Here is a 71,786-nt window from a genome sequence, read left to right as displayed (position 1 = left end):
TGTGGGAGTAGAAGTTTCAGTTAGCTGAAACCTTTACAGTGTATTCTGTAACCATACTTCTCTCATGTTCTCTTTAACCCGAAGCATTTCATTAATCCTCACTGTAGAACACATTGTGTTAAACGGCTTTGCAAATGTATTTAAAAAAGAAAAATGTGTTTGTCAGCTACCTGTATCAGATTGCTCACTTGGGTGATGATGATGAGGAACCCGAGTTTTCCTCTGCCATGCCTCTGGAGGAGGGAGACACATTCTTTTTCCAACCTCGACCCCTTAAGAACCTTGTGCTGGTCGACGAGCAAGAAAATCTTTCTCCTATCATGTCCTGCCAGGTGCGTAAATGTGTGGATTGCAGTGAAGTTAAATAGATTACAAATTTTATGTTGACCCTAAAGCTGGGATTTACTGACAGGAAGAGGGATTACAAGTTGGCATGAGAGCAGATGTTTGGGAATGATTCACTGCTTGGATGACTTTGCAGTATTGAGCAGCTTGTTTTGTAGTTAGCAAATTGCAGAGTGTTTAGTCACCCATCAGTATGGTTAGTTGAGTGTGTTAAACACGTCAGACTTTTTCTTTTCTCCTCTTTGTACCATCTGTTCCCTTATGTAATGAAGAAAACGAATCCAAAATTCCTCTGTAAGTAGTGTTGAACCCACAGACAGTTTTATTTACCTAATTTTTTTTACTGTACTCCAGATTGCCGATTTGGCTAATGAAGACACACCACAGCTGTATGTGGCATGTGGCAGAGGACCCAGATCTACACTCAGAGTTTTGAGACACGGACTGGAGGTTTGTGTTGCTAGGAGTTACATTTCCGTTGCAGCTTTCACAGCATGTTTGCAAAATAAAAATTGACACCCACTGCATTAATAGCAAGTCCCTTGCAACTCATGTGATTTTATTGTTTAGATTCTAGGTTTTTCCAGAGACCATTTGTTTTAATAAAAATAATGCATGTCATTTCAGGTTTCAGAAATGGCTGTTTCTGAACTGCCAGGTAACCCCAATGCCGTGTGGACTGTTAGGAGACATGTAGAAGGTAAAAGACCCATTCATAAAGTGTGTCTGCATGTACATCAACTATGTAGACAAGTTATTCTGCAAGCATTTCTCTGGAGAAATAAAGTATTGAGACACATCACTATGGCACAGTTATTTTTTTGACAGGAAGGAAACGTAGGAATGTGTTTAAACCTTTTATGGTTTTGACTAACTGCATCAAGATTCTGATTCATGCAGGACCACACTAGCTGATTTCTTGGTGCTTTTTGTAAAAGTACTTCCTAGATTCTCCCCTTGATGCACAAATTTAGTTTTGCACAATGCTCTCACTTGTAAGAGCTTTTCACGAAGTTATTCTACTAGATCAACAGCATTCATTGACTTTTGCTTGGCATGCAGAGTGTAGGTTGGGCTTTCAGAAAAGTTACTGTTTGCCAGATATTTCTCTGAAATCATGTGATTTGCTATTAGATTCTTTGCCCTGTGCATGCAGCCTGAGCTTAGCAAGGTTTATTTTGTGGTCTATGTACTGTAGTGTTTGAGGTAATCAGTTTCATTTTGACAGTGCAGTTTTGTGAGAGGTAAGCAAACAGTGAATTATGGTTTCATTCTCAATAGAGGCTTGTTCATTCACTGAAGGTTATTTTTTTTATTTTTTTACCATCACAGAAGGGATTTTAAAGATTTAGTTAATGCGTTAAAATGCATAATGAAGACAGAATGACAGTTGAGTAAATGGTAACTCTTTTTAATGTTCTCAACTCACACTAACAAATTGGATGTTTTGAAAGATGCGCACATAACATTAATTGAGCAAGTGATTAAACATTTGATTGAATTTTGTCATTTTTAAGTTTCGGTTTCCTTTTATGGTTTCCAATTTGCCCGCATTTGGCAATAGTTTCCAACCAGAATGTTGTGGGTTTCCTTTTCACAGATGAGTTTGATGCCTACATCATTGTGTCTTTCGTTAACGCCACCCTGGTGCTTTCTATTGGAGAGACTGTGGAAGAAGTGACAGACTCTGGTTTCTTGGGCACAACACCCACCCTGTCTTGCTCGTTGCTTGGGGAAGATGCACTTGTACAAGTGAGCGACATCTCTCTTAACTACATGCACAATATCCCATTGAAACTTTTCTCTTTCCTTGTTAATTGGATAGTTCACTGAAAAAAAAAAAAAAAACTGAAAACAATTTTTTACAGGTTATTCCAAACTTGTGAGTTTTCTTCTACCGAACACAATATTTTGAAAAATGTGGGTGACCAAATTGTTATCCACAATCTTGAGGTTTTTTTTGTGTGTTCAGCAGAAGTCAGTCAGTCATATAGATTTGGAAAAACATAAACTAATTTTGGAAAGTTATTTTTTGGGTGAACTATTCCTTTAAATGAATTAGTTTATTCCCAACACATAGATTAAACAATTATGCTTTTCCATTTATCTCATTCAAATGGGTTTTACTTCATTTGCTGGTTGTCTACAGGTCTACCCAGATGGGATCCGTCACATCCGTGCAGATAAGAGAGTGAATGAATGGAAGACCCCGGGGAAGAAGACAATTGTCCGATGTGCTGTCAATCAGAGGCAGGTGGTCATTGCTTTGACTGGAGGAGAGCTGGTCTACTTTGAGATGGACCCGGTATGTTGGCTGACATACTTTTTATCCTATGTTGTCATGTGAATTTTCATATTTTGTTTGAATGTCTTTCAATTCAAGTTTTCTCTCTTTCTTAACAGTCCGGGCAGCTGAATGAATACACTGAGAGAAAGGAGATGTCTGCGGATGTGGTGTGCATGAGTTTGGCAAATGTGCCCACTGGTGAGCAACGTTCCCGTTTCCTGGCTGTTGGGTTGGTGGACAACACAGTCCGCATCATCTCCCTGGATCCATCCGTAAGATGATCTTCTATTGGTCAGCTGATTTAGGCTTTAAAACATGGATCCAAGTGTCCACTGAAAGCTTTACTGTAACAGGCCTTGGTGTAAATTGTGGAATCACTTTTTTGCACAGGACTGTCTGCAGCCGTTGAGTATGCAGGCTCTTCCCGCCCAGCCAGAGTCTCTTTGTATTGTGGAGATGGGAGGAGTTGAAAAGCAGGATGAGCTTGGAGAAAAAGGCACCATTGGCTTCCTGTACCTCAACATTGGACTGCAGGTAAGAAACTCTTGTTTGCTTTGGGTGATAACATAGAAAGGTGTGCATTTCTCTTCTGCAACATAAAAAGGTAAATGTGGCACCCTTAATAGTCAGCAAGCAAAAGCTGGTAATTTTTAGCTGCAGTGTGACTGTCCTGTTACTTGATGTCATGACTTGCTTGTTTGCTTGCTTACCGTTATCACCTCTTTGTTTGTAGAATGGAGTGTTGCTGCGTACTGTTTTGGATCCAGTGACTGGAGACCTGTCTGATACTCGCACTCGGTATCTCGGTTCTCGCCCCGTCAAGCTTTTCAGAGTCCGGATGCAGGCCCAAGAAGCTGTGAGTAACCTTCACATTTGATGTCTTTCACAATGGCGCACAGCTTGCCTATTTGCTGACCTGGTTAAATGACTTTTAATTGTGCAGGTTCTGGCCATGTCTAGTCGTTCCTGGCTGAGTTACTCATACCAGTCCCGTTTCCACCTGACTCCATTGTCATATGAAACCTTAGAGTATGCATCAGGGTTCGCATCTGAACAGTGTCCTGAGGGTATTGTTGCCATTTCCACTAACACACTGAGGTAAATGCACGCACACACATTTTGTATTCAGTCCATAATGTGAACTTTAATGTTCTCACAAACATGTCAAGCATATTGTGGTTGGCTTCACATATTTCAGTTCCAATATTGCTACTTTAAAGTGTGATTAGTTATAATTGACCAGTGATCTGATACTCGTAGATTAGAAGATAATTAAGATATAATTAAATGTGCTTGAATGAAGCTAGTCTTGGGCCTAAAGTTTCAATCCTTAAACCATTTTTTCCTTTTTGGGATCAAGTATGACCTGTATGCTGCTTGACAGTTTTAGTGAGATGTACCGTGAGATTAACCTTAATGTTTACTTTAGTTTGAGAGAGTTTAGCAACTCTCAGAAGTGTAGACCTCTCTTATCTTTTTTTTTTGGAGGTCTGTGCTAGATGCCCTTTTGTAGCTTAAATTTTGTGATTAAAACTAAAATCACTGCTATTCAGGTCAGCTGGCATTTTATCAACACAAGACTAATTCTGACAAATTATAGCCAGGAAACAGGAGGTTTTGACCTCCCAGATTTCATAATTCATCCAACCTTTAACTGTTGTCTTAACTTTTTACTCTGCCTTTAAATTCACTGTATGCCCCTCTCACCATCTCCCTTAGGATTCTGGCTCTTGAGAAACTGGGTGCCATCTTCAACCAAGTGGCTTTCCCACTGCAGTACACCCCTCGCAAATTTGTCATCCACCCAGAGACAAATAACCTGATTCTAATCGAAACGGACCACAATGCCTACACTGAAGCCACCAAAGCCCAGCGCAAGCAACAGATGGCTGAGGTCAGTGAACCTGTCTTTCACAGGGCGCGATTAAATAAACAATGCTGCTTTTATTTTATCTTCATCTCTTCTGGAATTTTTTCCTTATCTCCTGTTTTAATATTCTCTTTCTCCCGTCTGACTCACACACTGGTTTCCCAATGTAATCAGTGACTGAGACAGAATTTCATTGCTTTCTTGTCAGAAGTTGTCCGTCTGTTTTGTGGTAGCGTTTTCACAAAGCATGCTTGCAAGGGTAATTCCATGTTGACGAGCTGTAAATATGACCAGCCCTGTGAAATGTGCAAGCAGTGGTTACTGTGGTGGTCCTTCAAAGATAAATCATATTGATGCCATTCTTCAACCGTTTTCTGCGGTGTAGAAATGCTACTTCTGAATGTATTGCTTAACATAGTTCTCTTGTTTATCTGCAAATTTTTCCAAAACATTTCTTATATACATTATGTGGCCATAGGTTTGCGGGCGGCCACTTATAATTAGGGGGTTTGTTTTGATACCAGTGAAGATGAATCGTAATGAATCATACTTCTAGACAAAGTTGCGCTTCAAACTTTGTGGCAACAGTTTGTGGAGAGCGCAAGTCTATTCCAGAATGCCCCTGTACACAAAATGATCTAGTGGTTATGGGACAGATTGACTTTACTGACCTCCACAAGCCCAGACCTGAACCCCACAACTACTTTGGGATGAATTCAGACTCTGTGACCTTGACCAGATCCTGAACTCACTGATGCTCATGTCTGATTGGTAGCAAATGCCGACAGCCGTTTTCCGACGTGCAGTCCTACGCCTGTTAGCAACCAGTGAATAATGACAATTGCTTAAACGTCAAATGCAAAATGAGCACATTGATGTACGCTTATTTTAAGTCATAGTGTATCATAAAAACTAAAATAGCTTTTTTTCTGCTCTACAGGAAATGGTGGAGGCAGCAGGGGAGGATGAAAGAGAGCTGGCTGCAGAAATGGCAGCAGCTTTCTTGAACGAGAACCTGCCAGAAACCATCTTTGGGGCACCTAAAGCAGGCTCTGGACAGTGGGCCTCACTAGTGCGCATGATCAACCCAATTCAGGGCAACACACTGGACCTGGTGCAGCTGGAACAGAATGAGGCTGCTTTCAGGTGAGGAATGTTGAACACATGGTATGAACGGGACAATGTAGATTTGTATGCAACTCGACTTGCACTTACGTTCATAATTCAAAACTTCCTTCCCATTCTACTCAGACCATTTGTTCATAATTTAGAATGGCGACCAGTGTTAAGTTGGTCTCTTCCATGTCCAACCTCTTTCTCTGACCTTAGTTTCTTTTTACGTGTATCTTTTCCAGTGTGGCTGTATGCCGTTTTTCCAGTGGAGGTGATGATTGGTATGTGTTGGTGGGAGTTGCCAGAGACATGATACTAAATCCACGCTCTGTTGGTGGAGGTTATATTTATACCTATCGGCTGGTAGGAGGTGGGGACAAGCTGGAGTTTTTGCACAAGGTGAGCAAAACGGGAAATGACCCATGTTAGCTAGGGGCTCAGGAATGTGGATTTTCCCACAAATAATTAAATGTGCTATGCTTAAATAAATTTCTAGGACACATCACAAAATGAAACATTTTTTTTGGTGTAGGGCCAAGGCCCAAAAATCCCATGTTATGAATGTTTGTGGTCCAGTTTATATAGCGTTTAATGATGCTTTAACCAAGCTAAGTATCGGTTATTTTTCTGTTAAGCTTCCTCTTAAACAAGATAAATGTAAAAAATGTAATTGATTTGGACATTGGTTCTGATTGACAGACACCCGTGGAGGACGTGCCCCTAGCTATTGCTCCCTTTCAGGGACGAGTGTTGGTTGGAGTGGGCAAACTCTTGCGCATCTATGACCTGGGGAAGAAGAAACTTCTTCGCAAGTGTGAAAACAAAGTGAGATGTCACAATCACATATTTTTTGTTTTGTTTTTTTCCAGAGGAAATGGACAAGCTTTTTTTCTCTCTCTTTAGAACATTGAATAATACGAGTAATGTCAATGACGCATTTCTCTAGTACCTTGCTGTTGATGCATAACCACATGAAAAATATTGAAACTCAAGTTCAGACCACAAAGTGATACAGTACGTCACTGAAGTGTTCAAGTTAAGCTTGTAAATAAATTAATCTGCACTGATATAAAGTGTGAAGCGGATATATTTGAAACTGTTAACTGGAGCAAAAATGTTTCTCCTGCAATGCTTTTGCATGTCTTTTGGCATCTTTAAAACATGTACAACCTGCTTAACCATGATGACTGAGTCTCCTTTTCTTATTCTTGCAGCATGTTCCTAACTTGGTAACAGGCATCCACACTATCGGGCAGCGTGTGATAGTGTCCGATGTTCAGGAAAGTCTATTCTGGGTGCGCTACAGGCGCAACGAGAACCAGCTTATTATATTTGCTGATGAAACCTATCCTCGTTGGGTCACGACCGCCTGCCTGCTTGATTATGACACCATGGCTGCTGCGGATAAGTTTGGAAATATCTGCATTGTAAGTATGATCACCTGTTTGCTTTTGAAAAGTCACCGATGTATCAGATACTGAGTTTGCTTGCCAAGTTAGTTTACACACTCTGATTTCAGTAGTATTTTAGTGTCAATAAACTTGTAACATCTGACAATTTTAAAGCGGTGTAATTTGTTAGCAGTGGCAATGGAGGACAAAATGCACGTGTACCATTTTTAGGGAGAATTCAACAGTTGTCATGATCTTTATAGATTTGCCACAGATTACATACTCATTTAATATTTATTTTCAGGTCCGCCTGCCTCCCAACACCAGTGATGATGTTGATGAGGACCCCACAGGGAGCAAAGCATTGTGGGACAGAGGATTGCTTAACGGAGCATCACAAAAGGTAGAAGTTTCTTCTACCCTCAGTACTCCACTCTCCCAAATGTTCCGGATAGACTATTGGCACGAAGCTGTCCTGACCACTTGTTCCTCATAGTTTTTGTCCGTCTGGTTGGTTTTGTGGTTGCTGTACTCCTTGCGTGCGCACACACAAACCTGTACCCCAAAACATTTGGCAGTCCACACTCCACTCTGGTTCTGAAACCTCAGCAACAAATCTTGTCCTCTCGCCAGAGATCATTATTTGCAGATTGGGAGCATGGAAATGTTTTAGGTGGACACGAGGGAAAGTCCCAATTTGCACATCAATGACTTGTGTCTAGCTTTAACGGACATGCCTAAAACGTGTGTAATCAGGACTGAGCTGGTTTAGGTGCTTGCTGTAAACTTATTGTGGAACTTGTCTAGGGATGCACAATACATCATGAGCATATCAGTTAACAGAGGATATTTATTTTATCTTTATTTTCCAGTGTTGGATATTTAACTTCTATTTGTTATCTCCACTTGTTCGATATCAGATAAAAAGTTTACGGTAGCTTATTGCTTAGTTGAATGGAACTAAAGTGTAATAATAGGAGTGCTGTGTGTTTATACATTGGAGTCAAATTCACTAGTTAGTGTTTACACGAGATTTAGATGAAGAAACAAGTGAAGGTTATTTATACCTAATGCCATGTTTATCAAATTTTGTTTCGGACCACACAGGTTCTAATCTAACACCAGAATAGTTTATTTCATTTAATTAAGCTCAATCGCATGTTTTAAGTTAATCAGCATTTACTAATCACTTTAATTACTGCAATGCATGTTTATGCTTTTATTTTGAATGAATAATCTGTGGATCCTAGAGAAAAATTGTTAGGGTCTCTAAACTGATTAACAGGCTTAATTTTTATATACTTTTATTTTAAATATATTACAAATTATATCTAAATTATAATCTTAATTATAAATTATGAACCAATTATATTGGTTATTAGTACTTATTAGTATTAGCCAGAGTTTCAGTTTATATTTTGCAATCTTTGCCCTGCGGAGGACACCATGCCCTTTGGCATATGGAAGTAAATTGCTTAACCTTCATAAAGACCTTTTTTTTGTTTCAGTTTTGCTATGACAAACAAGTCTTGCACAGTCTAAATCTGTCAGAAACAGCTTGAGTGAATCACCTCGCTCTCTCTTTACCTCTCAAAATGCACAAATGGCTTTAAATCACATCAAGTCTAAAACCATAAGTGTACTGCACGCTGCAGAGTTGACACAGGAATTGTCTCTTGCACAATCGAGGCAGTGTCGCATCATCTCAAGTTTATCATTGCATTTGTTTGTAAATCTAGTCAGTGTTTAAACCATTCAGCACTCGTCTCCTAGAGACTGTGCACTTGTGTACACTCGAAGCGCACACACACAAGGCTGCCTTGCATACAGATCATGAAATCAGGCTTGCACTGTTTAAGCGATTGTGCAGCAGTTGCTCCATTGTAAAAACAAAAATGCACTGCATGATTAAACATGTAGGTGAGAGAATTATTTTTGAAAAATGTAAGCCTAAATTGTCCCCCCCCCCCCAAAAAAAAATCCATGACTTCAATTTTTTTCTTCTGTTGATTACAGGCTGAGGTGATTATTAACTATCACATAGGAGAGACTGTGCTGTCCCTCCAGAAAACAACCCTCATTCCTGGAGGATCTGAGTCTCTGGTGTACACCACGCTGTCAGGAGGCATTGGCATCCTGGTGCCGTTCACTTCTCATGAGGTACAGTTCCCTAAATTGTGAATAACCAGTAATTACACAAGGAGTGCTAACATGCAATGAGCTTTCATAAGTCTAAAACCACTAAAGCAGAAGAGGTGAAGTACTCCAGTCAGGCCACTTTCTTAACTTCAGGCCATCAGAGTATAGACTGTTACACATGTATGGCGTAACTTCAGTTTCTTAATCTGTTTGATAGCTAAAGGAATAAAGGTTTGCCACAGTTTATTTTGTGATTTAACAAGGTTTTTAAATTGTTAAAATAAGTATTTGTCTCATCTGTCTTCAGGATCATGACTTCTTCCAGCACTTGGAGATGCATATGCGCTCTGAGTTTCCCCCTCTGTGTGGTCGTGATCACCTCAGCTTTCGCTCCTACTATTTCCCAGTAAAGGTAAGGACAAACACAGTTAATACACTACACAGCTGTAATAATAACAGAAGTTTTTAATTAGTTCTTAATTAGCCACTTATGCTTTGAGTAGTATCTTAAAGAGAGAGATTTGGGTAATTAACTTCACTGGTTGGCCATCTTTCTCATTGAGTTTTCTTGTATGCTTCCAGAATGTGATCGATGGAGACCTTTGTGAGCAGTTTAACTCCATGGACCCACATAAGCAGAAGAGTGTGTCTGAGGAATTGGACCGCACACCTCCAGAGGTGTCGAAGAAACTGGAAGACATCCGAACACGCTATGCTTTCTAGTGTCTTCTAATCTGGAAAACGCAATTGTTTTTCGAGGTTTCCCATTGGTGCGGTCTCAAATCTTTCCTACCGCAAGTATAGGAGTAACATTTTGGCTACTGCTGAAGGAAGTTCCCCCTCTAACTGGGGCCAGCTGGGAGTTGTCACCGTCCCAGTGGTCATTGACCTTGTTCTGCTTGAACTGACTGTTGGCACTGTACTCTGGACAAAGCATCTGTTTTATTTAGTTCATACTAAGTGCATAGTGACATATTTTCAGAGGAATGTTTTCATGCAAATTACTACATCTGCTTGTAAACAGGATTGGCTTTTATATGAATGGACTTGAAAAATGTTTGCTTATTTTGTAGTTTCCACAATGCAAATTAAATTTTCATTTTGTTGTATGAATCAGTCTGCATTAAACATTCCATTATTCACATTTTGACTATTTAAAATGTCTCTTTTGAAAGTTAAAAGCTGTTGCTACTGTTGTAAAACCAGTAAATTGTAAAATGCTTTAGTTTTCGTCTCTACATGGATACAGCAAATATGTTGTGGTTTTTAACTTGTTGGGTGGAGGGGATCATCCAAACCCAGAAAATCTGAAAGAAATAGTGCTGATGAAATTTGTAAATAAATTTGTTTACATTCTTATGTATTTCCGTGTGTCACAAGACTAGCTGTTTGTCTTTAACTGAGCCCACAGGCAAAGCGGGTTTTTGCTGTTTTTATTTTTTTGGTGGAGGAAGCCCCGTAATGATCATTAATCTTTCTCATGACAATGAGTCATTGTTTGATGCTTTACAATTGTTCAGTCTTAGTTAGAGTCAGAGTATATAGGCTATTTCTCGGTTTCACCAAGTTTTAAGAGTGGGATTTTGAATCTGTTGGATAATTTTTTATTTTTTTTATCTGATTGCAATTGACCTGACAACCTCATTTTTTTTTCTATTTGAAAAGTCCTTTACTTGAGATGAATGCCCAACACTTCTAGTGTAATGCGTACATCGCGTGGAGCTCTTGATATTTTCACTTTAGGCTGACTTATACCATGGGTTTAAGAGACCGCCAACTTAAACTATTGACGATACCAAAATAGGTATGTTGCTGTTCTTTTTAAAACCCAGAATGATGCAAGTTCTCCATTTTCACTTGACTGAATTTTGCTTTTATTTTTTAAATTGTATTACAGAAGCAGTAATGCTGTAAACAATGCATATCACTATTTTTGGCGACAATGATTCCAGTTAATATCTCATTAGCTCGTCAGTTTTTTAAATACTTTTCATTTTAAAATACTTGAGTCAGTGGAGCATGACGAAAGGGAAGACAGACTATGTTAAGTATTTCATTAGAGTGAGTCACATCCTGGTCACACTTAAACCCACAATGTTAATGAAATGAAAACCTATTTTCTACCACATTCCTACTACAGTCCAGTGATCACTATAACTGCAACCTTAATCATAAATAATTCATGACCTTTTTCTTGAGAGTAACCCAAACTCTTGCAAGTCTACTTGACATGAGAAATATGCTGTGAGCTTTTTCCAGTCTGCTGTGTGTCTATAGTGAATCATTTTATGATCTCTCGAATGTAACTGTAATGTACTAGTGCAGCAACCTCAAACTGCTTCTTACTCCACTAACACAAGGCTATTATTGTTGTTGGCATGATTATTGTAATTTGTAAAATTATTATAAATCTAAATCCTGGATTCTCATGTCACCAAATCCAAACTTGGATGGTTGGGTAACTCTTGAATTGTTAATGTACCCCAAGGATGCGGGGGAATAAAAAATATTTTTTTCTTAGGGTCTGTGATGATGGGGACCAACCCATAAAACCGTCCTGGGCTCTGAATTTAAGTGACTGCTCTGCACTGGTTAAAAAAAAAGTAATATCAGGTTGTTAAAGAAGGGTTGAGAGATTGTGGAGGGTGTTTATAACCCTGTGATGCTCAAACGTTTTCTTTCACTCTTCCATTGGGGGGTTTCCATATTGATGTGATGTAATTTAAGTTGACAGATGCTGTTATTTTGACAAAAAAAAAAATGTAATGGCTGGTTGGGTCACTTGGAATATCCCTCGTTTGTCTTGGGTCTTGAGTGGCTCTGGCCTTTGTCAAGACAGCATATAAGACTATCCTCAATTGATTATGACCCTAAAAAGAGGATATAGGTACTACAAAACAAGGGGGCCATTGTAGACATTGACAAAGCAATCCTAGACACAAGGCCAGTGTTCTGTGTGCGTTGGTCGCCCATATCCTCGTTGTCCATTGTGTCACGAGACGAGGCACTTCAGAGTCTGAGAAAACATTTTGTCATGAAATTCCATTTTTGTGGTCATCCTTAATATTATAAAAATGCAGAGGTTTGGTGCGGTATATGTGCATCATTGACTTACGGTGGGTATTTTTGTCACATTTTCTGTGAAAAGTCGTTATATGTTTGTCTTGTCCAAAAAAAATTGAAAGAATTTTTAAACAAAGTATTTTCATGTAAGTTTTTTTGACTTAGTATGTTTAAATATATTGACCGCTAAAGACGATTGAGATTAGCGCGTTCTGACTAACCTTGTGAACTTTAGAGTAGCTTGTATGAAATGTTCGAAAACGCAGTTATTTACTTGTATGTAGAAATACTTTTAAGACCCCCAACATTTCAAACTTTAATAAGGGGGGTCAGATTCTTTATAGTTGGTTGAGGGGCCATACAAAAGCACCATATGCTGTTTCTTCGCGGTTTCAGTTCAGGAAGGCTGAACCTTTTTTCCAAACCCAGTCACTGATGAGTTAATAGATTATCTAGACCCAAAGTGAAAGTAACAGTCTCATCGACTGGGGCGCTTTACTCAGCGTGTTCACTCGTGGTTACTTCGAGTGGAGAAGACTGTAGGCGGGTGTATGTAAACTTAACATAAAGAGGTGACATAAAGAGGGAATTTCCGAGTCATTTGGGTGGACGTTGCATTGAAAAAGGGGCGAATTTACTACTTTTTGTATTCTGCATGCCTGGAAGTGTCAGCGGTCCTATCTACAGAGATAAGCAAACAACTGCCACTTGTTGAACGTACTCTGAAGATGGTTTCCCAATGAGATAGCCTGGGTCATCGAATCTAAAGGTTTGTAAAACTGCTATAGGTTTGTGGCTTGTTTATATTCGTGCTGCTGAATCGTTTCGGGTGTAAATGCGTCTTATATTGGAATCAATCGCAGCAACGCGTTTCATATCTAAGCCCAGGTGCAACGATCCTGCGCGATCACCTGACACTTTTGATTTCATTTGTTTAGATAACTGATGTTTTATCATGTTCTGACACCAAAATGTTATTGATACATCAACAGTTTAAGTCGATTGCATGCATATGAATGCTATAATTTAACCATAATTTATGAAATGTCTTTGCATTCATGATGAATGATGTTTTGTTTTAATGATTTTTTTCATTTGTTTATACATTTTTTGATTTATTTTTACGAGTTTTCTTAATTTTTGCTCTTTTCATTTTTGAACCTCAGTAATTCATTGCTTTTACATGCACAAGATAATTCTAATATTAATCAGATTTCTTTATTTAATCAGAATTTCTCTGATATTAATCAGAATTTGGTCATATTCTTATGTTCTTATTATATCGTCTTCATCATCTTCTTAAGCGATATATAAAGGTCTTAACTTGACTGCCATAAATTAAGACCCTATTCCAGTTTCTAAATCTGAATAAGCCAGTGGATGAAATAATCAGAATTTTATTTCATGTTGACAGTACATCCACTATTCAAACTGAACATTGATTTATTTCTGTGCATGTCCAAATGTCCTGGGTGATATTGGATAGCATGATCATAGTTATGGTGTTGAATAAAATAATTTTGTGTGTGTACTGTAACATTGCATAGAAATGGAAGGAAACATCATGATGCTCCTTTCCCTATTCAAATTTTGTATATTGTAAAAACATTAATGAGAATTTGTGATTTGGCATCTCTAGTATTTCCAGAAGTTTGTTCTAAAGGCATAACCAGAATATTTGGCAATTAATGCACATGTTTGGCAATTAATGCACATGTAAAATGGTAAATATACCAATAAAAAGATGGCTTAAATGAAAAGAACTATATGGGGAAAAAAACAGCATGAAATGTTTCATCAATCTGTCTTTTTTTCAAAAGTTCCATTGGCCTCATCACACATTTGTCAAAATCTGCATTAGACTAAGAGAGAAAAAAATTCAAACAGATCTTTTAAATGAGGTTTTGATCCATTCAGAAAAAATGAACTGATTGTGAAAATAATATTATGTCAGATAGTAGATGACGTTACATTAAGGATATGATTTGTTCTGGCTTGTATTCAGTACTTCATAGATTTTTATTGGATGTGGTTCTGCTTTACAGAGCCACATGTTTATTATATTTACATATAATAAAAATGTGGCTCTGTAAAGATGTGGATCTGTAAAAAAAAAAAACATGTTCTACATGTTTATCACATGGCTATTAGTCAGAAACTTGCTGCCTGTGTCAAGACGTTATTATATTACCTTTATTAAAATTGTTCCTTTTGAAAGAAGAGAAAAGAAAAAACATCTGGATTTGTTTTACGCCCACTGAACAATTCTAGAGAATAAGGACAGGAACATTATGACAGCTCTAGCACTTCAGATGAGAAGAGTTGCCATTTCCTGCTTCACTTTTTACTACCTAATAATAAATAAAAACTCAGATGTGCCATTAAATTCAGATATGCCAGCTCATTCTTTTTCGATATTTAAATATTTTACAATCCAAAACGAGAATAAATGAATTCAGATAATCATCACTGGTTCTTTTTGACCAGAAAACAAATTTAGGAAGGCAGTGATGTGAACAGGAAGTCATGTAATGGCAAGGTCAGAACACTGGTGTTCAGTATAGTGTGATATTTGCTCTGACTATTCCATTTTTTATTTTATAGACCAAGAAGTCCGAAGAATTTTCTGGAATTTCGACCCATATTACAGTGCAAGCAGAGTATAAGCAGAACCATGGTCCAGTCTGAATGCTGGCTCCTCAGGGGGGTGCTGAGTAAGTAAAGTCTAGTAAATTATTGATTTGATAAATCATATAATGAAAAGTATCCAAGAGGATACGGAAGATCTTCATGTGGGAAATGTGGATGTGGCAGTACTACACATAATTTTTTTTTTTTTTAGTGGCCCTCCCTGCAGAAAAACATAAAATAATTGTTTACTTTCTAAGCTAACAGGAAAGAGGCTCTTGTGCATTTACACAAAAACAAATGTCTGAGAATTCTGTGGGTGATTATGTGAGCTAGATTAGAAAATAGTTTACGGAGAGGGGGTGTGTGGTTTTAAAATGTGCATATCTGGTCTTTTGCTTCTTCTGAAATGAGTGTCAACCCTGAACATATGTTTGCGGAGAGCTACTGCATATGCCACTTCTATTGAAGGACTAAGACGTGACTGCTAATGTCACCACTTCCTGTGTTCAGGAGAGAGAGAGAAAGAGAGCAGACAATGACTGTTACATAAGGATAAAAGAGAGGGCAAGGAGGGTTATACCAGGCCAAAAATGCCAGAGTAACTTGAATGGGAGGAGGGGGTTGAGTGGTTGGACTCCAGTAAATAGCACAGGTTCTGTGGCATGACAAATTCCTCTGGCCCTCGGTAGTCTGCTTCATGGTCTCTGAGACTTTGCTGACTGTCAGTCTCTGGGTAACTGCCCTATATTGTAGCTCAACCACAACCGTACTGTGTTACACAGCAAAGTGTGCCCTGTCTTTCCACCCTGGGCTAGCCAGTCAGAATCACTTAAATTGAACAATAAAAGCTTGGGTTAAAATAGACACATGATCAGCCTCCGGTTTATTATGGTTAATCTGCTTGAGTTTGACTTTATCTCCCACAAGCACTGTATGATCATCATGCCTCCTGCTTTTAACAACATGTAGACTGCAGAAGCTCTTGTGTTGTGGAATTATGGTTTGTTAATTTTCATTCAGCTTTAGTTTTTTGCCCGGTTGTGTTTTTTGCTGGAAGATGTTTAGAGGTTTTCTTTTGCAGCAGTGCTCAGTGTTAAAAAAAAAAAATTCCTGGTAAGTTGGGCTGTGGTTTGAGGTTTGCGTCTTGTCACAGTACAAACCTTGACACTTTATGCATCGTTGCCTTCAGAGACACCTTCACACCGTTTTATGACTTACAGTTCAGCAGAAAAGTCAGCAAAAATAAAAATCAAGCAAATTATTAAATGGCATTAATTTTACTAAATTGAAATGTATACTCCATCTTCAAACCATTTATGAATAAATTTAAAACAAAGATTTGTATTGATACAAGACAAGGCACAATCCTTTCAGTTACCAATAAATTCATTACGAGTTTTGTATTAAAGGATGTTGAATGTGTTTTAAAACAGGGTCTTACCCTGTTGAGCTATGCATATTTTGTTGTGACTTTTAAGTGCAAACCAGCAACCATTTCTTGATGGTTTCAATATAAGCAATGACATTATGTTAAAAGCCATCATTTTCTTCTTCTGTCCTTCTAGGTTTTATTTGTCTATTACTAATGTGCATAAACGCAGCACCAGATCTCTGTAAACCTCTGAAAACAGTAAAGGACGACCTAAATATAAGCAAAAGGAGACGTTTTATGGTAAAAAGATTTATATTTTTAAATGATGGTGTTATATTCTGAATAAATGACAGTTGTAAGCTCTGTAAAGTTTACATGGAAAGATATTTGGAACAGAAATAAAAAGAAAATATACAACTTAATAGTAATATAAATGTGTAGCATGAGACACTTATTAACAACATGCCAATAAAAGGTTTCCATGTATATTTACAGAAAATTAACTTTCCCATTAACTATACCATACAAGTGCATTATGAGGAGGTGTTCAAACTACGCAACATCAGCAGACTGGTAAGTCTTTATCCCACTGTAACTGTCACCAACCAACTCATTTTAAATTAATTAAAGACACACGCTTCACAACTTCCCACACAAATGAGCAATTATGACTTATGAGAGAGTCAGACTGGAAGCACACTTTTAGGGCTTCTCATGGTCTATGACTGAGAATACGGGGGTGAATCACCCAAAACCTGTTCAGACATATCTAGATAACCAATATATATATATATATATATATATATATATATATATATATATATATATATATATATATATATATATATATATATATATATATAAAATAATAATAATAATAACATAAAAAAATACAGAAATTCATAATACAGGAAATTATTGTATTGTAGCATTATATAAAAATGGACGAAAGAACAGTTAGATATATATCAAACAACATATATGTGATAGAAGAAGACTTTATAATGGAGTTAATGGACTGAATACAAGAAACTCACACAATCAGACTAATTGAACTGTAAACTGTAAGTTCAATAAGCTATGAACTCCCCATGTTATATTGTATACTGCTATTAAAAAAGAGGGAATATGCAAACTATTTGGAAAATGATATAATTTTGTTCCTGTTGTCTGGTAACTGAACTGAATTTGACCTAACCTGGCATAAAACGTTTGACCTTAGACCTAACTCACATTACAAGACTCTGACATTGTAAAAGAATACATGCTTATGTATCATAACCATAACTGAACATCTTCCTCATAACTGTTCCTTTTCTTCTCATTCCTTGTTGTTTATCTCTAGAATATGAGTGATGACGAGGAGCCAGTGCTGAAAAGAGATTTACAGGATCTGTGGCTTACGATTAGTATGCAGGGTATAAAGAAGGTTTTAAATGTGCTGCCAGTGAGACATCCGACACGCCAGAAATACCTCTCCAATCTGGACAATCTCTTCAAGCAGTTTGAGGTGGTTTATAGTCAACAGAATCCCCCAAATGGCGAGGTTAGAACAATGATGTGATTTCACTTTTCTTACCAGCAGCAATATCATTCTGGCTGTCATTGCCACTGCTCACTGTATCTCAAAGCTAACTCTCAAACTACATTTTTTCTCCTTTTGAATACAAGCATTGGTTTTAATGAAAGACTCTCTAAACTCAATTTGACCTTTTTAATCTATCCAATCTGCGTTGCAGATGTTATTTGTCATTTGAGTGATATATTCCCATTATTTAAATTCATAATAATCTAAATGTGTGCGTGTGTTTGTACCTGTTTCAAAAAAGAGAGAATATCCAGAAAGAATACAAGACATCTTCGATCGATTGCAATCTGATGAGGGATGGAAGTCTGTTACACCCAAGTCAATACTGGACAACTGTTATCGGACCATGCTTTGCCTATTTAAAGAGTGCTTCACAAAAGAGGATGACAGATATGATTGTAAGTGAAAATTCTAGATGTTTTAAATGGTATATATTAATGGAACCTGCTTTTTTCATTTTTGAGACTGTAGACTAAATGTTGATCTGCTAGAAATTGATTGGTTTTATATATATATATATATATATATATATATATATATATATATATATATATATATTATTATTTTTTTACCTGTGTGAAGGCCTACTGAATCAATTCCACACAAAAAAAAAGAAAAACACAGACTACATGTTTTTGGAATCTGGAGGGTTTTTTGGGGGGAATTATGTTACTTACTCATTGGTATTTTGAGATTTTGAGGTAAGAGAGTTGAGGTCCTTCTAATGATTGCTACAACTTGGAAAAGTTTAGGGAATTTTGGAGTCCAACCTCAAGAAGGGGTCTTCCACCAGTCTTCCAAATGTTTGTTGATAACCTCACGCACACAGTAGCAAAAAGATGGAAACTTTGCTGTTTTGTTGATGCCAGTCTGTGGTCGACCATCAGACTTTGAGAATGAGAAAAAATGCTAAGGGATTGAAACAACATCCTTATCCTCTCTATGGTGCATGAAATGGTGGCATGATTCAGGCGTTGAGGTTGTCTGAAGCATGTAAAGTACTTTAAAAAGCCCACATGTTGTTACTAGTCTGAACACGCCTGGCCTATGCCTCCTACCAATTATTTGTGTAATGGTGTTACGGTGTTAACCCTGAACATGAAAATCAATATTGTCAACATAAGCATTATTATTATTATTTTATTTTTTATTTTTTTGAGGAGCAAAAAATAGCAGCCTTTCTTTTAAAGGTTATCTAATTAATTTCATCCAGACTTTCTAATGAGCAACTTATCAGTAGGTGTGATATCAAACTATGTGACCACTTATCTACTTATCTTTCTTTGCTCATTTCTAGATTGTGATGAAAACTGGAGGAGAGGGAATAAAACCACATAGCAGTAGATCCAAGCAGACCTGATCCTGTCTTCGTGTTGCTGGTTTAGGTGTAAAAGGGTGTTTCCTGGTTTATGTAGTGACAAGCAGCATGCTTGTGTGCCTCTTGTCCCAGTGAAGTCACTGACTGCCTCCACCGGTCTTACCCATATTGAATAATACAACAGACGTCACATCAGTTGGAAGACTGACCCTGCAGATTTTGCTGTCCATCATTTAGAACATTTATACCTCCATCCACCTGCCAACTTTCATATTTATATTTTATATTTTGCTAATAAATTATCATGTATGCACTGTGTGTGTGCTCTTTGGAGGGGAGCAGCTTTGACTCTTCGCTGTACCAATTACTATTTGTAATTCCCAAAAAGTCTATGGCACCGTGCCTTCTGTTTTAGGAAAATACATATTTTGTCCTTGATGTATGCCAAAAAAGGTGTATTATCATTGCCACGTTGTAAATGTTCATGGTAAGATTTACGTAAGGTGTATTAATACAATGGAGCTTTTTTTTTAACACATATTATTTGCCTGCAAAAGTTGTGCTGACTGCTGGCTTAGTCGGCATTGTTGCTTTTACCCAGAGGCTTTTTACTTTGTGCTGGTTAAATGTTTAAAGATTGCAACAAAGTCTTCCTATAGAAAGCTTCAAGGTGATAAAGAGAGTTTTATATCAAGTTTGCATATATTTTATACACAGATTTTAATCTAGGTTATTTATTTGGACTCCTGCCACAGAATGTTCTGGTAACTGTTGTAACAAGGCTTGAAAAATAAACCTCTCACTATTACCCTACGTGCTCAGATGTACTGTTTGATTTAAGGTATGGGTTTGGTTTCTTTTGAAACACACTTTCTACTTTCACACACATACAGTACCTGTTGGCTTGACTATATCAGTGAAAACATCTCAAGTAAAAAAGCTGAAATAAAATATAAAAATTATTTATTAAAAATATCAACTAAAACAGAAGAAAACTTGCCTTGGAAACTACACTATTTTTGTCTTGTTTCTAGTCAAAATATCTTACAATTCTTGAATCAAGATACTTTTACTAGATAAGCCAAATGACTTAAAATATTTAGTCTTGATTCTCAAGGGGGAAACAAAACAAGATTAAGTGCATTTTGCTTAAAACAAGTAAAATGATCTGCCAGTGGTGTAAGTAAAATATTCTTGCTTTAAGAATATTTAACTTCAGGAATTGTAAGATATTTTACTAAAAACAAAACCAAAATACTTAATAAGATAAGCTATTTTTTGCAGTGTAACAGAAATAAAATAAGTTTAACTGAAACAGAAATAAATTAAAAAAACGCTAAATAGAGAATATATATATATATAATTAAACATGAATAATTTGTCTAATAGCAGCTCTTTTGTAAGTTTGTTGATGGGGCCCAGGCTCCTCGTTGTTCACTGGGCCAGAGGAGATTCTGGCCCATCTATAAAGATTCTGTCTCGACCGCCTCAAATTTCCCCGGTCTTTCCTGAGTTTTCAAACGCTCCCCAAAAGTATATTTAAGTAAACACTCTACAAAGAAAGAGAACACAGTGTACATTTGGCAGCATTCCGCGTGGTTTCTCAAAAAGTAGGAGTTTCCGTTTGCATACACCAATATTGTCCTACTGCACTTGCCGTAGTTCCAACTTTCTGATTTCATTCGTCCCAGATTGTCATACGATGAAGGCGTTCCTTGCACCTTGGTTCACTGCGATTAATAGCTTTACACTTTAAACGTCTATCCAAGCCCTGCAAAATGTCATCAAACAGTGGTATTCAAATCCCCAGCCGACTGCCTTTGCTGTGCACTCACGATGGAGTGCTGTTACCGGGCTCGACCATGAGAATCAGCGTCGACACGGCGAGAAACATGCACTTAGTCAAGAGCAGACTGCTGAAGGGAACCTCGCTAAAAAGCACCATCATCGGGGTTATTCCTAACACCAGAGACCCCGAGCACGACAGCGATGAGCTCCCGTCCTTACATAGGTGCGTCTGTGCTGTCAGAGACCGTCAAACCCGCTGCAGACCCAGTGTGGGGCTAATGTCTCGTTCTGAATCCATTTGAAGGAGGTCCCATAGTCATTTCTTATGACTTTATAACACAATGCAATGCGTAACTTTTATTCTATTGTAAAGTTTAGTTTATAGTAATGCATCACTTTACATTATTACCATGGTCATATTTTTAAGGGTGATGACAAGACACGCTACTATTTTATATTTACTGTACTTTACCCTCTGAATGTGTGGTTGAGTGATGCTCAAAATTAAACATTATACTACATTGTTGTCTATTTGGTTATGTTCTTACATGATAAGAGACTAGTAGTAGCAGTGTTTGTTTTCTTAAATTATCGTTTGAGCAGTAGTTGGACTTTAACCTTGTGAGTCTGATATGCTCTGTCAGTAATCAATGGCAGTTTCTGAAAACATAGTGACTTAGTCAGGCAAAAACATGGAAAAATAATAATAATTATATATATATATATATATATATATATATATATATATATATATATATATATATATATATATATAAATATATATATATGTGTGTGCGTGTGTAATGTTAAAAGTAAATGTTTTTTAATAACCTATCAAAACATGGAAAAATAATAATAATTATATATATATATATATATATATATATATATATATATATATATATATATATATATATATATATATATATGTGCGTGTGTAATGTTAAAAGTAAATGTTTTTTAATAACCTATCAAATATAAATATCTTTGGTTATTCTCTGCTTGGTGATTTAGAAAGCTGAATCCACTATACATTTAGAAATCCTCCCCAGCAATGGATCTAAAATTCAAAGCATCCCACAGGTTTGAAAAAGACTATACTCGCGGTGGTAGCCGGGGATGACACAAAATGGTCTACTACTTGTGACAAATAACAAATAATGTGTGATTTTTAACAATATTTTTATTTATTGAAAATAATTTTAATTACCTAGGCTACTATTGCAATTAATTACATACTCATATAATGTACTATAAATTATGCAAAATTACAGCATTTAAATGGTAGATTTCTCTTTGCTTTCTCATAGTGAATGAGACAGATATTTCTGATACTAGTAAAATCTATATATTGAATACTATGTCAAATAATGTTCTCTGACTTTTCTTCCTGTGAGGAGGCATCCCAATTAATTTAATGGAAATTAAATTAAATACAATGAAAAAAAAATATCATTAATGTCATGTGGGAATTTCAGTGAGAGGAAACGGTTGTAGCCCACACAGAATGAGTGGATATGAAACGTGTGGGGTGAGGGGAGATTTTCCACTAATTAAAATAGTAAAATAGTAAAACCAAGTTAAATATATGTGTGGGAAACAGTGAAAATTATTTTTAAAATCATGAAAGTATTTCTAGCTCACTAGGTTTTAACACACAGACAGTTTTTTTCCAATATGCAAAACCATGTGTCTTCCCTCAACCTGAATGTGCAGATATGTTCTGCATAAAGGATATGTTCCCTTTATGAAGAACATTTCTGTTCATTAACTCATTCAAATTTTAACTTTGTTAATCTATAATTTCAATGTCTAGAATAATTTTTAATTTAAATAAGATAATGTTGATTAAAGTATTGTTATTATTTATAATCACTGTTCAGTGTGTGTGTGTGTGTGTGTGTGTGTGTGTGCGTGCGTGTGTGCGTGCCTCTGTTAGATGTCATGGTTGGCATAAAACCTACTCCGGTATCACAAACAGGATTTGACAGGAAACAAAACTCGGACCTCATTACTTTATTTCTACTTCTGTTTTCTCAGTATTGGCACAGCAGGACTGGCGGTTCAGGTTGTGGGCAGCAACTGGCCGAAACCGCACTACACTTTGCTCATTACGGGGCTGTGTCGCTTCCGTGTGAGCCAGCTGCTGAGAGAGAAACCCTTCCCCGTGGCAGAGGTGGAACAGCTAGACAAACTGGAGCAGTACACCGAAGGAGATCAGGCTGATGGAGAGCTGGGGGAGCTGTCACAGAGGTTCTATCAGGCAGCTGTACAGGTCACTAGTAATAAAGGGATGTCCGTTTGTGTTTAGATGATTCTGTTAATAGTCTATAAAAATGCCGTGCAGGCTATTGCCACAGCTTCCTGAAATCGCAAATATTATTCATTTGATACACCTGTGTATAATATAATATAATTATATAATTAGCGCTGGACAAGTTAACGCGTTATCATCACATTTATGCATTTATTGATTAACACTGACAATTATTTTATTGCATGTTAATGCTTTTTTGTTGTTATTATGAATGTCCAATACACATACAGACAAACCATGGGTCACAGGGCCGGATCAAATTAGCATCAACATTCACAAACCACTGTCCACTGTTATTTTTAACAGTGCAACGAGCTCATTATAATGTCACTTTATAAATTAGAAATAGGACGTTTCCGAAAGCATGTGAAGACAGCAGAGAAGAACTTGCTCAACACAGTGGAGTGAATCGTTTTGTTAACTTTGTGGTTTATTATTTTCAGTCATATGGGACGTGGTACCACACACGTCCCTCTCAAAATAAATCGCTTTACTGGTATATTGCTTTTGCTGCTAGAAATATTCACACAATCATGCAGCATGTATCAGAAGATCTGCATTCCAGCACTTTTAGCACTCACACTAACTGATCTAAACCCTATATAACTGATCCCCGCTCTGGCCCACCTTTCCAACCGAGCCAGGGACTGCTATACAGAGTGATCATACTAGTGAAATGAACCAGGCTTTGGGGGTCAAACGTGCTCTGGCACGGCTAAGATTGCCTAGTGTGAGACACCCTAATTATTCTCCCGCATCCCTCGCACACGAGTCTCTACCCACACATCAAGTGTTGTCCCATGCCTCACTCTGCTGCGATGGGTCCCGTGATCGTGCAGATCTCTAATAGGAAGGTGCCTTTTATAATGTTATGATCGAGGCTCTGGACTCTGATCATAACTTGTTTTTCTAAAACAAACTATAAAGTATCGTCTATAAAAACGTTAATGTCCTGGCAGTGACAAATTACTTGTTTTATATTTAATTTAATTTAATTACATTTTTATAAGTTAAGATTTAGGCTACAATAAAAGGAACATTACTGTAAAAAGCACCTTATTTGTTTAAAGTGTTTGCATACCAAATGTTATTAGACTTTTATTCATATAGCAGGAGGCCTATTTTAAATGATAGTGTACAATACACTACTTCTGGATGCATTGTTAGTTTTGTGCATAACAGTGTGATTAATTGCGATTAATCGCAGAAAATAATAAAACGGACAGTAATAGATGAGTGACAGCCAATGAGATTGCTGTTCGTGCATTAGCCCCACCCACTACCAGAGAAATCGGCATATCTTCTGCTTGTTCTTTAAAAGCGTAATAATTCTAAATGAACTCCGTTATTTTGAAAGAAAAATACAAAAAAAGAATTTGGTTTACAATACACAAAAAAGCGCTGTATATTCATTAATCAAATATTTCTTATTTCCAGTGAACAGAACAGTTGTTCTGTTTAATATTTCTGAAAGAACCATGTTACTTTTTTGGTTCTTTGATGAAAAGAAAGTTCAAAAGAACAACATTTTGTAACATAAATAATAAATACATAAATAATCTGAATGTTCATAAATGTTCTTCTTTTAAGTCTTTTTTTCAATAACTCCAACTTATTCATTTGATACATTTTTTTTGTCATGGACTATGGTTTAGATAAAAAGATATTGCTCAGAGATGTTAACAATAGTAATATTCAAAGAGATATTTTTTTCATGGCTGAAGAAAAGATGAATGTGACTGTGAGTTTTTCTTTTTTTCCCATTTGGCACGAGTCATCTATACAGTGAGTCATCATTTAAACACTGAATGAATATAAAGGCTTCATTCTTTTCCAAATGCTACAGGATGATTCATTGCATGTAGGCTTTTCATTCAGTTAACTGACAGTATCTTCTGGTCTCTCTTTGTCCAGCTGGTTGGGATGTTGGACATGTCAGTGCCTGTGGTGGCTAAACTCAGGCGGCTGTTGGACAGTCTCCCTAAAGAAACCCTGCCGGATGTCTTAGCCGCCATGATCCGCACTTCCAACAAAGAGAAACTGCAGGTGCAACAGTAAAAAGAGTTATTCTTCAGTCATAAATGATTTGCCTAGTGTGATCAGACACCACACTATCCAAACTAAATATGCAGTTATTATAATATTTTGGTTTGTTGTCAGGTGCTGGATGCGGTAGACTTGGAGGAACGGTTTAAGAAGGCCCTTCCCCTACTCACCAGACAAATTGAGGGGCTCAAGTTGCTGCAAAAGACCCGCAAACTCAGACCTGATGATGACAAGAGAGTAGGCCAACATATCTTTCCTCTGCCTCACAAACACCCTCCTCCACATTTCCTGTCCTATAACAGTATCCTTCTTCTTTCTCCTAGGTGCTGGCCATCCGTAAAGGTGGTGTATTCCCAGGCCGTCAGTTCTCACTGGATGAGGAGGAGGAGGAGGACGAAGATGGTGATGACACAGCTGTTCTGGAGAAGAAAGTGAAGGCGGCAGCTATGCCGGAAGCAGCACTGCGTGTGTGTCTCAAGGAGCTAAAACGGTACGTTCTGGTAATTTTTTAGAGGAAACCACATTTCATAGTTGGCTGCATGCTAGACAGCGAGGGGCTTTTCACTGACCAATGTCCACATCTGTTCTGTTGTCTTGAAATGTATTATAACTAAATAAGTCATTCTCTTTACAGTTTAAGCATTATTTTAATTAATAACACATTAATGACATTTTTTTTTTTTTGGCCACAGATTAAAAAAGATGCCACAGTCCATGCCAGACTATGCCCTCACCCGCAACTACCTGGAGATGATGGTAGAGCTTCCCTGGAGCAAAAGCTCTACAGGTAAGAAAGCAAAATGAACAGCAGTTGTATTTTTTTGTATGTAATTGTATTTTTGTATACATGTATTCTAGGGGTGTAACGGTTCACAAAATTCACGGTTCGGTTCGATACGATACACTGATGTCACGGTTCGGTTCGGTTCGGTTCGATACGTTTTAGATACAGCAAAATGTAAAAACATCTCAACTTTTCAGAATGCCGCAAGCGCACCGCGGGTCATGTGACAAGAACCAACCAATCAGCTTCATCCTTTCCCGTAACAACGTTGAGAGCTCAGCCAAGATGAAGGATCAGCTGATCATAGTTGTATATGGATTGCAATTTTGAAATAAATTCAGTAGCAGAGCTACTGCAAGCGATTTTTAGAGCTGCAAATCCATTTATCCTTCGCTGAAATTTCCGCGTCTCATGGAGAGAGCACGTCATTGTTGCTTAGCAAAGACAGACGCCTCATGAGCGCTTCTGCCCGAGCGCTTTGGAAAGGAAACCTCTCTCTTGCCATCACCATTATAGCTTAAAGGGAATCCAAAGTGCACCCAAACACCAGACCTGTTGGTTATTGGAGGATCTTCTCATTTCTAGTCTGTTAAACGCATTGGCTATTTTGCAACGAGCCTTCAGCGCGTACTGAGTGAGCGAGCGCCTGCTGAGTAGCCTAACATAAACATATAAGATGGTGTTTTTTTCTTCTTCGGGAGTGTCAGGGGCGTTGCCTGTTACGTTGTTTGGGTTATTGGGCTACCTTGTTGAACGCATATCATTATATTTCTCTCTCTCTCTCTTTTTTTTTTTTTTTCAAATATAATTAAATACTCCAACGAACCGTTCGGTATACATAATGCGTACCGCGTACCGAACCGAAAGCGTCGTACCGAACGGTTCAATACGAATACGCGTATCGTTACACCCCTAATGTATTCTTATGTTTCAGGAAGGAATTTTGCAAATGACGTTGGTCACTTATTAATTAGTACAAATATTAATGTCAAACCTTAAAGTAGTATATTATACTATTTTCTATATTTTATCAAATGCTAAGTTTGCTTTTGTTTTGAACTTACTATTGCTCATATTCTCAAAAAATAAAAATAAAAAATATATATATATATATATATAGTTATGGCTGCTGAATATTCAGCTTTGCCCTCACAGGAATTAATTACATTTTAAAATATATTCAAATGTAACCCTATTATTTTCTATTTCAATATTATTATTTTTTCACAGTATTACAGTATAAACCTTTGAATGGTAGTATTTTTCTAAATGGCCTATGTAATTGTTACCAGTATATGTATAATAAACTGGTTAAAAATATTTTTAAAAAGTTTAATAGAATGTTAAATGTATTTAAATATTTAGCTTTTAGTTGAGTTGACTGTGTATTTAAATAGATAAATCAATAAACAATTTAATCTAACAACATTTTAAAGGAGCCACCAGTAGAGGGAGTCTTTTACCACATTATGTGAAATGAATTGCTCTCAGTGTAGGGTTGGAGAGTGATTTGAGCTGTTTACATGTGTTATTCTTGTCATGTTCTCCATGGCAATATGGAGAACTCAGAGAACTCAAGTATAGCAAATTATCTTGCCAAGCACAGCTAGAGTGTTTGACCATATGCTGAGAACCATTAAACATACCATTTTATTCATTCATGTTCTGTGTTTTATAATTATTCCATGTGTTGGAATGCAACTAATTTTAACTACTTACTGGCATGCTCAAAAGCATGTACAAAAGTGTATGCATTACTTACTATCCTAAGGTCATAGCTAGCCTTGAAATGAGATCTCTGCCTATCCATGAAGGGCTCAAACAAACATTCACATGTGATTGAAAGTGCTCACACACACACACCTCTGAATTTCCCTTGCTAGATGTGTAACAGACCTTGGGGCTGGAATTCTGCTGGGAAAGTCTCATGTACATTTCCCAGTCTTTCAAGCTCAGCACTCAAGAGTGGGACTGCATTAGAAGAAAACTGATTTAGTGGTTTAGATCGGAGCTTGAAAGCTGGGAATAGAGTGGTCTGGCCTTACAGGAATGTTCTCCTGTAAATGCAGAATAGTCAATCTAAGATTTGTGAGAACCATAAAGAAATTTCTGTGCCCGGTTTAAGTTTACTTTATGAGACAGCTGCATTTATGTCTGTATCTTATTACATCAGGCAGTGGAAATGCATATGTCTTTGATAAAATACTCACATTCCTCACAGAAATTGTACAATATGCGTGCAATCGAGGGCTGCAGCAACGGTGCTGTCATAATACTTGTATATCTTGTACAAGGATGTTTTTTATTTGATCAATAAAATAAAAAATTTGGAAACAGCACCACTCATGGGTCATGACATGTAGTGATGGTCATGAATAGTGCTGCATTATTTTGATTAACTGCTTTATTTTTACTCTTTAGTGTCTTTCATTGTTGTCTAATCAGATTGCCTGGACATCCGGGCGGCACGGGTGCTGTTGGATAATGATCACTATGCCATGGAAAAGCTGAAGAGAAGGGTGCTGGAGTATCTGGCTGTGCGGCAGCTCAAGAGCACCCTTAAGGGACCCATACTGTGTTTTGTGGGACCCCCTGGTGTGGGAAAGACCAGCGTTGGGCGTTCCATCGCTCGCACTCTGGGTCGAGAGTTCCATCGCATTGCCTTGGGGGGAGTCTGTGATCAGTCTGACATCCGGGGCCACAGGTGAGAGGTCATCATACAGTTAGTACACTTAGTGTCTGATCTTCAAATAGGAATGATATATGACACATATAGTCTCAGTTTGAGAAAGAAACTGCGGTTGGTCATTTTGCATGCAGATCAGACAGATACTTGTTTAAGTGGGCTATTCTTGGCAAGAATAAGCTGTGTGGGCGCAAGACATCAGATTGATAATCAAAAGCCTAATCACACTTTAATATACACTACTGTACAAAATTAGGGCTTGGTAAGATTTTTTAATGTTTTTAAAAAAAGAAGTCTGTTTTGCTCACCAAGGCTGCATTTGATTGATCAAAAATACAATTAAAAATCATATTGTGAAATATTGTTACAATTTTAAAAAACTGTTTTCTATTTTACAATGTAATTTATTCCTGTGATGCATTTATTCCAAAGCTGAATTTTCAACTGCGATTTCTCCAGTCCACATTGTCACATGATCCTTCAGAAATCATTATTATATGCTAATATTGGTACTCAAGAAACATTTCTTATTATTGTCAATTTTGAAAACATGCTTAATATTTTTTGGGAAACTGTGATGGATTAGATTTTTCCAGAATTCTTTGCTGAATTAAAGAACAATATTTATTGATCTATTTTTTTTTTGGGGGGGGGGGGCAATTTATTACATTTTTGCTGAATAAAAGTATTAAATTATTTAAAAAGAAAAAAAATCATAATAACCCCAAACTTTTGTACGATAGTGTGTACTGTGTAAGCATCATCCAGCTGTTAAGATTATTGTAAAAAAAATGCCTTATTTCCAGTGCGTTGCTAAAACCTTTTAACCCCAGCCTGGTGTTACTGTGATTACCCTTGGTGTTACGTTACTTATCCAAGATCCTTCAGTTGCTGAAACTCAATATAGCCATTCAGGCGTTTTTTTGCCATCAAATGTTGAGTCATTACCATAATGTAAAGCATGCAGCGATGCTAATGTGTCAGACTGAAGAATCAGACTATGAGGAACCCACCAAAGAGACGTGGCGTAGTGCCCCTTCAATGACAAGAGAAACTTTAAACCATGACCTGCACTGATGACTTCTTTGATGTTCCCTCTGATCTCTTGTCACTATAGAAACTAGTAGGTGATAACAATCATGACACCCTGCAGGCCAGGATGAGCCTCTGTGTTTTCTGGATGGTTAATATCAGACCTTACACTCACACATGAAAAAATCCTCCTTAAGACAAACAGCCTTTTGCTAGACTTGTTAATTAGAAGTCTCTTTAAAAGAGTCTGCGTTTGTTTACTACTGTATGGTTTATGAAGTTTAATGACAGTCTTACAGCCCCCAATGATTTTAATCCTGTCTGTGTTCGCATCCTGCCCTTTTGTCAGTTCAGTTGGACCAAATGCAAGTTTTAGTGTTATCAATCACATCAAATGCATTCAAGCCTCATCCAGCAACATTATCAAGAAGTTATTCGTTTATTTTTGTAATTTTCAAATTGCATTTGTGATTCACGCTGTAACCTGTTATGCAGCCCATCAGTTATGTTCTAGGGGCAGTAACACCTACTGACAACCAACAGCGTCCTGAATGGGACTGTGTCAAAACAGTTGCCCTTCAGGTTGCTATGTAGGATGATTGTGATCTTTTCTTTTGTTTGCCCACCAGAGCTCTGATACAGATCTGTTTTACTCCTCTCATCATTTTCCACTCCATTTTTTTTTATCTGTCCCTCTTGCTACTTTCTTCCCACTCCCGCTTTATCTCCATGTGTCTCCATTCTCAGGCGCACGTACGTAGGTAGCATGCCTGGTCGTATTATAAACGGACTGAAGACTGTTGGGGTAAACAATCCTGTCTTTTTATTGGACGAGGTGGACAAACTGGGGAAGAGCTTGCAGGGAGATCCTGCTGCCGCCCTGCTGGAGGTGAGAGGCACTACATAATGTATATATTTAGTGTATATAGAAAAAAAAAACACAGACAAACATGGGTTGCATGCTTGATGGATGGATGGATGAAACAATGGATAGAAGGATAGATAAATTGTTAAGGCAAAAAATGTTAAATAAAAAATTAAATTAAATGTATGCGTTTAGCAGACGCTTTTATCCAAAGCGACTTACAGTGCATTCAGGCTATCAGTTTTGACTTATCATGTAAACTGTTCCAAAAGGCTTGAAATTTGAAGGTATTATTGATATTAATAATGTGGATGGACTATGATAAACTGGAGATGGAATAGTGCAAAACCGACATATATTTCTTTCAGGGCAGATCTTTGTGTTTCAGTGTGGTATTACCCAGACTCACTGCATTACATTATATGCCACAATACTGAAAGAATATGTTTTTCGCAATTGCTTGTGTGTGGTCTACAAGGTAAGTGCATGCATACCATGGGTAGAAGGTAATCATTTTTTTGTCCTGTCTGTGTACAGTATCACACATGCATCACAATTTGCAAACACTTGATTGCACATGAGCCAGTTTGTTTTCACTGAGATAAATAGCCAAATATCTCCCGTGACGCAGCTGTTTGTGAAGTACTGAACATCTGTATATCTTTGATCGTAATCCTCTTGTCTGCTGGCATGTGCATCTTGCAGTTTCACCAAAGAACAGTGGTCTGCATTCTGTAATCAGAAGATCTCCACGCAAAAACCATCGGGGGAGTGACGTTCATCTCGTGCTGCAAAGCGTGTGGCCTTTTCATTGTACTCCAGATAGTGAGAGATATATGGAAGTTCATCACAGGGCAGACATTACCTGGCAAGCTCAACAGAAAACTCTGTGATTTAGCTGAGAGCAAGCATGCTTAATTTGGTGAAGGATAAGGAAGTATATCAAAATAAATAGTTTTAAAGTGGTTGTTTATAGTTGTTGTGATATTGTTTTAAACCTTTAACCCTATGAATAATACCACAAATGATGCATCTTGGAGAGGTGCGTTATTTTCTAAACAAATAGGCTAACTCTTTTTTTTTTTTTTTTGGCCAAATATCATCTTGTGAAGTGGTGTAATTGAATTAAAACTTTAAGGAGTGTCCACATTAGCACAGCTTAGAAGTTACTTTCAATCCAGACAGCTTTCTTTTAGTCAAAGCGACAGATCATTCTCATGACCAACTTAACCCGTTGCGAAATCTTCATTGACAAATCTTTCCACCCTCCCAGCGAAACGGATTCTTATTAAAACGACTCTACAGCAAACATTCACCAAACACTGGTAAATGTGACCGCACCTTTACAGTATTTCCTTCCTGCAACAATGAAAACTTTAATGAAAAGCTTTAATGTCCGATTCACAAACAAATGACTAATATGAACTGGTTATCATTCATAAAGTTTCACAAAACTTGCATGTGAGTTCAGCAGTCTGACTCATACTTGCTCAGTCAGTGAATCAGTCAAAGCTGTTACCTGACTCTCACTGAACCGCAAGTCATTTTTTGGTTATATCTTATATATTATATAAAAGCTAGAACTGTCAGGCCGTGTGTCCACCAAAGGGTTTTTATCCAGCTGAAAAATAGAAATACGGCCTTTGGACATTTTAGAGCACTTTGGAGGCCTTAATGAAATAATAAATGACGACAATGTTAGTTTTGTTAATGTACCATCCAGTGCTGATTCTCACAGACGGGGTTTGAGCAGCCTCCTGTTGCTATGGTTACCTCCTCAGGCTAGAGCCATTTCTGTTCATCTTCATGAGATCCATTTGACATGTGGTGAAAGTACCCACTCTTACTTACAATCTGACTTCTGTGATAAAACATTCCTTATGCAATATGCTGAATTTGAACTCTTTATGCATTTTTAAGAAGCCCCTCCCCCCATAAACCGTGTTCTTCATCAGGTTCTGGACCCAGAGCAGAACCACAGCTTCACCGACCATTACCTCAACGTGCCATTTGACCTCTCACAAGTGCTCTTCATCGCCACAGCAAACACCACGGCCACCATCCCTCCTGCCTTACTGGACAGAATGGAAGTCCTCCAGGTGCAAGGTCAGAGTTCAAATTCAGACTAAAAAGACAGCAGGACGTGGCATTGACGATGTGACATTTTTAAGTGATTAATTCCTGGCTATTTTATCTCGACACAATAGACCTTACCCTACAACGGAGCAGATGGTTTTGTAGTTAAATACTTGTGTCCTGAATATCAGCATGCGTGTCTCATTAGGATACACCCAGGAGGAGAAGGTAGAGATCGCCCATCGGCACCTGATCCCTCATCAGCTGGAGCAACATGGACTGACTCCACAACAGCTCCAGATCCCACAGGACACCACCAAAGATATCATCAGCAAGTATGCACACACGCGCAAATATATAATAGCACTCAATGCTGTAAAAAGTTTGCAGAACATTCTGAAATGGAGTAGATTTGAATGCATACGCTGTATATTGGAAGGAGTATCATTCAGGCCAGAGGAGAGTGTAACATTTTAGAGAAAGCAGTGTCTCACCGCTTTAAGAGTTTATGGTGTGAAACAGAGGGGCAGCTTGGGTCACAGATGGTGCTGTCCAGCGGGGTCTCCTCCTGTAAACTTTATCCTTTGCTGTCCCACACTCTCCTTCTGAACCGTATCTTATGACAGGCTGCCAAACTTCTCTTCTGTAGTCCATCAGGGATAGTCAATTAGAGACGTTTGCAGAGCAAGCAAATCAATTACCTCAGAGGTTGCTAATTTTGGGGATGATTATCTGCTAAAAAGCAATCAATGCATGGCCCCGGCCCAGCGGAGCTGGCAGTCAATGAGTGATTTGTGTGTGAACGTGTTTGTAGGTACACACGGGAGGCAGGCGTGCGCTCTTTGGAGAGGAAGATCGGGGCCATCTGTCGAGCGGTGGCTGTGAAGGTCGCTGAAGGTCATAAGGTCTCTAGAGCAGAGTCGCCCTCTGAACAACATGCGGGTAAAACAGAGACTTTTTCATCTCACACATCATTGTTGTTTACGGCTGGCATACACCAGCTTCCCCGGCTCTGCTTCACTCGTAGACTCAGGATTGATGATAATAGCCCTTGGGCCAAGATAAAACAGGCTGTCCCAGTGTGCTCTTGTCTATGTTGTGTCTCGATGACTAACTCCGCCCACAGTGTGATAGAACTGTGCCTAGAACTGTGTTCAGACTAAAGAGGGTGTGTAGGGAACCCATGCTGAGAAATGATCAAACGTACAGTCAGAAAACTATTCTCACACATTATGAGAATCTCAGCACACACATGCACATACTGGTCATCAATCTCTCTAAGCACGGGCCCCCCGAGGGGTGGAGGAGGGTAAAGCATGCTAACAGACGGCCTTAGGCCCCCTCCTTCATGTCTCGCTGCAGCTGTTGCTCTGTAACAGAAGTAATAGCATGGCCAGTTCACGCTCTGTTCAGACTCTGATTGAGCCCAGCTCTGCTTCTCAGTCCTCTCCTGCATGGCCCATGTCTGTGATGAGATTTAGAGAGATGAGGGTCAGGGGTTTTCTTTTGCTATCCATGTTGCCAGAATAAAGCCTAGAAATGAGTGCATGAGCGCTTTATTTTATATTCAGTCTCTCAGGCTCTATGTTGCCTCTCGCCGTAGCAGGTGTTGTTCTTAGTCTGAACATCATGACAGCTGTCACATGTGCTTCCTGCTGTTATCTTAACTCTTTCAGTACATTTAGTGCATCTTAGTCTTCTTATGGCTCACTGTCTGCATTAACCTCCAGGGAAATGAAAGAGTTGGTTATTCAGGTTGCCCTCTGATTCCTCATAAAGGAACATAGGTCTGATACTCTTTAAAGGTGCACTTTTTGTTGTGCTGATTAATACTGAATAAACTGTTGGTGCAGATTCTTGCAAAAGTTTTCAGTTACTAATGGCATCTAACAACAGGATTATAAAATAAGGTAAGTACAGTTTGGCTGGTCATGTGACCAACTCCATCCCACTTAAACTACTACTGCATGATTTTGAAACATTTTTCAAAAGCACTATTAATTTCATTATGTCTAAATAAAATTAAATAATTAAAATCAGTTAAAATTAATTATATACATTTTATATACATTATGCTTTCTTATGTGAAAAAAAAAAAAAAAAATATATATATATATATAATACATGAAAATTTGAATAACATTAAAATAATACTTGGATACTTTTTTAATGAATAAGAACTTATATAACCACAAAATGAAGTAACAAAACAGTTTAGCTATGAGTCACAAGATGAGTCACAACTACATCATTTCAGTTATCCTGGTGAAACAATATAGTTTAGTTAATATTATTTGTCTGCTTTGATCTATGATATCAGAAAAGAAGGTGGGGAAAGGTACAACATTTTGGTGAATTATTGTAATAGCAAACTTTTTTTCCTAGAAATGTGCATTAATCTTGCACAATAAAATCTAAAAATGCCTCAGAATGGCATGCACTTTCCTTGTTTGGTCTTCAGAACATGATGCTCCTCCTCTGTCTGTCATTAACAGTCTAGTCACATGACTTGTGGGCAGCAAGGAGCATGTAAATCATTGTCTTGCCAAGGGCTAATTCACAACACTCACAATTAAAAACAAACAATAGACACACACACAGATGAGCACTGAAAGTAAATACACCCTGAAGCTGCTTTCTTTATAATGCATGATATTAAAACCTTTAATACCTCATTGTTTCCTCCTAAAATTAAGATAGCACCTGCTCCTCTCCCTTAGCTTAACCCCTGTGGCATTTTTCTATAGCCTATAAATCTCCATTTTTTTCGACAGCTCTCTTTCTTGCTTCTCTTTTCAAAGTCTGTCACCTTCCTTAATGTAAAGCCTCAACTAGACATCATAATGGAAGTGTCAGCATGATAAACATTTTTAGCTTAAATTTTTGACTTGTAATTTATGGATATGGATTTATGGAGATTACTTTTAGTTCATGAAATGTCAACCACCTTGTCTCAATTGTCACGCCAGAGTGTTAAATGGACTAAAAACCACCACCAAAGATCTCTGTATCTTTCAGACCAGAATACAGAGAACAAGGAGGAGGATTCTGGGATAGCGGCACCTCCAGAGATGCCAATTGTTATTGACCCCATTGCCCTTAAGGATATTCTTGGACCGCCAGTCTTTGAAATGGAGGTTAGTATCAAAAAAATGCCTGAAGGCTCCTTGTGTCTGTTCAGGAAATGTTACTAAAATTGTTGAAAGCACTTTAAGTCTCTCCACTTTTGTGTATGATTCATAAAAGGAAGTTAAAAGTATTTTTTGTGTCTTCACAAAAAAAAAAATATATTAAGTAGCATAACCGTTTTCAACATTGAAAGTAATAATAAACATTTCTTGAGCAACAAATCAGTATATTAGAATGATTTGAACTGAAGACTGGAGTAATGGCTTCTGAAAATTCAGCTTTGCATCACAGGACTAAATTACATTTTTTAAATATATTCAGATAAATATATTATAAATTGTAGTAATATTTAAGAATATTAGTTTTTTTAAATGAAAGTAAATGCAGTCTTGATGGGAAAAAGAGACATTTAATCTCCATGACACTGTACCTTTGAATGATAGTGTACAGTATGTCTAGGGACCAGCATATCATAAGGATTTGGGAGTATGCTTCTGAGGACTAGCAACTACCAAAACACCCAAGCATCACGACTGCAGGGTTTGAATGAGCAAGCATCACTTACATTTTCTTCAGAAAATCTAAAAGTCTAGTAGTCTTTGTTCTTTTAAATTGAAGGCTTATGTCATTTTCAGTGCAGTCCTGTCATTAGTCATGTATTGTTCTTCGTTTGTCCACAATCTTTTCGGACTGCTAGCCCCTGGCTTTGTGTGCTCTGTGGTGTGCAGTTGTGTTTCTCTGAGGCGAAGTGCTCGCTCTTCTCCATAATGGAGGCTGCATTCCTGCCATGCCTATGGGGACGGGACAGGGAGAGAACAGCCAAAGTCAGCCTGTTTGAGTTCTGCTGAACTATCACACACATCTTCTCCTTCAAAGACTTCCTTAGCACTCGGCTTTCTGCAGTTAGTTGTAAACAAAATATACAAACAGAGAAAGGTTAATGGTTTAAAAAAAAAGAAAGTCAGGATTACTTATAATGGGGCAAAATCTTCTTCTAGATGTGTTGGGAATAACAAAATCATAAGAAAAAGATAAAAAAAAAACAGCTTCTAAGTTTCTAAGATATAAGCTTCATATTGTTTTTTTTTTTTTTTTGTGGCATGTTAAAGGGGACATAACACGGTTTCTGCCAATCTCATGATAATCTTGAGAACCTATAGAGTAGTATTGCATCAGCCACATCTCCGAAGGGTCTTTAGTTTGATCAGATTCATAAAAGACAGATACAGCTTCACGCTTCTCTCTGAAAACAGTAGAGCTCCTGGAGGCGTGCCGTGTGTGGAGATAAAGAGTCACGAGCACACATTTGCCTAGCGATCGTCTACAAACTGTGACATCATCATGAATGAAGCAGGAACAAACACTTTACTGACTTTAATCAAGTGCAGTGCTGCCGTCGACCTATGAAGCATGTTGAAGGGCTGCTCATGCTCTCGCTCTGGTTGATGTGTGTGCATGCTTTTCCTGGAAGATGTGCCTATACAAGGAATTCTGCCCTTAAAGAATGCATGAAGGACCATACTCTGAAAAAAATAAAAAAACACAACTTTTCGAAACGTATACAAACCCTGAAGGAGTGTCTCTGGCACTGAAATACTCTTTCAAAAGTCCAACTTGTTTTTTGAAACTTTGAGCATGAGAATCCAACTCTTTAACAATGTAAATAACTCTAAATGCTTGAAATAGCATTAGACCTCCTCTTTAAGATAAGTATGTTAAGGATGTAACCAGAGCAGTGTATGCTTTGTAGGTATCAGAGCGACTGACCCTGCCAGGTGTGGCGATCGGGCTGGCCTGGACGCCGATGGGTGGAGAGATCATGTTTGTGGAGGCCAGTCGTATGGAAGGAGAAGGTCAATTGACTCTGACAGGACAGCTGGGCGATGTCATGAAGGAATCCGCCCATTTAGCCATCAGCTGGCTCCGCAGCAATGCCAAAACATACCTCCTCACTAATGGTAAGTTACAGACGTTCGCTACATTAAAGTTGGTAAGATTTTGAAAGAAGTCTCTTATGCTGTTTAGTTAGTGATATTGTGAATAATGTAATTTATTTCTGTGATAGCAAGGATTTTTCAACAGTGATTTGACTGAGACTGATTTATTACAATGTGTGTGTCTGATTGATGTAGGCAGCGCTGATCCTCTGGAGGGTACCGATATCCACTTGCACTTCCCTGCAGGTGCCGTCACCAAGGACGGCCCCTCCGCAGGTGTTACCATAGTAACCTGTCTGGCCTCGCTGTTGAGCGGGCGGCTGGTGCGCTCTGATGTGGCCATGACCGGAGAGATCACCCTGAGAGGACTGGTGCTGCCGGTGAGGAAAACGCTCACAAAAAAAACGTGATTTTATTTAAAGCCGTTCATCATCGGAAGTTGCTAAAATACACTGTCTGATCCCACAAGATATATCTTGTCTTTACAGGTGGGAGGTATAAAGGATAAAGTATTGGCAGCTCACCGGGCCAATCTGAAACGAGTCATCATTCCCAAGCGCAATGAGAAAGATCTGGAGGAGATACCTCCCCACGTGCGAGCGGACCTGGATTTCGTTTTCGCCAGCACTTTGGATGAAGTCCTGAATGCAGCCTTTGATGGCGGGTTTCCCGCGGCTGTCCGTCATCCAGAAGTTGCCAGCAAACTCTGACACTGAAGTTGCAAGACAGACTCGTAGAGGAAGCTTAACACTAAGCACTTATTGTTTGTCACCTTAAACCACCGAATACTAGGAAAACAGTTTTATTCAAGTCAATACTCGTTTTCCTCTAATTGATTTATGATTTAATGACAGATGATTGACATTGTAAGAGTATACCTTTGTTCCCGTAGAAATGACAACAAAAGTTGATCTATGTTTATACTGTAAATAATTATACAAATGCACTGGTTTATGCAAATTGTGATTTAACAAACACATTTAGTGTTATTCATCAAATGAAATGGATTAACGAAAGTCAAAGTTCTTAATTATAAAGACTGGAAAATTTGAATATGTTGACAACGAGGTACAATTTAACGGAATAAATTTGGATCGGTCCAATGAATGCCTTTGAAACTGCCAGAAAACTCGTTAACGCTACAGGAAACGTTTCTAGAACTGGTCGCACCCACAAGCCTCATTCTTCCTTAAAGAGGTCACAGTGTCTCCGCTGCAGTGTTGTTCATAGAATAGCATACTGGCAAAAAAACATTTATATTTACATCTTTTTGGATCAGAGTTTTAAATAAATGTGACTTCATAGGTTTCTATAATGTTGTGTTTAAAATGTAAAATTTCTAAAATATTGTCACCAGTGTTGAAGTATCATTTGTCTTTGCTATTGGGACAACTGAAAATGCTATCGTAATGACACATCTTGACAAGTAAACCAAGCACTATTGCTTAATTTTGTAGTTGAACATGAATATAATTTGATATGCTATACTGTAAACAAAGCTGACATTTGATCAGCTCTGGCCTGAAAACACAAGGCATGTTTGGAAATGTCGTAAGATGCAGACTAGCCACTTTCACAGAAGTCTGCCAGTTCCACATGAAGGGTAGAGATTCGTAAGAAGTGCTATTTTCAACACTTTGGTCAAAAAAACAAAAACAAAAAAACCCAGCCTGTTTAAAGCTAAAGTATGTAGACACCGCTATAGGCCATTTGTAGCTCGAGCTGCATGAAACAAATGCTTACCATCAACACTGGCTCTCTCTCTCTCTATAATCTCGCAGAAAGCTATTTGAAGAATCATCCTGCACATTAGGTGATGTTAGTGACACATATCAGCTTAAACCTTCAGTGACAATCCTCCCAGGATGTTCATGTCATGAGGACAATACACACCATTAATTCTGATCTTGGTAGTACCATAAGACTGCCCACTTTGTCAGCAGTCTTGGTGGAGAGGGAACCAGATGAAGCCAGTATCACCATCAGCCGTAATTTAGAATGAGCAGTGAGAAAATTCACAGAGTGTATGAAAAAGATAGATTTATTTACTGGCAAAATAGAACAAAACAAATAAAACAAATAAAATTAGAGATCAGGACTAGCAACAGTACAACGTATCCACAGAGATGTTTGGCTTTGCTTCACCCTATCCTTACAAAAAAACAGAAATACAGACATACAAACAACAACAGCAACAAAAATATCGACTTACAAAAAGAGAAAAGAAGACATTGAGGTCTTCTAAAGAACAACACTATCTACAAACACTGAAGATTAGCCACAAGGTTACAACAGCCTTTTTCATTCCATTTTCTTATAAGTCATTACAAAATGATAATTATGACAATAATCTCATTATAATAACTGTATTACTTGCCCTGGTTCCTAGTCTGATATTCCATGCAGTGTTTACTCCAGTGTTTGTAATTGAGGGTTTCCTGGTCAGGAAACCAAACTTCTCTACAATTTGTATCTTTCTTCAAGAGTACTTGATATACATGTATATATAAAAAAAAGAAGTATAGCTTAGTCAAAAACTTGACTATTTTTAGAACCTGGCTTGATGTGCGTGTGCCAAGCCATCCCTTCAAAAACAAACAGGAGAAACACTGCAGCGACAGGCTGAAACAAACAAGACTTCTAAAATGAAATCTGGACTTGTTATGACTGATCCAGTGGTCATGCACCAATAACCAGAACCTTCGGTATCATACTCAAGGTGGGAAAAACTAGAGAGAACAAAAAAGGGGGGGTGTGGGAGGGGGTGCAAAATTAGAATAAAACAAAACCTAATATTTGAACATAAAAGTTAGTGTTTTATCTGAACTGAAATGCAAAACGTCTTGGGAAACAACAACACAACGAACAAAAACTTGCTCTTAGGGTTGCACATTTTGAGCAAACCCACTCCAAAATTGATCAAAATTCCCAACCGCCATCCAGCTTGGCGTGTCGTTCCTCAAACCCCCGTCCCACATGCCACATTTTCAAATGTCCATTCCACAAACATGGCATTCCGATACCTTCAAGGGCAATGAATGTTGCTCTCAAAAGTGTAGAATACACTAATTATTTAACTTATATAATATTGTAGCATAAAATTGAGAACCCAGGAGTTCTGGTTTGGATGTGCCTAGCTCCAAGCAATACATTTTGTGTTGTTGTTGTTTTTTGATGACTACTTGGAACGAGCAACAGCAAAAAGTTCTCTAGGTTAGCTACTCCCCCGTCCCCCAAGCACAACTCAAGGTATCCTGCGGTGTTTTGAAATGTCTGGTTTCATGTTTGTATGTGTGTGTATGCGTTCAAGTATGCGCAGTTGTTAGTTCTCAGCACATGGATATGGTGACATTGATGCCCAGGTTGCCGTTCTCTGCAAACAGCTGAGCAATCGAGGTGTCAAACACAAGGCAGTCACTGTTCATGATGGCGGTGGCAATGCCCTCATGGATGGAACGTGGCGTGGCCTCCCAGGTGAGGCGCCGCCGGTGGCCATTCAACTCCAGTCGGTAGGCAAAGTTTTCTGCCTGTTTCCGTGTGCCAATCAGCTGCACGATGGCAAAGAACTGCTGGTGGCCATCATATTTTTCCTGCTTCTCCAGCACAAGCATAAAATGGAAGCCGAAGCATGACTGCATCATGACCCAGTCCACTGCCCCAGGCAAGTTGATGTCTGTGGCCAGGAAGACAATATCCTCACCTTGTAGCGTGGTTATGGACTTGTGCTGGTGCAGCAAGTGGGGCATGACGGCGTCGAGAGATCCCTGCCACTTGCAGGAGGCGCCAGGACAGGGGCAAGAGTATGGCCGGAATTCACAAAGCTCCTCGTGTTCAGCCTTGTCTGTGTGTGGTAGGGTGACTTCGCAGCCCGATGAGGCATACTTGCATGGGAAAAGCACTGAGTTGGCCACTTTCTCCATTGCCAAATTGCGTATTGAACCAAGCGGGCCTCTGCAGGTGGGGCAGCAGGTGAGTTTGGGCCGGCAGTTGCTACAAACCAAATGGCCGCTCTGGCACTGCAGGATGGGCGGCAGCACATAGTCAAAACAGACCGGACACTCGAACAGGCTGGCAAGGTCACTGTTGGATGCGGTGGTGCCCGACAAGGTAGGGACGCGCTGAGAAGGGGGACACTTCGAGGTTCCTGTGGGTAGCGCTGTGGCAGTCTGGCGACTCATTTCTAAAGAACAGAGGGAGACAGAGAAGAGAGATAACATGGTTAACACCAACAGCCAGAAGGAAATGGAGGTAAATGCATTTACAAGGAACATTCATGACCAGCTCAGCACTGAAACCAAATCCAACAGCAGCTGAACTCCATTACGCATGACAACAGAGATCCACTGGCATCAATGCAACAACCTTAGCACCTCTGCTTCCTGAACAAAAGCGGTAGACATTTAAAAATGTAGCCTCAAGATAAAATGTACATGTTTCTGCTGATTCAACTGGCATGAACTCCAAATAAATAAATGATGAGAGTCTCAGCAGCGCTGAGGCCTGTTCTTTCTGAGTGGCACATAGATATAGCTGTCTAACGCCAACGATAAGTCAGATGTGGGCCTCTGGGGAAGGCTTGGGGCAGCTATTTCTGGCCTAAGCATAATGCACCGATATTCATGCTTCGTCTTTTTTAAAAAAAAAGCCAGACATGAAGAGTGGAGTCAGAAGGCCAGAGCGCATGTCTGCTTCAGGAGTGTTACTATGGCAACAAACTGCAGCGAGAAGGGTGTATGTGTATGGGACGACCTGTGAAGAGAAGTATAGGACTTGGGATGGATTCTTTCCTAATGCATGACAGAAGAAGGCTGTGACCTGCGCTGTAACACCCTACTGCTATTATAACCTACATCTACACATCAGAAGCACAAGAGCAACTGTAAATCTGCACTGGGGAACAAATAAAAGAGACTGATTGCAGATTTAACATGGACATCATTTAAGTGAGAAATAAAGAGACTAAAATACAAAGGAGCAGTGTGGCAGGATCAGAGCACAGTAAATTGTCTCATATAGAGGAATAAGGACAGCGCCAGAAAAGAGGGTGGGGTGTGGATAGATGACAAGCTGTGTGTGTATGTAGGTGGCTTAGAATCTGCCAGTAAACACATCTGCTCTGATAAAGCTCCAAGTATTTTTAGCTTCCTCACTGAGCAGCTCTGAGTAGAATAACGGAGGCAAAAATTAGCCCAAGCACAAAAGCTAGCACTACGGCTTCAATGCCTTTCTAGGCTTGTAGTCAAAGACCAGGGGATTAGAAATGGCAACAAATGTATATATATAGGTGCTTAACATAGTTTACACATGTTCTTGGACCAACATCCTGTGGGCCTGGAACATCATTTCTATCAACCATTCAGAAGCATCTGGCTCCTTGAGGGCAAACGTTCTGCAGAGCTTAACTCACAACACAAACACATCTGAACCAGCCAATCAAGGTCTTCGGGATTATTGGAAACTTTCAGGCAGGCTGGTAATAAACTCTGCAGGATGTTGGCCCATCAGGAGCAGTACGGGACACAACACTGGCTCACGTTGAGATATGCGTTTATATCCAGAGCAGTTGTAGCTGATATAATAATAAGTGAAGCAAAGACAGTCTGTCTGCTTGAAGTTGAGCCAAAGAGACAGCAGGCCAACCTCCCACTACCAAACAGTGGCTCTGATGGCTTGTTGTAAACTATTGTAATAACATTGTTGCTCCATTAAGCTGAGGTTTTAATGACAGCTGAAGTGATGCATGTGCCACTACGAGGAAAAAGTATCAATTAATTAGAAGGGAAGGGAAAGCATGTATATAGTAAGTCCTGGTCAAGTTTTGAGTTAGAGTTTAAGATGGTACTTGAACGGTGAGAAATAATTTTTTTATGGACATTGACTAATAATTTGTGCTTGGCAGGCAAAACATGCTACTTCTGCCAAAGCTAAAAATTAATCCATCAGAAATCTGTTTCTTCAAGAAGGTAGAGAAGCATTCCAGAGCAGCATGTTCAAACATTGTGTTCATCCATCTCATGACTAGTCTTATCTTAAATAAAGCTTCTATGTAATGAGCCAGAGTTACTTTCAATAAATCAATACAAGGTTTAAAAAAAAAGAAAATCAAATTTGGATTATTCTTTAGGAAAGCTATAATGTATATAGGTGGTTTGCCATTAGTTTTTCTTTTTAAGTCCACTGTGGAGAAATTATATGGCACATATATAGTAGACTTGGGTTATATATATATACATTTCTACCAAAGGCTGGTTTAAAACTCTGGAAGAAAGCAATGAGTGGTGAAAGCCTTTGTGGCAGTGCTGATATTTCTTTCTAAAATTCTTCGTCTGGGAATCAAAACAACTGTGGCGTGTCTCTTTTCTCCAGCACTGCTGAGCTGCTACGTCAGTGGAAAGTTTGCAGTCCATTAGATATAACAGGAAATCCTGTAACCCCAGAGGAAGTGGTTAGAACAGCCTTGTTGTCAGGTCTTCTAATGGAGCTAGGAAGACAGAACAAATGGCAATGCAACTGGCCTGCGCTACACAAGCTGAAGCTGCAATACCCAAGACTGTTATTTGTGTATCTCAGGTAGACCGTTAGGACAGGTAACTTTAGTACATCAGATTAATGGAGCCTCAGCAAAAACATCAGCAGTAATGCTGAGGGTAACATCAGCATTAGTGCTGAGTTGAGCCAAAGCAAGGCAGTTGGACAAGTCAAATTCAAGTCTTAAAACCAAGGCCCAAAATACACTCATGAACAAAACACTTAGCTGCAAGCTCAACACAAGTTAACCTGTCGACATGTTTACAGCTAGCTACTAAAATAAAAACACATCTGGACTAAGGGCACTGACAACTGAAAGCATCCTTGCCACTACAGTAATGTAATGTACGAACCTACACAACTTGCTTTTAATGCTTCGGCCAAGAATTTGCACCTGCATTTGCATACTTGTGTCCAGTATGTTTCTGGGCTCACATAATTCTTCAGTCAAAGAGATCAAGCTAACCCATAACTAAGACCTGAGTAAACAAAGCTTTTGGTCTCCATGGAGTCATGATTATTTGCGGACTAGAATGTGATGAGGTGTTAACCTCAAACAATTTTCCAGGGTGTCTACAAATATGATCAAGTTAAATTTACCTGATATGAAATTTAAGACCAAACCTCTGATGGAAATCACACATTATTTTACGTAAGTATAATTTAATATTTAATTTGTTAAATGTAAAAAGATATACACAGAAATGCTATTTATTATTAAGATAATATCCCATACATCACCAAGAATTCTGGTGGTGTAAAATATATTCTGAAGCAATATATTATCAGTGTTAGATTAGCTTTTCCATTTTTGATATTAAACTTAGGATGTTATTAACCTTTATAAAGACCATTTTTTAAACCTTATTATATATATGCATCATATTTTATGTCAAATTCTTACAGTTGATCAATAGATTAAATTTACACTAAGGCTATATACCAAAAAACTAATAGTTTACACAATTACAACTGCAATAAATGATGTTATGAGATTAAGGTTTTAGATACAAAATTTTTTGAAAATAGAAATAAGAAGTGTTGGGCGGAAAATACATAATTTTAAACATACAAAAAGAACCAGTAGGTGGCGGTAAGTCGCTTAATTAGGGAGTAACTGAGTCGTTTCAAAACACTAAATCATTTAGTAAAAAAACACAGTCAATATTGTGCCTAAAATCTAAGTATCTTAATTACGTGACTACTTAATTACTTGTTTATTTAAATCAATTTAACATTTGCAATCATGAGAATATTCTGCAATTAGCTCTCTTGTCATGGTATGTAGCGTAACATTTTTTTATAAATAAACTCAACATTTAGATTTTTACCTCAGTATGCTTCTTCTGCGACTATCTTTATGTGTCATGTTCAGCTCTTTAGACAGACAGCAGCATGAGCCTAAGCAGTGCAACACTGATACCAGAAATACACTATTCATTATCAATAGCGGTTTATGTTCAATGTACTAAAATCAGAAGAATCATTCTCATGTTTTGATGGTTCACTGGTTATTTTTTTGTCACTTAAGTTTTAATCAGGCAATTTGTCTGGTCAGGCAAGTAACATTTTTGAGCCATTTTTCAGTAAACTTGCATTTAAACTAGCTAGAGGCTAGTCAGTAACTGTAGCATGGAGTAACTACAGCAATTAAAAATAAATATGTTCAATGATTGTAAATGGTCACTGTGTCTGACAGACAAGATTTTTTTGTTTTTTTGCAGTAATGGGACCCATCAAATTAGAATTTAGGACTTTAAGGACCAGCGGCCAGCCTGTTTTAAATGATATCAGAGCCTTGCCTTAAGAACAGATAATTGCAATGTATTCACATCTCAAATATTCTAATGTTTACTTAAGAATTCAAATATCAAAACTGCAACCTAAGTTCGTCATGCCTAGGGCATGAGCTGTGACTCTACTTGTCTGGTAAGAGATATGAGCTGGTTTCTGATGAGACATGACATAACATGAGTTGGCAAAACTACACTTAAAAACAAAAAAATTTCAAGGCATATCTGAGCTGCTAAAATTTAATTGTGTTGCTTGAATAAACAATTTAATTGGAAACATTCTCAAAATGTAATAATTTAAAGTAACAATCTAATTTTATAACTGCACAAAAGTAAAAACCTGGTTAAAATCGAGGGGCAAGACCTGTTCATTTAAGTGCATTGATTAAATTACTATCAGAGGCGCAGAAACAATTTCATGGTAAAAATATTCATTATGTGAAAATGAAAGTTGATCTTCTGCATCTTGTTTAGACAACAGACAAAGTTGCATAACTTATGTTACAAGCCTCCACATCAATGAAACACTTGAATCGAGTTTCTTACAATACAACAATGTAAAAGTGAGAGGAACAACCATCTAGAATCCATTTGCAGCTTTTCAAATTGATGATAGGGCTAATTAATGACATACTTCACTAGATAAAAAGGATTAGCAAAACCAAGTTTTATTAAACTCTGGCTTGGTGTTGAATAATGTGGTTTGATGCTAGATTTCATGGAGATGTTTGTGGTCAAGCACTTAGTTCACGCAGTAGGTGTTACCATTGGATTTAAGCTTGCTGCAGTCTCTGAAATGTGGTCTGCAACATTCTGTAACGGGAATTAGTTTTATTACTGAGATCTGAAAGCATTTCTCAAAATGGATAATAAAAGTTTTGTGGGTTATTAAGATTAATGATCAAAGTTTGATTTGGCTCTTTCAATTCCTTTATGAGGCTTATGTGCGCTATGGAAACAAGCTGGTACAGTACACATGCACTGTGCACACTGCAGAAGGGTTTTCTGGGATATATTCTGGGACAAATTCCAATAAAATTAACTGCTTTTGGCCTAGTTTTATTTGTAAACCGCGTTCTTGTACACAGTTCTCTGGAAGAAAACCTAAAATTGATGCAAGGCACAGACAAAAGTAGTAAATGCCCTGCATCCATTACATGTCACATCATTATAAGTGTTTGATCACTACATTTGATTGATCATTGCAAAAAATGTGTTTATGTAGGCCTATACATATTCTGTATATGTATATACTGTATTCTATATATAGTACCAGTCAAAAGTTTAGAAAACACAAATGGGAAAGTGTCCACACTTTTGACTGGTACTGTACTATAATATACACTATGGATATCTACCAATTTATCGATATCTGTGGTTTTTACTCCCTAATATCGGTATCGGCCCCTAAAAACCCATTTGGGTCAGGCTCTAATGAAGACTTGCCTTCGTCCATATGATTTCCAAGTACGTCTTTCTTCTTTCCTTGAAATGTGTGGACCTCTGGAATGATAGAGAATGCAAAGAGAGAAAGAAGAGGTTTGGTTAGTCTTGTAATAGACAATGTAAAAACAGATGAAAATCAGGTCTCACAGCTAGTCAGTATGTTCATTGCTTAAACAAACAAACAAAAAAAAAAAAGTTCCCATGCTGTTTAAATGTCACTAAGCTCCCACACTAACTAAACAACAACTACTTTAGTGTTGAAATTCCTTCTTAAAACATTGTTCTTAGATGAGAATGACTTTCTAAACATCAACATAACACATATTTAGTTTGTTCCTTTTTTTCTATAGCAACTATGCAATAAATTATGATAACAAAAGAATGAATGAAGCTGGAAACAATACAGGTACAAAACAGGTAGAACAGATACTTCTTCATACCGTGGTGTTGAGAAACAGACACACCCCTCCAAATGACCTCTATTTATGAATACAGCTTTGTACAGTTTTATCTTTTCTAATGTAAAGTCTCTTAAAGCAGATGATCATGGTTGGTAGGGCTAATGCACAGCATTATAATGTATGAGCTTCACAATAATTTCTCCACATTAAACCACACTTCAATATTTCATCAGAAGCCATTGAAAATGGAAGGTCGATCAATACTCATTAAAGTATCTGGTGAAATTATTCAGCCGTTTAAGAGACGCAGAAGTCCAAATCTGGCAGATGGTCAATAGCATGGATCAGCATGACCGAAAGCCAACAGGGACTTAAAAGCTGAAAATGCTATTTTGTTTTGATATCAACAATCGTAATTGACTCAGCTGCTACTATAAGATCCTCATAATTAAGTTATGAATCCTTTCCATGAGTCATACAGTGACCTGTATCGATGTACCAAATCTCAGGACCAATTCTATGTCATACAGAAAACTTATTCAACCATTTAGCCACCAGCAAAAAGCTTTGGCATGAGGAAAAAAAATCTAAATTATAGGATGAGATAAAGGCACAGAAATGTACTGTGTGTAGTTGACAAATGAACATTTATGATTTTTTGAAGGTGTGATTATTGTAACGGAAAATGTATGCTTTCAGATGCTGTTACTAGTCACTAGTTAAGCAACATTTAATTTGAATAGTTACATAATGTGACCCCCCAAAATACATAATACAATTATAAACAATGCATTGTATTACTTATTTCCAAAAAATAAATTTATTTAATTTATTGACATTCTGCAATTCAGTTCACTGAGGAGGCTACATTTTTCATTAATCAAAAACTTTTATAATTAAATTGAGAAGTTTAAATAGATGATGAAAAGAAAATGGGACAATGAAAACATGTTATGTCAACAATCGGTTCACAAGGCACAGAAACGCATGATCTTCCAGGCTGTGAGTCAGAGTTCCCTGAGCAGACAGACGAGTCCCAGCTTGCCCTCACTGTACCATCACACTTTAACGTTCAACCCCCCACACTCCCCCAACCCAAAACTCATTTGTGTATCCTAGTCTACACTATTACACTACTAATGGAGTGAACAGAAAAGCACAGTGGAGTACAAGACACTGCAACAATGCACACAGCAGATCTGATGACAGCTTCACTGAAACCGCGACTCCATGCCACAGACTTAAGCTTTCCACAGACAGACACACAAAAAAGGATGGGAGGAATAAAAGCATTTTAAAACAAACAGAGAAAAGAAAATAATCAAGTGTTGTCTAGGAAAATAGACTACTTTCCCTTCTTTGTCCACAGTAGAAAGCACAGGAATGCTATCAGAGGCCGAAAGGACAGCAAATGTGTGAATGGATTGGTTTTCTTATTTGTACACAAAAAGGGAAGTGCTACAAACAGCATGATAAGTTTTTTCATGCATTAATTGTCTTCTGGTTTATGTCAAATCAAAATGTCTCTGTAATATGACCATACAATGAAAGTGTATTTTCCAATGTTGTTTTGGAATCATATGACTTTCATGGTATAGACAAACAGTTAAAACACCCTTTTTGCATTTCACAGAAGAAAGTCACTGAGGTTTTTGAAATGACATGAATATTAGTAAATGAGAAAGAGACATGGGAACATGGTTTTGTTACCTTTAGGTTTAATAGCAGTTCTGGCTGCTATGCAAGAGAAGAGCTTGAGCACCCCCTTCCATGAGTACACAGGCTGTAGTCTAATAGAGGCCGACATAGGGAGCAGATTGACTCTACATCATGCTCTTTCCATAAAAAAAGGGCCCATATTAGAGGGTCCCTACTTTCCTGTTTCACTCTCGTTTTCCTACAGTCTACGAAAACCTCTGTAAGATAGAAACGCAGCTCCAACAGGTCTCCTAGGGTCACGGTAAGGTATCCCCACACCCGACCCCCCAAAGGAGGAAGGGATGAGTCCCAAACACCTACACTCACACAATCTGTATAATTCCAGCAGCGGATCCTCAAAGTGGAGAGCAGAAGATTTGTGTTTTTAAAATACTTTTTTCTTCAATAAAGAACAGCCCAGGCCGAGCGCAAAGAAAGTTGGTAGAACAAAAAAGTGTCGGGGGGAGAATTCCCTGTAATCCAGGAATGTTACACAAGTAGACCAGTTTCCAGATCCTGGAAAGAGACTTCAGCAGCAATTTCCAGATAGAGGAAAAAAAAAAGGGTTAAGGAGTTGAGTTGTCTGGCTTTTTCCCCTCTAAAAGCACATTCCAGGTCTCATTTGAGAAAGACCACTCCCAAGACTTTCAGAGTTAGCTCTCCAAGTGAAGAAAACAGAGAGGGAAGAAACATGCTGTTGCACAGAGGAGCAAACTCTCAGTACGACCGCAGAAAGGAGAGAGTCCCGCCTGCATAGTCACCGCTGTTGCCTGTGGGATGAGGAGTCAAATGTCAGCCTGAAGTCAGCATGCTCGCTCTCTCTTTTGCTGAGGAGGAGGAGGAGTGGGACCGGTTCATGGGCCCAGCCGTGTCAGGTTACACAGCTCCTCCTCTTGCCACTGGCTCTATTCACATCACCCAGACAAAGAGATTTTACAGCATGGCACCTCTATGACAGCCGGCAACTTAAACAACACTCAACGATCACACATGCTGCTCATAAACAGCACTAACAAAACCATAAATACAGAGCAATGCAGATTTAAAGGCACTTTAATGCCTTGATAAGTAAAGAGAGAGAGAATGTGGCACACTACAACAAATACAATATCAGCAACTTTAACGGTTATAAAGAAGCTCCAAGTGTTAAGCCACATCAGACACCACTAATGACCATTTCACACTGTGATTCCGGAAAAAACATGGGTAACGTGTCCCTGCATTTTTTCGGGTCGCTAGATTTTGTTCCTTTCACATTTCCTGTGATTTCCCGGAATATGTGCATGCGTTCACACACAACCCGTAAAGGTCCCGTAATGACACGTGACATCAGGATTTGACGTGTAATGTACGAGTTGAAAACGCTAGGCACGTTAACGTTCACTTAAGCTGGCAAACAATCTCAGCTTCAGTGTGTATAGAGAGGAGCTAACTGATCTCTGCTTCATTACAGTTTGCACATATTTTTTTGTCACAAACGTTGATCTGCCTTCAAAACACCTGGCAAAAGTGTCGCACAATAATGTGCGACAGCCTGTAGGCTCAATTGTTTGTGGAGGAGTCGGGCCCGAATTGGCGCGAAAATTCATAAAATGTGACGTCATGCGTGTTCTCGTCTACTTGGGCTTACAACCGTACGGCACGCCAGCCATTATAGTAAGCAGCGGCAATAGTGTTTTCAGATGGACTCTGTGGATGGAAAGAAGCGACCAGCCTCCAGCACAATTCAGACACCCACGGACACTCCTCAAAGTAAAAAAAAAAAAGAAAAAAAAAAGAGCGTGCTCCTCTGGGCACTGAGAACGAGCATGAGACTGGCTGCAGTTCCTCTAACGGCCAATGGTGTCAGTAACGGTTAGAAATTTCTGAACCTACGGAATGCTCCTTTAATTTATCTTTTAATTATTGAAAATTAAGCAAATTTTACTTTTTGGTAAACAACCTGACTTGAGATTTTAAATAAATTAAAAGAGGCTTCGAGGCATAGGAATTTGCCTCGATCATTTTTTGTAATCGAGTTGCTCGAGTTACTCGGTGAATAGTTTCAGCCCTACATGGTACAGTTAACTTTTGGGGGGTTTTCCCACTGGGTACAGTACCTGGTACTTAGTAACACTTCGGTTGAGGTTTCAAGTGAACCGTAAAGTTACTGATGACTGAGGCCATCCTTAAAAATATTTTGGTTTGCAGTAACAGTAAGCATGTTTTTTAAAAGGGTCGGTAGGTAGGTCTATTTTTTTTTTTTTCAAGTTTCAATGTATAAAAAAAAAAAAAAAAAAAAAAAAAAAGTACAAGTTTGGTGATGGTGATTAAGTAGTAGGGGTGGTTAATCTGTCTGATTTCCCGATTCGATTCGATTACGATTATTGAAGTCCCGATTCGATTACAGTCGATTTTCGATTATTAACGATTCTCGATTAACGATTATTGATTTTCCATTTCACAACAGTAAGTAGTAAACAAACTGTGTAAATCATTACTAATAAATGGTGGAAACAAACCGAATGCATGTAGCGGTTGGGATTTTCAGTTTACTACATGCAGCAGGCACTCTGATTCCATGTATGGGGCACATATATATTATTCATATGACACACAAACACAAGTAGACAAGACCTTTTTAGTTCAAAATCTATGCCCCGTGTCACATCGTCTCTGCTTCTGCTATGAGCAGCGCGGCCAGATCTGCCTCGCGCACGCGCCGAGTGTGCACAGCTCGGACTACTGTCAGGGTCATTGCGACTCCCCACCTTGCCTCCTAACTGTCCTATGAATACTTCGACCTCGTCTAACATACCCAGAGGCATTGGACAAAGTTTCCACTACAATACTGTCACCGCGATTGCGGAGAGGTGCGGTCAGAAGACAAATATACATGTCTAGCGCGGAAAAAATCTCCCGCTTCGTCCCCGCAACACTAACACGCCTGCTAATTTCGCAATGAACACTCCGACCCCTGCAAACATTGTTCACACCTCTGACATTTGGCAAAGGACCATTTACATTGGGCAAAGGATTCACCGTTTGTGCTTGGTGTACTTTCACTTTCAATATCACCGTCATCTTCTGGATACAGATATTCCCCTTCAGAATCAGTGTCCGCGAATAGAAGTCCCAACACTTCATTGCGGGTTTATTGAAGCTTTATTGATGTGAAGGAGTGGATGCCGAGTTGCCATATCCTTCATACCAGAGATGGGACCAAGTCCCCATGTCTGCTTCATACTGATATTATATTATATTATACATGATTTCTTGTTTGACTATTAATCAAGTTATAGCAAGAGTGAAATGTGTAACCTTATGTGTGCTGTATTTCTTTTCCTCAAGATTAATGTCCACATATTATGTGTGTGTATCCAACCGTAATGATAAGACACTTGCCAGTGCTAGAAAGCCTTGAATTTTAGATAAGTTCTCTGTGTATGTGTGTTAGTATCTGTCTGTACAGGGAGAAGCTCAGACAGTCCCAGGACAAACAATCAACTGCCAGTGTCCAGCGTATCAGATCTACGTCTTTGGAGAGTTTTATCTAGGTTTTGGAACCAATCAGAATATTGTTGACTCATGTATTGACGCAATTAGTATCCTCTGTCAGGGTATAACTGTGCTTGATTTTGTATTGTACTGGGGGCGGCCTGCGAACTCCTTCGAGAGTGTTGAAGCTGACTTCTGCGTGATGAGATTGCAAACTATTTTCTTCAAGTAAAATTATTATTATTAATTGAACTCATCTCTGAGTCCTGGTCTTCATTGCGACATATCTGGTCCTTGGGTTTTAACTGTAAATTCCCCTACAGTTAATGGTGGAGGATCGGCGGGCAATAGTTCTTTGGTGACATCCCTGATCAATCATCAAACCAAGGTAGGAAAGATTTTAGATTTAATATTATTGGTTAGGGACTGTCTGTAAGTGGAGGGGGTCGAGAGAAGGAGGAACGATAGACTCACTCAGACGTGAGGGGGTAGACACCAGCTCCAGGGTGGAGTAAGGTAAATTGGTGTCACAATATACCTGTAAATAAGTAACCTTGTGAGTATAAGGGGTACAAGTACACATCGGTAGGTCTTGATATAAGATATTTAGAGATGTGTACAGTTACAGAGGGAACAGGTGCACACCTATAGGTCTTAGAGAGAGACGTAAAAATTTTCTAGGTGTGCACAGTCCAGGGGGGGACAAAAACGCATTCTTAACAGGCATGTGAACCAGTAAAGGGCAGTGCTGGGTCAAGCACCGAGGGACAAGGGACACATAGAGCCGTAAATAGGCAGTGCTGGGTCAAGCACAGAAAGCCGAAAAGCACGAGAGGCCATAAAGGGCAGTGCATTTACGGCCAGGGAAGCCAAAGTAGGGGTATGGGAAATCCCGAGAAGAATGTAAGACGCTAGACGGGGGTTCTAGTCGTATCTCGCTCTTCCAACTCTCGATCACCCACCATTACAGACAGGGGCGCCCCGAGCTTAGAAATAGGCCAGGTCAGTGGTTAGGGAAAAGAGTATCCAAAATTAGTGTTTAAAAATAAATAGTGATAATTCATATGTGCACCTATAAAAATATAGGGATATATGCAAAGGGAAAGTATTGATTGATCTGGGATGCCTCAGGAACAACCCCAAAAGAGCTAAAATGTAGTTTTCATGACCCTGATTGGATTGGACCAGTATATGGAAATTCTGGAATATACTTTGTAATTTCATCACGCAGAAGTCAAGTGCTGTTGGTAAGATCGCCGCCTCAATATGTTTTTGGTTTATGATAGAAATATGACTGACAAATTAGGTAACCTGGTAAGCCCTGATAGAAATAATGAAACAGAAGAGAGCAAATGCTGTAAACAGTTTGGCTCTGAAGCTCTGACTTAAAAAATATTCTCTGAATTCATTGAAAGAATGGTCAGTCTGAGCTTTGATTCTGATTGGAAAGTTAAAACTAAAAAATTTATTGGCTTTAAACAAAGACAGAACCAGAGAAATAAACATTTATAAATGTATGTGCCGATTTGTTAAAAATAATCCCCGAAGTAACTGAGTGCTATATAATTGTTGAAAGTCCTGACAAGGAATACTGAACAGAATTCTGGGTTAGTGAAAAAAAACAACTGAAGGCACACAAATTGGCAGTGGCATTTTGGAAAATCTTAGAAGCTTATGTTTTGCTTTAAAAAAGATAAAATTACTTTGACTACAATGAAGCCGTTGTTTTATCTCATGCTGGCCCCCACATGACTCTGGCTTAAGCTTTAAAAGTACCAGAGACATGTTCTGAGTAAAAAAAAAAAAAATGTAATTCCTATATTTACTAATGTTTGGCCAAAAGAGTAATTTTATTGTTGGATTGCAAAATTGTAGTCACGCAGCATCATAAAAAAAAGAAAAAAGAAGAGAAAAGAAAATTATTTTTTGTTTATGAGATGATAAAGTTGTAAACAAGTAACATAAACGGGGGTTTCAAAGTAACTTTGAAGACAGCATGCTAGCAAGACCCAAAGTAATATACCTGGGTCAGATAACCTCTGACAGATTTAAAACCAATGTTGAAATTCAGAAGCCATGGCCAGAATTAAGTGAATGGATAAATACAAGTTGATGTAAAAGTAATGACAATGACTGCAAAGAACTTTGAGAAACATTTGAGTTGCGAAAATAAAGTAAAAATACAAATATAAAGATGTTTATTTTTAAAATGCATATAATTTCTGACAAGTTTTAAACTGGGCTAGAGTAAAATGATAGTACGATGAAATTGTTAAAAATGAATGAAAATGCATTGTTACGAGTCCTGAATCCCTCAGAGTTCTCTCTCTCTCATTCAAAGTAAGCTAAAATGCCATTATCTGAGCCTGTGTTTAAGTGATAAGATATTTATAGTACAGCACAGTGTTTCAGTCAAATCATAGGCACTGAGATGCTAAAGGACATGATAAAAAGAGTTCAGATTTAATGCATTAAGAGGGCAATTGGTAGTTAAATGTTCAACTGCCCAATGCATGTAAGAAATAAGAGATTATTAAAATAATGAATAACAATTTAGGAGCAATTGTTGAAGAGACATGAGGTCTTTAAAATCATAATACAGACCCTGAGCTATAGATGTAAATAATTTTGAATAGTTAAACAGTTGTATTGCTATTTGTTCTATGACCAGTAACTTATCTGTCTTATTTTTAGTCTTCACCATCATACAGGGCCTGATGGCTCCAGCTACAGAAGCAACAGAAAATTACAATGAATGGACGGGTGTGAAAAATAAATTCACTGAGTAATCTCAGCATGATAGTTTGGAGGTATCCAATTGAGTTTAGCGATTAAATATTAGTTTGATTAACCTTTTTCAATGTTTTAACACTAGTAGGTGCTGTCAATGGCTCTCATGGTTCTTGAGTGCACCTTTCCTAAGCTGCAGGAAATACTGGATTCTGGAAGAAGACTGTCGAGGATGTTGCAACGGGAAAGAGTGGTTACCAGTGTGCATGAGGTGATTTCTCAATGACGGGTAAGATCCTCTTCTGGCCAATAGGGGACAACCTAAGGCAGGGGGTCACCGCCACTGGGCACCTGCCCTGAAGGGAGGTGTTATATGTGAGATGGTAGTGGAGTTGAGCGGATGCTTGATAGGCCTAGAGCATCATTAAGAGAGGAACTGTAGGAAGTACAGCAATCTGCCTCAAAATGTGAGCTCCTCCAGACCTGATCACCAGCAACCGCATTCCTTGACTGATTGTTGTGACAAGCGTCCACAACTTGATGCCACTAAGCCAGTGGATCACACCCTGAGGACAAGGAGCTTATTTATAAAAAGTTAATGGCAATGGGCTTTCAAGAACCATCTGAGACCATGTGATGACAGCCATTATTTTGAGACAAAAAAAATTCTTATGAGGCTAAAATGATATTGAACTAATATGTCTATATCATAGTCTTTACTCATGCAGGTCATTAGGCATGGCATAAGATGATTACAAGATATGGTGGTGGCTAAAAATGAAGACTGCTTCTGCTTAATCAAGAGATGGTTTAGATAACAAAGGTTAAGGGAATTAAGCATGTAAGGTAAAAATAATTTTAAAGAAATGTTCCTAGCCTTATGTATTTTAAACAGTTTAAACTGAGATTTTAGATCTAGAAACTTTGACATTTTTAACTTATTTGAATAATTTAGGGTTATATGTTGTAATGAATTTTATATTATAGTCTAAGTTAAAGTTTGGCAAAAATTGTCAAAATAAATAAATAAATAATATTTTGCACAGTAAGAGAGAGAGAGAGAGTGCTTGAGTGGAGGCAGGGATGGTGCTCTTCTTCTATTATTGGCCTGCTAAGAAAGAGTAACCAAAACAGAGCAATAATTTTAAGACCAAAACAACCCAGCTGATTTTTCTCAAAATAAAAATCATTAATGAGCAGGCAAACTTTGAGATTAGATAAGAGATTAGGTACAAACTTGGTAAAATGCACAGACAATGTTTGAGTTTAAATCCTTCCGATTTAATACCAAAAGGAAAACCTTAAATATGAGCTGTTAAAATATAAATGTGTTAAGTATGTGCATGCATGAGGATGGCTATATATATATTATTGGGGGACAATTCTGTTCCTGTTATGTTTCAATTGAGTCACTAACCTCTGGAATGAGTGTTTTATCATTACAGATGTGTTAAGTGAAATTACTTTACAGAAGTCCATAATTCTGAGTGAAACTAATGAAAAGACAATGCCGAACATGGGACGAGCTTTAAGTGGATTGGTTATCCAGCTCTGTCTGCTACTGGTAATAATGACTTGTTTTGTCTTTTATAATACTGATTTAAATCACTCTCTGGATTAATATGTTAAAGAGTGTTTATATGATTGGATTTGTGAAATTTAAGTTTGCCGTCCAAAATGGGTTTAAAATCCATGCCTAAATTTAAATGAGGGTCTAAATTTTAACAAGTTAACACTTTGTTGTTTGAATGGTGAAGGTAAATATTTTAGACTTGACGGCAGAAAAACAGTGACAGATTGGCTACGTCACTAACCAAATTATCCAGAGAGCACCCTCACATAAAGAAGCCTGGTGGGAAAACAAAGGAGTGAATCATGCTTGTGTACTATAGTGCAAAAGCTTTATGTAGTGGTTTATGTAGAACAGAGATAAGTTGAACAAAAACGTGTGGATAGCCCCTTAATGGAGCAAATCCATAACAAGAGGTTTGAATTAATTGAAATAGCACAGCAAAAAAAAAAAAATATATAATAATAAATTTTGTTTAAACAACACAATTGTAATAGGCTCTATGGAGCTGCTTATGAACACTTGTCAAGTCAAATTAATATTGTGAACACTGACAGGTCTTTTTGATAATGTATACTGTTTCAATACAGATTTACAGAAACTGAGGATGTCTCTTTAATAAATATTTGGCTGTTTAGAACTAAGTAATAGTATTGTTCATTTAGTAATAATATTGGGAAATCTGTCTGCTCTTTTTCAGTTTATAATAATTTTGAGTAAATTAATATCACTGCCAAATGACAAACATGAACGAGGGTTTTTAAGACATTGATCAAGTAGCTGACCTGTAAGCATTTATCACTGACAAAACAGTGAGAACTAAATTGACTTTATACTAAGTATTGAGGATTTGCTTCTGAATGTGTCGCTAATATAGTCTGAGTACAGTAATATGATATATGATATGATATGATATATATCATATATGATAATATGATATATGATAAATATGATAATTGACAAGATTTGCATTTAAAAAAAAAAGGTAATAATAAGGCAATGAGTATGGTTAACAGTAATGTCATGGTATAAAATAAATACATGCATGACAATAAGTGGATAGGTTAGTTGTATTTTAAAAGTTAGACACTTCGATACTTAAAATGTAATTTTAACCAAATGTGTTAACAATGACAAGGTTAATGGTTCATGTATGTTTAAACAGCATGTGAACTATGATGACTGCAAATGGATGTGTGGTGAAAGTAAAGCTTAATAAAAGGGCTATTAAGTAATAAACTAGGAACTGCTCTAGGTTTTCGAGGAAATAATGATTATGATTATTTTTATTTTTAAAGATGGCTCAATATTGATCTTACTTATTTTTGGTTTGTTTATTTTTGTGTTTTTAACACCAAGTTTGGAATGAAAGGGTAAAATGGATATTCAATCTCTATAATTGTACCATTGATCGGGAAAATGATAGATTTTCATAAAATAAGGGTATCTTTACTGGGATTTAGGTTATAAGCAATGTCTGTATTTGGTATCTGTGAGGTGACTGAGGGTCTGACATATGTCAGGAATGCAATAACAGTGGTTATTCATTTAGCCCGGCTTCCAGAGAATAATATATATACGTTTATTGTAATGAGTTTATTTTACTATATGACCAAATTAACTAAAATTCATCATAGTTGTATAAGACATGTTAAAAGAAAACAAATAAGACAAATATCCTTCTTAAGGGTTAAATTTTTTTTTTTTGAATTGGTTATAGTGTATGCGGTTTTCTTTAATGATTTGTTAAATCTGGTTAATGAATATGCAAATTTAGTCTTAAGGCTGTTGGATAAATGTTTGGTTTTAGAGGGTAAGTGTGAAGTAGCTGTAGTAGGAAGAGAGGTATTTACAAAGAGATGTTGATGAAAGTGAGGACACTTTTCCAGGTAGAGGGACACACAGAATGATTCACTGGAAAAGACATTATGTGAAGAAAGACTAGTGCAAGTGCCGATATTGTGGGATTAAGTAAGTAGATTAATGTATATGGGAAATAAGAATGTATATGGGAAGTATTTTGTACAAAATAATGTGTTTATTACTAGAAATGTCAGCCAGTACCAGAGATTTTAAGTATGCACATGTTTAAGTTGACCAACAGTCTGCATTCTTAGCATGCATCACAACGACACCTGACCTCATTTATTAGACCAGATGTGGGGTATTAGACCCCACATTGATCTAAAACGGGGGACTGAAGGAGTGGATGCCGAGTTGCCATATCCTTCATACCAGAGATGGGACCAAGTCCCCATGTCTGCTTCATACTGATATTATATTATATTATACATGATTTCTTGTTTGACTATTAATCAAGTTATAGCAAGAGTGAAATGTGTAACCTTATGTGTGCTGTATTTCTTTTCCTCAAGATTAATGTCCACATATTATGTGTGTGTATCCAACCGTAATGATAAGACACTTGCCAGTGCTAGAAAGCCTTGAATTTTAGATAAGTTCTCTGTGTATGTGTGTTAGTATCTGTCTGTACAGGGAGAAGCTCAGACAGTCCCAGGACAAACAATCAACTGCCAGTGTCCAGCGTATCAGATCTACGTCTTTGGAGAGTTTTATCTAGGTTTTGGAACCAATCAGAATATTGTTGACTCATGTATTGACGCAATTAGTATCCTCTGTCAGGGTATAACTGTGCTTGATTTTGTATTGTACTGGGGGCGGCCTGCGAACTCCTTCGAGAGTGTTGAAGCTGACTTCTGCGTGATGAGATTGCAAACTATTTTCTTCAAGTAAAATTATTATTATTAATTGAACTCATCTCTGAGTCCTGGTCTTCATTGCGACATATCTGGTCCTTGGGTTTTAACTGTAAATTCCCCTACAGATGCCATTAGATAATAATAAAAATAATAATGATAATAATAATAATCTAATGCCAATACTCGCTGACGTTGACAACATTGGTCAAATAAAATGGCTCACTCTCACACTAGCTCCGCTTTTTTTTCGCACTGATTCAATGCGCTCTCGAAGATTTTGTTAAGGAGCATTACGTTTTTTTGAGTCAGAGATTAAGTATTACATGTCTGATATCTGGTGCAGGGGAGGTCGCGTGAAATTTGACACCCTATTTGACAAAATCGGCCGTTTTATTCAGTGCCGTTATTAAACTCGACCATGGCGCCAAGGGGGTTAGAGCTCCTGCCATGAAAACCAAAATAAATCCACACGCTTGCTTTGAGCCCAGATGGAGCTGGGTGGTTCGGTTGGTTGCTCACTCCTGGTTTTTCCATTTTACACACCTGTTCTGGCTGCTTGCTAACTGGAACTGGGCGCGTTCGTGACGTTCAACTCCCGGTATAATTTTTTTTACAAAATAAAATAATGCAAAAAAAAATAAAATAAATAAATATCGATTTTTGAAAATGTAATAATCGATTCATACTCGTCCATAACATACTCGCGATTAATCAATAATCGATTTTTTTCACCACCCCTATTAAGTAGGTATGAATTTTAACAAATTAGCATATCCTGACATCACTGACTGGGTCTTCAACCCGTGCCTCCCGGGCGCATCATTGCAAACCTCATTTTGATGCAGGCTATATAGACCAGGGGTTCCCAAACTTTTTAGCCCGCGACCCCATGATAAATGCGCTGCTGCCCCGCGTTAGTTGAGCTGTATGCGCGATGGGCGCCGCCATCTTAGTTTGTGCCGCAGACGCAGTTCAGAGAATCAGATCTGTTGGATTTACAACACGTGAATTCATCCACTTCTCCCGAAATACATAAAAGTAAGTGGCTGGTGAACTGGGAGAATAATGGAGTAAACTTTAAAGTTACTTACACAATGTGTATCTGATATGAATAAAATGTGTCTAATTATAATGAAAAAGATTATTATTGCCTCTTCCTTTGACATCAGTGTGTATTTTACAAACTCTAAATGTATTGTTTTTTCTAGTACTTATATGTCTGAAACCTAAAATAAACATTATGTGGTTGAAAACACTGAAAAGTTGTGATGACAGCTCTGAGCGCACTTGTCTCTGGCTCAGCGCCAGCCAACTCGCGAGAGCACATTTGAATTTCACGTTATGCACTGACCGGTGTGGTCGTACACTCCAGGGACTAGCCTAGACTGATCACACCGGTGTGATCGTACGTGCGATGCAAAAGAGTTAAATTAATTGAAACAAAAATATATAAAGCCTATATCGAAATCATCTCGCGACCCCTGCGCCGGGGTCCCGCGACCCACCGTGGGGTCGCGACCCCTACTTTGGGAACCACTGATATAGACCACAAACAAATTGAAATCTTTGTCAAAAACATGTTTATTGCACGAATTTCTGAAGATCTGGGCACAGTTTTTCCAAAATCTTGTGCCGAGTTAAAGCGATGTCGAGCTGTTTTAATGAATTTTTTAGATGTATTATGGTGCGCGAACCTGTATGACTTTGAACAGTGACTGCAAACATTTTGTTTACTGCAGCCGCAGCCATCATTACCAAGTGCGAACCGTTGACTCTGATAATGAATGAGAGTATGAGGCCTAGGCAATTTATATATTTACAATACTTACTAAATAATATAATTAATATTATTTTATTGCTTTTGTATTAGCTGTTTGAGGAGTAAAAAAAATAATAATTGGTTGGTCTTAATGCAAATGTACAGCCGGCAAGTTGGTCGGACTAAAAGCAAAAGAAAACAAAAAAAAAATTGAGTCGGTCCTAAATTGACAGGTTCGTCGGGTTACAGCAAACAAGAATATTTTTAATTGATTGGCTGGAGAGAATCGTCACTACCTGCATCACTGAACTCGTGACAAAAACACAAGAGAACTGCTAGATTAAACTCAGCAAGCCAGCAAAGGACCGAACGCGAGCGCCATCTTTTTTAAACAACCAAAAAGTTTCGTTGTCTGTTGAGGAAGTACAAACGTTCCTCTCGTTGGTAGCAGAGGAGCGGATCTGGAGAGATCTTGATGGGGCGAGGCGGATGAAAACATTTTTTTTAGGAGTCGTGGTAGTAGAGGCGGCGCAACTATAATGACATGTGAATAATCCCGCCAACTCTAAAGCGATACTAAACTGCAGTGAAAATGCAAACTGTGCCGAGCCGAGCCATACTGAGCCGAGTCGTACCACACAGTGGAAAAGTGCCATAAGTTCGCCTCTCACCACTACCCAAAATACACCAGCACATGCCCAACATGCTTAGAGTAAGGCTGATAAAAACAATCTGACCTTTCTGCTCTTGAAACTGACATTAAGGCCTGGACAACAACCCCATTTTTGGCTCAGTGAGACACTACAGGGCTCTGACTGTCTGGTTTGACCTTTGGTCCCTCGCCTCTGTCAAAACATGCCCTGTAGATTTAGCTAGTGATAACATGGCAACCAAAACATTAAATTCCACAAAGCTGTGCTCACGAGATCTCATATTAAAATCCCTGCCATTAAAGTCACAACAAATGGTGTTCGTCTTTAGGTTCTTAAGACAGCCTTTTCCTATTCAACTATAAACATCTGTTAATCATAGAAATGTTAAATACAACGATGGACCTATAAAAGAAATGAAAGCCTTTGTAAATTATCAAAGACCATTTGCCAAGTCTTTTGTTCCAGAGTTGCTACATTATCATTTGAAAGGGCAGATGTGAGGGTTCACACATGCAAAATGGGTTTTGTTCATTTCAGCCTCACCCCCCCCCCCAAATTGTCTGCATGGATAGAAAAAAAATAAACACCTTGCCATGTCAATGACCAAAATAAATAAATAAAATGCTTTAAACAAAATTACATCTTGAATGTTGGTTGACTTGGACTTAATTGTTTGTATATTCAGTATTACATTAACAATACAAAAATAATTTGATATTTAATATGAAGTTTAATTTTCCCTAAATATTTAGCCTAATACTTTATTTTCTTCATTACAATATTAAATTCAGAAACTGAAAACAGATCACAGAAATGGTATCTCCTGACAGTTTTTCTCTATCTTTTCAATTCTGTGTGAACTGCATCTTTTGTTTTTATATGTTTTGAGTAAAATTATACATCCATGGTGCCAAAGCGTCATATCACCCATACATAATCTTCTAAACACAAAAAAATACCATGAAGCAAACACACACACACACACAAAAGAAAAATAAATTAATAATAATTTTGACCATGTGCTCCACACTGCCCTCATGGGACAGCAGAATGATTTGATAATGGTACAAATCTCCAATCAATACAGGGCATGCACTTGTAAACAAAAGGGCTGAGGGCAGGGCACAGATTCTGCCCAGCATTTCCATCTAAATGAGGGCTCAGGCATGATATTTACATGCAGGTCATTGTGCTCCGGGGAGAATAAACACCAGAGCTCCACTCCTCCATAGCGGGAATGCAAAACAAGTGGAATTTTCCAGTGGAAAATAATTTCTGGGAAAAAATATGAATATATCACTAATTGAATTTACAGGCGTTCACAGGCATACATCGTATTTAATTCAGAGTGAATATCAACACCATAAACAATCCAACAACATACAATAAACAGCAGTGAAATTATCTCTGGCATACAAGGCTCAAAGACAAAAGTTTATCTTTCAAAGCATATAATTTAACTGCACATTACTACAACAGACTACATCTGCATGACCATCTTTGACATACTCGTCTCCAATTGGGCCACTCACTTCAAAAGTCTGAAGACAAATGGGGGAAATGAAGCATAACATGCACACTTCATTAGCGATTCTATCCCATCCATTATCTCCTGCTCATCGCTAAGATATCTTCTCCATGGACAGAGTCCATTAGTGCTCTATCCTGTAACTCGATATACAGCTTAAGCTCTGGGCAGGGGCTGTTAAGGTAACCTACAGCTATAACCATTCAATTGCTGTGGGTAGCGTTGTCACGCTACCAAAATTTCAGTATTCGGTACCAATACCAGTGAAAATCCATGGTTCTCAGTACCAAAGCAAAACACAAAAGCATGCTAATTAAAAAATGTGACTATACTTTAATCCAAACTGTGTTAGGCTTGCCACGACAGACGGTGTTGACGGTGATATCAGTGTTAAGCCGCAATACCGGCCACATCACTTGCGACCGCAGCACTGACCACCACTGTCATTTAGATTTTTTAAAGTAATAAAAATCTATTCAGTAAAATTACATTCACTAAAATTAAAAACTGAATGTGGCTGCTCAATGCAGCGTGTCGAACGACAGTTGCATCACAGATCAGATTTCATTTCTCCAGTGAGGAGAGCTGACTGACAAGAAGAGTGAGGTGAGACAGACAAGACGATGGTGGATGATTTAGTTTCGAAACGAAATGCAAAAGTGCCTGTTTGGCAATATTTTTGATTTTGAAAAGCCTGTTGACTTTTGCCATTTATTTAAGGTGATTTCGGAAGGTCTTTTTTAAACATTTGTTTCTTGTTTAATTGGTTCCACATTGTTTGATGATTTTTACTTTATTTCAAATTTGTGTCCTATTTATTTAATTTGACATCAAGGTGTATGATGTGCCTCCAAGCTTTCTTATTCGTTTTGCTAATAAACATTCTATGTTTTTTATTTATTTGGTTATATACTATACATGTATACTTAGCCTATTTCCAGTTTTGTATACCCATTTAAAACTTTATGCAAGTTATTTGTTATATTGTATTAGGCATAGCCTACCCTATAGCATGGTGTATTTTTATTTTATTTTTTGTAATGTTTTATAAATAGGCTAAAGTGAGTTGTTCTATTCAATCAATTGACGCTGAACTGCCACTAATTCAAAAGTTTAAGTAATGCGCATGGCACTTTTAAGCCATTTAAAAGCGAGGAAAATAGGGAAAATTCAAATGAACTAAAAACGAACAATTGCTTTACGCTAGGGCTGCACGTCATAATCGCAGATGAATCGCATGCGGTTATGAACGCGATACTGCGTAGCTTGTTAGCGAACTATGGCACTGTGTAGTAAGTGCCACTCCATTTGAAAGCAGGTGATGGACATTTACTGCTAATCACAGAACAGGCTTTACTGATAAGACACGCATGACAATCACATGCGATTAATCGTGCAGCCCTGCATTACGACGAATTGCCGCTATTTGAAAGTGAAAGCAAAGTGTGCACGCAGCTTTTACAAGCTATTTAAAAGCAAAGGAAAGCAAGGAAAAGAGGGAATGCCCCACCCCCACGGTGATAAGGGTATTGCCGGTGATTTCACATGTTGATTAACCGGTGATAAAATTTCCTCACTGTCACAACGCTAACCTGTGAACATAATTAATTCAAAAGGGGTTTTGAATTTTAAAGCCAAGAATAACAACTAAGTTAGCTTAAAATAAAAAGCCCAGAACTGCTTTTCGGACTGATATGACAATGTTAACCATTTGTACATTCTCTAACATGCATATTTTATATTCACAATTCATTTAAACGCCTCTGGTGTGTAAAAATAGTAAATATCATCACGTTTTTTTTTACCTAATAAAAATTATAGGAGCACTAAATCATTAATAAAGAAACTTAATTCTAATGCTCATTATATTAGCGTTAGCCGCGCTTATGCTACCGATTAACTACTCTAATAACAGCATTCATTTCAATCCAACATTCAAATTATAATATTTAATATTCATGACAGAACAGACTAGCACTCTACTTGTGGCAGCATATATATGCAAATTCATTCTCTGCCAATAGGAGGCACTTGTGCAAGAGAGAGGTTTCCCCATAACTCTGCTTATGCATTACAAGCAAGATTAAATGAAAAATGACATCCAAGATTTTCTGAAGACCATAGGTTTTTTTTTTTTTCAGAAATACAGTGATGTAAAAACACCCGCACCGGGTTTCGACTTTGACTCATGTATTGCTAATGATTATTCAACGAAGTCAAAATCTTTTGGAAAATCTATTTGTGGTGGTCAGTTTTTATATTGCGGCAGACCACCACAAATAAATCAATGTATGGGAAACACAATGAAACTCTTTCATTTGATCTGGGTGTCTGTCTTTTAAAGTGTTTTGTTAGTTTGATGTTTCCTCATTTTGATGTCACCACCACATGCTTTTATGAAGAGAGCGCATCTGCACACTTTTCGGGTAGCCCATCAAGAACCGGTACTTAAAAAAAATCTGTTACCATAACATTTTCATTTTTTTAGTACCGACTTGGTACCGTAGTACCGGGTGTTGTGACAACACTAGCTGTTGGTACTCTAGACAAACAACGAGGCATTAAGTATATTTGTGTTGTCATTTACATTTACGTAAGAGGGTTTGAGTCTCTGTACAGTGTCACAATACAGGATCTGTTGTTCTCAATCATCTTCACATGCCACAAATGTCAGATCTTGCCAATTAAAGTGTGTGTCTATGCACATGCTGAAAAGCATACTTTTACTTGTCTTAGACACTCCAAAAACATTAGCATGTTCCGTGGGAAAACGGAGGGAAAATCTGAGAGCCAAGCAAATCTCTAAAGTTGGCTAATAACAATAACACTACTTAAATGAGCAAAAGTAAAATTATTAGAAGCAACCACAACAAATGAATCCAAAACATGCTAAGCTAGAAATGTGCAAATAGATTATTGTCACGGAGAAAGAACACAGAAGGAAGACTGAATCCAGCCACCTCCATGCAGGTACACAAGTTCATACACAACGTAAACAATCAGGCTTCTTGTCTGCTTTACTCAGACGGCTGGTTGACCAGAATTATGATCCTGTAGCAATTATGCAGGAGGTATTGGTGGCAAGATGGGGTAAAGATAACAGTGTTGTGTGCATGCAAGTATACGAGGTTGAAGAGAGATGCAATGGGCCAGAGTGTGAAATGGACTATCCCTGCTCTATACTACGGTTTCAGCCATTCTAAACAGGCTAAGGTTCCCTCATCATTACCCTGAAGCTGTGGACTCGAACTCTAAAAGACAGATGTCACTTCTGTGGGGGGCGACCACGTTCAACTGCCCAAGCGTGTGCAGCTGCCCCACAAAGACAGGTTTAAAAGAATCACAATAAAATTACTCCAGCCATTGACTAAAAATACCCAAATGTCCCAACAACTACATTATATATTAGGCAAACATTTAGTTGTACAATGCAGCACTAAGGTTTTAACCAATATTTACACCTTTCCTCTTTTATATTGGGAACATTAATAAAGAATAAGACCCAGTAACACCCTTTTAAAATAACAAAGGTCTTGAAAGTCATTTATTAACAACAGGTATTAGAAATACCAATAAATGACAATAATAAATAGGCAGACCCATTTAGAATGCAAATAAATGCATACATTTAAATTACTTACCAAGTATATTTTCTCACATAACAACAACAACTAGCCTATCATTTTTTAGATAACAGTTATAATTACTACTATTACCTGTTGGTTCATCTCTGCTTGAAAGGCTGCATGAACACTGCCTTGTGGTTATCTTACTAAAGAACACAAATCTCTAATGTAGAGCTGGTGTACCAGCAAAAGCAAAGATAAAGAATCAATAACGTTTTGAAGAATGCACCATAACATGATCTCGAGTTCACTGCTGAGGTGTGTGAGGAGAATGAAAGAGGCGGATTGCATTTCCAAAGCACCTGGACACACAGAAACTCAAATCTAATGTGTCCCAAAGCCAAGGTAGAAGGGTTAATGCATTATTAAACTCATGCCTTCCCAGGCATTATCATCAAACTAAAAAGACATGTCTATGGGCAAATAGGATATCCCAGATAGATACAGGTTTATCTACAGCTCTTTAAATAGCCTGAATGTTTTCTTAAACCATCTATTTATTCTATGTAGAAAATTATCATGTTTGTGGCAACACTCCAGTATTTACAACAACCTTACCTTTCTAAAGATAGTAGAATAAGGTTAGTTACAGAAGAGATTTGACTTAAATTTGACCTAACTATTGCTTCAACCAGCTGCAACTTAACCTCGCCTACTGTAATCGATAGGGGGTGCTTAAATGGATCTTTAAGGATAAGGAACAACAAAAACAGTACAGTTCAATTCAGTTGCGATAAAGATGCAACATCTCCATGTAAACAAACCGGAGTGATAATCGAGCTGCCAAATTCGAGTCTGCAGCGATCGCCGAGGCTTAAAATAAATCCGTGTGTAGTTGAGACAGGGGCATTCATGACATTAAGCTTCTTTAGGTCTCAAAGCAATCAAATGCACAAGCACATCTGATGGTTTTACTGTAATATCATGAGTCTGAGAGAGTCGTGTAGTCTACACGTGTAGAGACTCCACACCAAGTGTCGGTTGACGGCAAGCTTTGTGCATGTTTTCCTTAAGTCTCTGATTTCTATATCATCATAATTACATGTTATATTGACCATAACCGGGCTAAAAGGTTGCTAGAGCCTATGTTGACCCGGCTAACCTTGTCTCTGTGTATATGTGTATATAATATCAGGCTGCTTTTGCACTACAGTTTTCCCATTTAGATTAATACAGCATCAATCGGTGTCAGTCAAGTCACCTCACTGCGATTAGAAACAGTAAAATATGATTCTATGTCAAATAACGAGGCCTCAAGCTTGGGACTAAAAATAAACACAAATAGCGTGTCTGTATCCATGCAAACTACTATTAAAATTATAAAGCTCTGGAATGGTCATATTCAATTTCATTTCATTACATAAACATGTCTAGTTTAGCAGAAGCATAGAGAGCTAGCAAAGCCGGGCTAATAATGGCTACATGGACCACATTTCAGTGTTTAAAATAATTAAAAAACAGGTTCTGACTGGTTAATCGTAACGTGTTAGCAAAATAATAAAAAAATAAAACAAAAAAAGTCACATACATTGTGTTTTGATGAGGAACGCTGTAAAAGTATTGATAGCATGGTCGGCTAGCCGCTTTTAAGCTAACTTAGCTAGCTCGCTAAGCCTAGTAAAATCAACAACAGAGCCATTATCATCGAAAGAGAGCTTTAAGCACTGCACTTACCTCTAGAAAAATATCCTTCTGCTGCCAAACGTAATAATTAAAAAAAATAATCCACTATAGGTAGGTCCGCGTTAGGTTATATATCTGTTAATCGTTTGGATGTTTGTGTTTCCACATTCGCTAAAAGGAGACGCTGCTGTCGCCCGGCAGTCTCGGTGTCGCGCACTGACTGAAGCTGTTGAAATATATTTTTCACGGGAGCGCTGCTACAAGGCTACGTGAACGCGCTTTAGTCACATGAACGCGGGGAGGAGAACAATATGGAGATAGGACACTGATCTATAATAGAAAACTATATATATATATATATATATATATATATATATATATATATATATATATGTATGTATAGATCAGTGAGATAGAATGTTTTTTTTTACATACATATAAACAAAAACAATAAAAAGAAGAGAAAAATAAAAAAAATAATATACACATTAGGGCAGATATGTAAATTTGAAAAGCTTTAGAATTTGTATTGTTTTTATAAGCTTCTTGTTTTGTGATCTCATATTTGAAAGGGTTTCAAAACATATTTTTAAGATCAGTGTTACAAAATGTAATATATGATTGTTTCTTTTGAGTTACTTTTGACTTATGAATATAAAACTTTGCTAAGATAATTAACATTAATATATAATAATATGAATATGTTTATCAGAAAAATATCAAAGTAAAATATCATGAGGTTCTAAATTAAGGGCTTTGTTGAATTTTTTTGTTATGTCCATTTTAAAGTCAAACCAAAATGAATAGAAAAAAGGCAATAGAAAAATAAATGTTCAATGGCTTCAATGGATACATTACAAAAGGTACACTTATCACAAACACTATGAATGGAGATAGAATTTATGCTTAATTACAAATTAATAGATTGCGATCCATAAATAGTAAATGTAAAGAGATTAACAAACATTTAACTTATTGAAAAATAAATAGAATAAGATCCACAAATAAATCTCAAAGTTTCACAAACATGAATAAATTCACAAATAAATAAAATTAGATTTACAAAAAAAATTTATTTGTGGATTGTGTCCTGTGCATTTGTAGATAGCTGCACGTATTTTGTAAATCGTGTCTTGTGCAATCGCGAATTGTGAAACATTTCTTGCGTCTAGACGTATATTTTTTTTTACAGTCTATGGTCTAGACCAGGCGGCAAGGAAGTCGACCGGAAGTTGAAGTCGGCCGCGTGCCGCCATCTTGTAGCAGAACTTCACTTGCGTTAGCATCCCACTGACATTCCATTCATTTTGGCGTCACTTTGACAGCGAATAACTTTACATCTGAGGCGTTTAAAGACTCCATTTGTCCATTATTTATTTCTAAAGCTACACGACAGTGTATAAAGGGCTCCATTACCTTCTATGTTACATTATGGCCCCGTAGAAACAGTTTTTGTAAAAATAGGCTAAAGTTTGCGTCATAACCACTCGACTCTCTGTCACACAGAAATTACCGTACAGACAGGAGGAGAAGCTCGCAGGCAATTAACTTAATATGGCGTACTGGCGTTATATTTTAAAATAATATACAAAATAATTAATCAGAATACTTATTCCTGCTCACTGCTCACCTGCTCAAGAACTCCTCGCTCAAGCTTGTCGTCTCTGCAAGATTAACAATGGCAGTTTGCACGCACAGCTACTAGAATATTTACATCTGTCAGACAGGTTGCTGACGTCATCAAGCTTGAGTCTGCACGTCAGAAACGGAAGTGCTAAAAAAAACGCTAAAAATGGGCTTCACTTGTCTCAATTGAGTTCCAATGGGGTCGCTGTGTCCATTTCTTTTACTGTCTATGGTCTAGACGTGCTAACAATCCACAAACAAGTGGACTCCACCCACCGTCTACTCAAGCCAGTCAAATAACAGCCACTTCATTTGTCTGCATTGGCTTAAATAGTAAAATATGTTTAAAATTGTATTTCGTTTGACCATTAACACTGTGTATCATGCCAACCAAGCCACAGTATTTTATGTTAGGTACCTTTGAAAATGCAAGTGAAACGTTGCGCGATAAGTGGGTTAGACTAATGCCTGTGCGCATTTAGAGTGCATTCTGTCACTGCATGATTCCGTTTATTAAAAACATTTTGAATTATCACAAAATTCCAGATATGGGAGCAGAAAATGTACACATTTAATATAGTTTATATAAATATAATTTATATATCAATGTCATTTCTTTACTCCAAAAATCAACATGATTTCAAATGTGATATAAAAATTATGTGATATTAATATAAGGTAAAAAAAAAAAAAAAAAAAAAAAAAAAAGGAAAGAAAAAGTTAATTAACAGACTTAAGTTTTAGACACCATATTGCCTGTTTTTGCTCTATTTTGTCAACAAATACTCCAAAAAAATCTCCAAACCCAGCCATGGCATTGTTTTGCGTCTT

The 71,786-nt window shown here is 37.8% G+C and overlaps 4 protein-coding genes across 7 annotated transcripts in view; 3 read left to right on the top strand and 1 right to left on the bottom strand.

Moving 5' to 3' along the window:
• LOC127934374 (splicing factor 3B subunit 3) overlaps nt 1-10,508 on the top strand; it is a 17,132-nt gene extending 6,624 nt beyond the window's left edge. The window contains exons 10-27 of the mRNA XM_052531711.1: nt 167-332; nt 700-795; nt 973-1,045; nt 1,946-2,097; nt 2,495-2,650; nt 2,749-2,904; nt 3,023-3,166; nt 3,366-3,488; nt 3,576-3,730; nt 4,352-4,526; nt 5,443-5,648; nt 5,858-6,014; nt 6,315-6,440; nt 6,830-7,042; nt 7,311-7,409; nt 9,023-9,166; nt 9,453-9,557; nt 9,728-10,508. Of these exons, the coding sequence (XP_052387671.1) occupies nt 167-332; nt 700-795; nt 973-1,045; nt 1,946-2,097; nt 2,495-2,650; nt 2,749-2,904; nt 3,023-3,166; nt 3,366-3,488; nt 3,576-3,730; nt 4,352-4,526; nt 5,443-5,648; nt 5,858-6,014; nt 6,315-6,440; nt 6,830-7,042; nt 7,311-7,409; nt 9,023-9,166; nt 9,453-9,557; nt 9,728-9,868 (2,587 nt within the window). The 3' untranslated portion in view covers nt 9,869-10,508. The remainder of the gene's footprint in view (nt 1-166; nt 333-699; nt 796-972; nt 1,046-1,945; nt 2,098-2,494; nt 2,651-2,748; nt 2,905-3,022; nt 3,167-3,365; nt 3,489-3,575; nt 3,731-4,351; nt 4,527-5,442; nt 5,649-5,857; nt 6,015-6,314; nt 6,441-6,829; nt 7,043-7,310; nt 7,410-9,022; nt 9,167-9,452; nt 9,558-9,727) is intronic.
• Nucleotides 10,509-12,672: 2,164 nt separating this feature from the next.
• On the top strand, nt 12,673-19,930 carry LOC127933916 (interleukin-34). The gene is made up of 7 exons (XM_052531050.1): nt 12,673-12,977; nt 14,813-14,922; nt 16,405-16,511; nt 16,707-16,784; nt 17,557-17,757; nt 18,041-18,197; nt 19,097-19,930. The coding sequence occupies exons 2-7, from the start codon at nt 14,883-14,885 to the stop codon at nt 19,135-19,137; spliced, it is 624 nt and encodes a 207-aa protein (XP_052387010.1). The 5' UTR covers nt 12,673-12,977; nt 14,813-14,882; the 3' UTR covers nt 19,138-19,930.
• Nucleotides 19,931-20,791: 861 nt separating this feature from the next.
• On the top strand, nt 20,792-38,884 carry LOC127933913 (lon protease homolog 2, peroxisomal). Of its 2 annotated transcripts, none has more exons than XM_052531046.1 (15): nt 20,792-21,128; nt 22,946-23,180; nt 25,137-25,268; nt 25,383-25,505; nt 25,592-25,758; nt 25,961-26,055; nt 28,498-28,756; nt 30,518-30,659; nt 32,591-32,741; nt 32,920-33,046; nt 33,526-33,630; nt 35,683-35,848; nt 37,591-37,798; nt 37,973-38,157; nt 38,266-38,884. In XM_052531046.1, exons 1-15 carry the CDS (start codon nt 20,896-20,898, stop codon nt 38,485-38,487), a joined length of 2,550 nt encoding a protein of 849 aa, XP_052387006.1. In that variant the 5' UTR covers nt 20,792-20,895; the 3' UTR covers nt 38,488-38,884. The 2 variants fall into 2 exon arrangements, with proteins under 2 accessions (XP_052387006.1, XP_052387005.1); XM_052531045.1 differs by having other exon boundaries at nt 33,526-33,653; nt 35,730-35,848.
• A 916-nt stretch (nt 38,885-39,800) lies between these two features.
• Nucleotides 39,801-69,561, bottom strand: LOC127933915 (E3 ubiquitin-protein ligase Siah1). Of its 3 annotated transcripts, none has more exons than XM_052531048.1 (3): nt 69,381-69,561; nt 47,545-47,601; nt 39,801-41,957 (listed from the first exon to the last, which is right to left on the bottom strand). In XM_052531048.1, exons 2-3 carry the CDS (start codon nt 47,552-47,554, stop codon nt 41,107-41,109), a joined length of 861 nt encoding a protein of 286 aa, XP_052387008.1. In that variant the 5' UTR covers nt 47,555-47,601; nt 69,381-69,561; the 3' UTR covers nt 39,801-41,106. The 3 variants fall into 3 exon arrangements, with proteins under 3 accessions (XP_052387008.1, XP_052387007.1, XP_052387009.1); XM_052531047.1 differs by lacking the exon at nt 69,381-69,561 and adding an exon at nt 49,656-50,434; XM_052531049.1 differs by lacking the exon at nt 47,545-47,601.
• Nucleotides 69,562-71,786: the final 2,225 nt, after the last annotated feature.

The sequence above is a fragment of the Carassius gibelio genome, chromosome A18 (assembly GCF_023724105.1).
Source record: "Carassius gibelio isolate Cgi1373 ecotype wild population from Czech Republic chromosome A18, carGib1.2-hapl.c, whole genome shotgun sequence".
Lineage (NCBI taxonomy): Eukaryota > Metazoa > Chordata > Actinopteri > Cypriniformes > Cyprinidae > Carassius > Carassius gibelio.
This window is presented reverse-complemented; position numbering and strand designations above follow the sequence as displayed.

Excerpts from the sequence above, each read along its gene's own strand:
- LOC127933915 (XM_052531047.1), bottom strand. The coding sequence starts at position 49,752 with ATGTCGGCCTCTATTAGACTACAGCCTGTGTACTCATGGAAGGGGGTG. Across the intron at positions 47,602-49,655 it reads AACTGCTATTAAACCTAAAG|AGGTCCACACATTTCAAGGA; the intron begins GTAACAAAACCA and ends CTATCATTCCAG. Across the intron at positions 41,958-47,544 it reads TGGAAATCATATGGACGAAG|AAATGAGTCGCCAGACTGCC; the intron begins GCAAGTCTTCAT and ends TCTGTTCTTTAG.
- LOC127933916 (XM_052531050.1), top strand. The coding sequence starts at position 14,883 with ATGGTCCAGTCTGAATGCTGGCTCCTCAGGGGGGTGCTGA. Across the intron at positions 16,512-16,706 it reads GCAAAAGGAGACGTTTTATG|AAAATTAACTTTCCCATTAA; the intron begins GTAAAAAGATTT and ends GTATATTTACAG. Across the intron at positions 18,198-19,096 it reads AGAGGATGACAGATATGATT|ATTGTGATGAAAACTGGAGG; the intron begins GTAAGTGAAAAT and ends GCTCATTTCTAG.
- LOC127933913 (XM_052531046.1), top strand. The coding sequence starts at position 20,896 with ATGTCATCAAACAGTGGTATTCAAATCCCCAGCCGACTGCCTTTGCTG. Across the intron at positions 21,129-22,945 it reads GAGCTCCCGTCCTTACATAG|TATTGGCACAGCAGGACTGG; the intron begins GTGCGTCTGTGC and ends CTGTTTTCTCAG. Across the intron at positions 32,742-32,919 it reads GGAAGTCCTCCAGGTGCAAG|GATACACCCAGGAGGAGAAG; the intron begins GTCAGAGTTCAA and ends GTGTCTCATTAG.